The sequence below is a fragment of the Megalobrama amblycephala genome, unplaced genomic scaffold (assembly GCF_018812025.1).
Source record: "Megalobrama amblycephala isolate DHTTF-2021 unplaced genomic scaffold, ASM1881202v1 scaffold306, whole genome shotgun sequence".
Lineage (NCBI taxonomy): Eukaryota > Metazoa > Chordata > Actinopteri > Cypriniformes > Xenocyprididae > Megalobrama > Megalobrama amblycephala.
Genome location: NW_025953342.1, coordinates 70,769 through 142,857, shown reverse-complemented (window position 1 = coordinate 142,857; position 72,089 = coordinate 70,769). Strand labels below are relative to the sequence as shown.

The window sequence follows — 72,089 nt, the reverse complement described above, 5'->3', positions numbered from 1 at the left end:
ATGCTATAAATAAACAAAAATAACATAGTAATTAATGATTAACTGAATGTACAATAAACGACTTTTAGTCATTATCTACAACTTAATGAGCCATATATTATTTTTGTGTAGTAATGTAATTATATTTCTGTGCTATTCTATTAAGTTAACTGAACAATAAGCTAGTAATTATCTTTCATTACTGATGGTTTTGCAGTTATATATTGCTAAAATAGTATAAAGACAATTTGATCCCCAAAATGAAAGGTATATCCACATTAATTACGGCACTTATTGAGTGATATTCAAGTTTGTTGAGCACAATAAGACAATAATTAAGGTCAAACTGCCATTAATACAGTACTAATAAAGGCAACTTGACCCCCTATTCTAAAGTGAAAGCTAAATTCTCATTAATTATGGCACTTATTGAGTGATATTCTCATCAATAAATTTGAATAAGCCAATAATTAAGGCTAAGAGGCCATTACTAAGACAATTACTAAGAAGCAGGCAGGAGCCAATGGCTGGATCCCAAATGGCACCCTAAACCCTCACGGTCATCCTGTAAGTCCACACTTTCATGACGTAATGCCGCTTTGACTGCCGGGTAAAGTCCTCTGCGTAGCTCACGAACTTGCGGGCTCAGCTGAAGTGCACATCAAGGGCGCATAGCAGCCTCAAAGGGGGTGCTCGCAAGCACCCTTCTGAAACCTAAAATGATGAATGGGACACCCTACGGTCTCGTGGACTAAATGGACACGCGCACATGGCAGCCAGTTAAAGTCCACAAGACCGAAAGTGCATAGAAGTGTGCCATTTGTGATTCAGCCAATGAGCGTTGATATCACTGCCGTAAAACGTGTCGTGTTAAGTTTTTTGAGGCGGCAATGGCTGAATCCCAAATGGCACCCTAAAACCCTCACATTCTTCCTCTGAGTCCACACTTTCATGACGTAATGCTGCTTTGACTGCCGGGTAAAGTCCTCTGCGTAGCTCGTGAACTTGCGGGCTCAGCTGAAGTGCGCATAGCGGCCGCAAAGGGGGAGCTTCTGAAACCTAAAATGATGAATGGGACACCCTACAGTCTCATGGACTGAACGGACACGCGCATGTGGCAGCCATTGTAAGTCCACACAACCGAAAGTGCATAGAAGTGTGCTATTTGAGATTCAGACTATTTCTGAATTCATAACAATCGCAGGATTTGTTTACAGTCGCTGTTGAGGTTGGAGATAAAGATCGCCGGATAAATTAATTTGGATCTGTTCCTCGCAGTTGTATGGATTCTAAAGATGTGGATTAAAGTGCATTAAATTGATGTCTTTTGTTAATTTATGTTGCGTTGGTGTATTTTCTAGTCCTGTGTCTGAGAAAACGGCTTTTGTGTCCCATGGCGAACAAATAAATATTACATGATAAATAATGGTTAAGTGATTACAGAAATGTTATTCATTTTAAGGTTTTAAAGTGTAGTTTTGTTTAACATAATTCTTTGAAACGAGTTTGCAGTGAAAGTCACGAACAGAGCAAAATGTTTTTACATTTAATAATGTTTAGTGCTGTCAATATTGTATGTTTCAGTGTATGAAAACGTAAGTAAATATATGTGTTGTAGAACCACACTTTGCATAAAAATACACATTCTCATGAGATCACATTGTAGAATAACTAAACAAACCAATAAATAAGAACCTCTAGAATAAGGGTTCAAATTGTCTTTATTAGTACTGTATTAGTGGCAGTTTAGCCATAATTATAGGCTTATTCTGGTCAATAAACTTTGAATATCACTCAATAAGTGCCATAAGTAATGAGGATTCAACTTTCACTTTAGAATAGGGGGTCAAATTGCCTTCATAAGTACTGTATTAATGGCAGTTTAGCCTTAATTATTGGCTTATTCTGGTCAATAAACTTGAATATCACTCAATAAGTGACATAATTAATGAGGAATTTACTGGCGTTTACTGTACATTCAATTAATCATTAATTCCTAGGTTATTTTTGTTTATTTATAGCATAAATGTGTATCTTTCAAAGGTTTAATAATTTGTAAATAATGGCTAATATGTCCTACTATATGTTAAGTTAATCATTAATTACTATTGTGTCCATGCTTAACTAATGCATAATTGTGAACAATTAAATCATTAATTACTAGTTTATTTATGATTAACTAATGCATAATTCAGGACCCTTAATATGTAAAGTTAATCATTAATGACTAGTGTGTTCATTCTTATCTAATGCTTAATTGTGAACAAGTGTAATGTCTTGTTTTGGTGTTGTTTCTGTCACGGTTGAAGATCCGCAGTCTCTGTCTGTGGTCTGTGTTTATGTTGTGCTGTCACGTTAATTGTTTCATGTGGGCGTCGCCGCTGATTGTTTGATCAGCGGCAGCTGTTTTCAATCCTGGACTGCCTATTTATTGCCTTGTCTTTCGTCTCGTGTTTGTCAGATCGTTGTTGGAGTTCCCTGTTCTGTTCCCCTGTTTTCCTCGTGTGTGCTTCCGTTTGGAGTTGGTTCTTCGTGTATTCGTTCTGGATTATTGTTTCATCGTTGGATTCTTCACTTCTGCTCACACTCCCACGGACTTCACCACGATCATCTCACCACGGCCCACCGAAGTCCCTGTGTCGCCGCTCTCCTGCTGTTTGTGTGTTTGTTCCTGACTTTCTGGCGTGAAGCTCAATAAATGAGATATTTTGACTTGCACTTGCATCTATCCTTATTTCCCGTGACAGTTTCATGTTCACGTTTTATGGTTTATTTTATAGTTATGCTTTGTTTCTTTGCTTTTTTTGTTTTCCTTGTTTTGCCATGTGCTTTTGTGTCATGTGAATTCCCTTGCCCTCATGTGATCATATCATGTGCTTCCCCTGTCTCATGTGTTATGTTGTCATTGGTTGCTCTAGTCATGTGATTTCAGCTCTGTCCTGTCATTGGTTCTTTGTCTTGATTGTTCACAGGTGTTCCTTGTTTGTCATTAGTCTCTTTGTATAAATAGCCCTTATGTTTCATTGTTATTGTTACGAATGGAGACTCAGGCAGATCCAAGTGCAGCATTTATTTACAAGTGAGAGTGGTCGTACAGGCAGGGTCAATCAGGAGCGAACAGGAACAGCAAGGAACAGGCAGAATCGTGGTCAAGGAACAGGCAATGATCAGGACAGGCAGATATCACTCACAGGTCGGTATACAAGCAAGAGGTCGAGGCAGGCGGCAGACAGGGATAAACAGGGTAACAGTCCAAACGGTAACAGGCAGAACAGACAGGGAATAAACGCTCAGAAATGACACACAAGGAAATCAAGACTTCGCGGTGAGGTGGTGTGAGTGAAAGTCCTTTATAGTCCTGATAATGAGCTGCAGCTGGGTGTGGTGATTAGTGTGGAGTGATTGTGAAGTGAGTGCAGGTGATGAGCAATGGAGGATCATGGGAAATGTAGTCCGGGATGTGACAGGAACATGACAGGAACAGATGGTGATCGTGACAGTTATCTTGTCTAGCTTTGTTGCTGATGTAACCCGCTATTGGTGAGTGTGTCTGTTGTCAAGTCAAGCCACGTCTTTGTTTCTGCTCATGTTTTGTAATATTATTAAATCTGCACTTGGGTTCTCACTACGCTCGCCTCAAGTGGACTTTGTTACAAGTTAAATCATTAATTAATGCTTATGCATTATTCTGGACCCTTAAAATAAAGTGTTATGAAGGTTCCCTATTATCGTTTGAAGACTTGGTAATAAAATACAAGCTACCCAGACCCAATTTTTTCAGATTTCTCCAAATCAGGGATTCTGTTCTTAAAAGTACTAATCTTGTCACTAACCCCTCCAAGTCGGTCATTGAGAAGATTCTCCTAAATCCCCCATTGTGTAAGCATATCTCTTGCATTTATAACACCCATTGCTTTATATGATCCTTTGGGGTCATATAATTTTTTTACATTTTTGCGAATACAACACACAAAGCACACACACACCCCCATCTTCGTTAATCTAATTTTGACTGTTAACGTTTTTTTTTTTTTTTTTTTCACTACACCTGCTCAAAAGCATTTTTTTAATTCATGACTAATATTGCATTGCATAATGTGTGCTTATACAAACTGACAACCACAAGTGAATCGCATTGATATATTTAATATGGACTAAAACATTTTGTTTGCAATTTCAAGTAGGCTATATTTACATATGACTAACCTGACAGTTGAGTCGTTTATACAGGTTTTGTAATGAAAACTAGTCTACAATTAAGAAACCCTTAGAAAACAGTAAACATTGAGTTTACATGTGATTGATTTAAAATACTTAATTTATTATTTTAATATCCAAATATGATACTAAATCCAGCAGAAAAAAAGGGTTTCTATTTGTAACATGCTGTCTTTGAATTATAAACAAGACAAACATTCGCTGAATAAAAAGTTAGCCAATACAAACATATTTATAGAAAACTGTTGACAATGAATAGAAAGGACCAATAAGAGCAAAACGAATCAAGTATTCAAGAATATCAAGAAGTTATGGTGCGTTCACACCGGACGCGAATGAAGAGGTACATGTTAAGTCAACGCAAAGACGCGAATTGACATCCTGCGGCGCGATTCGCGCGAATGACGCAGCGCGAATTGAGCGATTCGGGCGTTTGACGCGCTTAACGCGTGATTCGCGCGAATCGCGCGAATCGCGCAAGTTGAAAAATTTGAACTTTGGCGAATTTCCACGCCGCGTTAACCAATCAGGAGCTTGCTCTAGTAGTGACGTGACGTAGCGAGCTGAGACAGAAATTCGAAACAACAATGGAGGACAAAATCATCGTCGCTGTAGATCTTCATACATTTATAGAAACAGAAATAAAAAGGATTGTGTTTGAAAGAAAGTGAGTGAGGAGGTCGGACAATCTGATAAGTTGTAAAAAAAACGGTCTTTACTCAATTTGAGCTATATATACATACATATTAAAAGTACAAGCCAACTAAAGACGACCAATTGAGCTTATTCACTGTAATTTACAATTATTTCCCCACTGACAAGTTGTGTTTATTCAGAGGAAGTGTGCAGAAAGCAGTGGGAGAGTCTGGGACACATAAAGGAGCGGGAGAGCCCCTCTCATGACGCAAATTCGCGGCTGTTGTGAAGGGATTTTCACGCGCGAATGAAGCGAGTAAACTCAAAATGTTCAAGCGTCCAACTACGCGCGAATAGCGCGATTTATTCGCGCAAGTCGCGTCTGGTGTGAACGCAGCATAAGTCATATAACGAGGGGTTGTGTTAACTAAAGCGTAATTTACCGAATCTCAAAAACACGGGTGGATAATTAAAAATGTTTTCTGACAAAAAAATAACACAAGCAAGAACAAATTTTAAACCAAGCACGGCAATTTTCATTTTACAGAATTCAGTCACTGTCGGACAGCGGGAGCGGAATGAGGGATCGAGTCAATGGTCCTAAGCCTCCATTACTAATTCTAAAGTGTAATTTAGTATTAGTAATAAGAGAGATTAAGCGTGTGTAAATTACCTGAGTCTGTTTGTGTGAGGAAAAAGGATTGTCATTTTTTTCCATTTGTTTGTCATATTTATTTACCTCATCAGTGTCATTGTGTTTTTTTGTTGTTTTTTTGCTGTGGTAGGCTACAAGAGTCTTTGAAATAACTAATAATTTGGCAAATTAATTTGTATCTATAATAAGATCAAGATGGCTGGAACCATATATTTCAACGTACATTGTGTAATTCACAAATGATAACACAAATGATAACGAAAAATATCTTTCTCTGTAAAAATCATATTGACCTGTACCTTCAGAAGAGGAGTACATTTAAATGTTCAATATAAAATTTGACACACCATGTTTAAGAAGATTCTTCCCCTCAGTGCTGCTGTTTTTCTCTCCCCTGTCAAATGGGTTGACATGACCTTGACGAAAGCGAGCAAGTCTTTCATTATATTCCATGACACTGGTCACATCTGTAGAAGACAGACACATGATCAATATAATCACACAATACACTTAAAGAGATAGCTCACACAAAAATGAAAACTCTGCCCTCATTTCATGTCACATGTTACTCCCTTTTTAGATTATAAAAAAAAAAACAAAAAAAACATTCGGCTCTTTGGTTAGCACAATACATGTAGGCTTGGGCTAAAGACAGCAAGGATGTGCGCTAAAATCAAGCGAGAAGGTACACTATTTTTTTATTATTTTTTTACTGATATCATGTGTATAAATTACATTTGAATATTCCCAAACACTCTGACAGTGCAATCTCTATATGGGATAGGTGATTGTTGACGTTAGGGATGCGTGATATTGAAGAAAAATTCAATATGCGATAACCTATTAAATAATGCAATATTCTATACAATAATGCTTTAAGTGTGTAAAATATATTTAAATATATTTAAAAAATGAAAATGATCTAACCAATATATGTTTCACATTCTTTCTGGGAAAATAAAGCATCACTATAACTTCTGAAAGTGAACAGCAGTGTTTTAGCATTATATAAAAAGTAATATCACAAATCTGACAATGTCATTTTAACATCAATGTAAAAAACAACAACAAAAACTATTTAAATACCAACAACTCTTTGCTTAACTTGGTAATATATAGTTATATCAACCTGAAAACTTAACAGCAAGAACATCCAGTAAACAAAAACACCTGAAACTAGGGGCGGACGATTAGTTATTTTTGTTATTTTAATTTATCTTTGTTATTAAAAATAAGAACAAAGAGGCAAATTACAAATATTAGTACAAATACAAAAAAACAAAGATACAAACTTAATAGACAGTGCTTTAAGTTTTTCAGGTAGGCCTACATTCGATCTATTTAACAGTAGCATTCATGTAAGAAACAATACAGAAACTGAATAATCAAATGTAAAAATAAAACACTGCATTGTCTTCACGTGATTTAAATATACATTAATTCGTAAGTATTACAAAAGTTTTTCAATTACAAAAGTTATTCAGTCAAGAGCAGTGAGTGATTTTTTTGTTTGACAGACAGCAGCAGGTATACTGTATTACGCTGCTGTCACTTTAAGACCTAATGCACGGATCCTATCGACACACATCCGATTTCTTTCCCATCCATTTACGTTTACACAACCCTCTGGAGTCTGAGGCTGATTTGGGGCCTGGAGAAGTTTTGACATACCCTGACATTTGTGCTTTTTTCAGTTGTTCATAAACATATTAATGGAAAAAGTGTCATTACACTGTATCCAGCACAAACTAGGCTACCATAATATGTGAGGAACATGTATGTACATGTTTGTAGGAATAATGTTTATGCGTGGTTACTGAAAAAACAAAAAAACTTAAGTCACTGAAATAAGGCCAAAAAAATAATATTATATATGTGTTCACAAGACTTCTGTGTATTGGAGGTTGTAGACTAGAGTTTTTGCTTCAAAATGATGTAAAAATTATCCTGCCTACTCGTTCATATAAAACAATATATTGATTTAGTTTTTGTAAGACACTTCAAGAAACACAGTATGTGTGGAGGCGTGAATCATCATGAATATTCTTGTAATTCACACCTGAGAAGACAAAAGAATCGCATAATGAGTTGTAATGACCTGCATAATAATGAGGCCTTTCAGTCAGGTAGGCTGTGAAAAAACCCTCTGTGATCATGTCTCAAGCTCATCATGGTGTATATCAAACATACAGAAAAAAACAGCAATACTGTGAAATATTATTACAATTTAAAATAATGGTATTCTATTATATACTTTAACTCCCTCGGGTCGGCGGTCACGCCGGCGATACCACCTCGGTTTTTTTCTTACCAGTGTGAAAGAGACTCAAAATACTCTGTCAATGTTGCACATACAATTAAGAGTTACACACCATTTTGTGGAATATCTTCTTTTATTTGTGTACACTCAGAGTAAAAACAAAATGTTTTGCTTTTTGCAAAATAAACTAACATGATGCGTGATCTGTCGACTCCCTCTGAACGAACTCCAATCTGATAGTTCTCAGAAAATGAACTGTAACTTAGCGAATACTAATCACAAAAAAATTTGATTTATGTCTAAAGAAACGTTGAAATGTCAGGTTTTAAATCGTGTAAGTCAAATCGAAAACAAAAATTCTGTTTATGTAATCTGTATGAAAATAGAGCCATGTCAGAAGTCCATGATTAAGCTCATTATCCGCTAATGTGGCCACGCCCACGAAGTCAGTGCTATGAGGCGCAAATTCTGAGGCAATACATGTATACATCATCGCAATTGTGTATTCATTGTCTTGAAAAGTGTTTATCTGCATATTATAGCGATCTCTGGAAGCCTGTTAGTTCCTGGAGAGTCACATGGTTGTTCTTCTTTTAGGAGGCATTTGTGGACTAAATGTGCACAGAGCGCCCTCCGGCTGCAAGTATGAATTGAAAACACAGTATCCAACGCTCACAGTGATGACAATAAATATTGAATAAATATTACTCCTCTGTATGGAAAATTAACATAAACATGTGAGAATCCATCAATATTTCTCCAATAGTTCTCCATCACAGAAATACATTATATTTTAAAGTATATAATAGAATACCATTATTTTAAATTGTAATATTTCACAGTATTGCTGTTTTTTCTGCATGTTTGATATACACATGATGAGTTTGAGATATGATCACAGAGGGTTTTTTCACAGCCTACCTGACTGAAAGGCCTCATTAATATGCAGCTCATTAGAAGTCTTTGTGCGATTCTTTTGTCTTCTCAGGTGTAAATCACCCATTATTCATGATGATTCACGCCTCCACGCATACTGTGTTTCTTGACAAAAAATATCTTACAAAAACTAAATCAATATATTGTTATTAATGAACGAGTAGGCAGCGTAATTTTTACATAATTTTGAAGCAAAAACTCTAGTCTACAACCTCCAATACCCAGAAGTCTTGTGAACACAGATTTAATATTTTTTATAAGGCTTTATTTCAGTGACTTAAGTTTACCTCAGACTCCAGAGTGTTAAGACGCAAGTTACGCAACCAACTGTGTTTACGTGAATACTCGCCAAGACAGTCATTTTGACATTACTGTGTGTGTGTGTGTGTATTTGACCGTTCAAGTGCACGAAGCGACGAAGAGAACTGAATTTGGGATTGCACGTTGTCCAAGAGGCACTTCATATGCACTTACAGCCTTGTGCATTTAAAATGGCTGCTGTGTGCATGTGTCCGTTAAGTCCATGAGACCGCAGAGTATCCCATTTGTCGATTTAGGTTTCAGAAGAGTGCTCGCAAGCACCCCCTTTGCGGTCGATACGTGCCCTCGATGCGCACTTTTGCTGCAGCAGACTTCTTCCCGACAGTCAAAGCGGCATTACATCACGAAAGTGCATACTCGTAGGAGGACCGCGAGTGTTTAGGGTGCAATTAGGGACAGGGCCTTTCTGTGTGTCTGCTTCAGATGTGTGTCAGACAAACAGCGCGAGTACAGCAACAAGTTGTTTTCCCCAGCTTATTGCGCTTTATATGTATATACAAAACAGTTGCGAGCGATGACTTTTTTAACCGGGCGGTGCGCAAAGACTATAGAATAACACAAGACGTGTCACTCGTATTGTTTTCAATGGAAAAAAGTGCAATGCTCAATATGGCGGAATAAAGCCAACTGCCTTCTAAATAAGAGCCAATCACCGACTGGTAAAGTCATCGTGTTAAATTGAATTAAAAATCTATTTAAAGAGATCAATTATCAATCAATTTAATACAAAAAAAAATAGATTTAAACCAGATTTTATTAAAATTTCACAGAATTTTCACGAAAAATGAATTGGCAGTGGCATCTGGTAAAACAGATTGAAATAGTTATAAATAAATAAACAATAAATGACTAATAAATGCATAATTACCTAACTGAAATTACATGCTTTAAACAATTTTGTTTTATATTTTTTCTCATATTGTACAATACAAACATAAACTGTCTGAAATATTTTTATAAAATGACCCAAACTGCAAAAATCTATTCCAGTTGATACAAAAATATAGTACTTTATGTATATAAATCATCAATTGAATATAAAAGCACAAAAACTGCCAATCTAGGACATATATCTATCATGGAAAACACTCTGCAGTGGTCGCATCACATGATACTTGGTCGCACCAAATTCGAAATTTTTAAAATCAGTCAAAATTTACAGGCACAGAATTGGCCACCTAAACCAAACAAGCTTGCTTCCCACAAAAGGTCACTATGAAATTTGTAATAAAAGTATATATTTGCAGAAATAGCTCAATATTCATTGTTTTTTTGAGGTCATACCACATGATATCCAAATGTGGGAACTACACACCAGCCGTTGAAAAGGTTATTTTTTTCCAAATTTAAGACAGAGTTACAAACCTGCTCGCTGCTTCCATGGGTCCTTCACAAATTGGTATAGGATGCAACTTCCTGTCTTTGAATGGATTTCAACATGAAAGTCCTAAAGTGGTAGTTTTTTGATGGTCGCACCACATGATATTTCATAAAATGGACATCATCGGACAAAGTTTGTTTGTATATTATGATGGAAATATAAATACGAATGCTTTGCAATTTTGTACAGGATTACAAAACACGTTGGAAATCATGCCTAATAGTGCAGAAAATGAATTTGAATAAATTTAGAGTAATTTCCAAGACATTTCCAAAACAGAAATTATCCCAGACAGTCCCACCACATGATATTTTGACACTTTAAATAACAGAAAATTACAAATAACTAATGTTTTTTGAAAAGTTAAAGTGAGTTCATGCACAGGAGATATACTACATGGTATCTTTTTATGCATTTAAACAAAATTTTAACTGAAAAAAAAAAAATGCAACCGGACAGAAAATTTAGGCGTCACATCATTGACCCTTATATGATTGAGACATGAAACATGTTGCGTTTTCAACGTATTAGATATATGTATTAGAATGCGTGGATATTTTAAAATAAAATATTACTTCATAGTCAAATAGTTTAAATTAATTCATTTTTGGGTGGAGTGTCCATGGACAACAAATGCATGTGATATGCACTTTACAAATGGATCAGATATAAACTTATTACGAATTACAAATGTCTCTAAAACTGAACAGGCCACCACACTACTCTTGCTGTAAACCTATATTACACCAACGTGTATCAATTTGAAGTAGTTTAGGTTAGCAATGCATATCCTATAACATCTGAGCACAGTAGAACCACAGTGGAACACTCTGTAGAACCTGAAACAGCTAAAAATCAACAAATCCATTTTTCCAAATATCCCTAAACTGGTCCAAATAAAAACTAAATTGTATGAATATTATATTGAAAGCAAGTTAATATGCTTCACCTCTTTATGTTTAGCACTCAGAAATTTTTAAAACGATTTATTTAAAATATTAGTAGCTAGTAATAGTATTTAAAATTATTATAAATAGTTATAGTATTTGAATAAGGAAAATATTCACTCCAGTTAACGTTACATGATGACTTTCACGTTACTGATTCAAGTTTTATGCAATTACAGAAAGATGAGCTTTGAATGACAGCTGGCGACATTGTATATTAACTCTAAAACAACAAAATAAATTACATATTTCGACTGAAACTGTAATATCATGCAGTCAATGAATATCACATATCACATGAGCTGCATCATTGGGCTATTTACCAGCAACAACTGAAAACATCACAAAGTGTTCAGCTTGACATCAGTACAAATTTGTCAAATAGATGAAGAATAAATGTTTGTATAATACAGTTTATGGCGAAAGCCGAAAACGAGAAATTTAGCCAACGTGCTAACCGCTTCACATCTAAATAAAATTTGTGATATTGTTTATCTTACGCTTTACGCAGCTTCAGCAGCGCACCTTCATCACCATCTTCATCGCCATCACCATCATCATCGCAAATAACAGGCTAATAAATAATCAATGCCAGCTGTCATTATTTCCTTCCATATATGTTCTCTAGTAGCTGCTGTGTTGTTGTGATGCTTGTTTAACGTGTACGTGATTGTAGCGACCTCTAGGTGATGGGAGAAACGAAGCTTTTCAAAGCTTTGAATTTATTGAACCAATGCTTCGCAAAATAATTCACTGTTTCGAAGCGTTGGTGACGCTCGCTGGTCAAAACAGGCAAAAAACAACAACAACAACAAACAATTTCAGGCCAAACAGGCATGAAAGCTTTTACAAACCCACTGCAAATGTTTTATTGAAAGTATAATCTATCAAATGCAATTAACTAATCATCTAATACCTTTAAATATGAAATGTCTGTATCCATCTCTTATTCAGTCTATGGCCAGAATACATCCCACTCCAATGCAACCTGTTGAGCTTCCTCTCGCACACTTTCAAGAAGTTGCGGTGGATATTATGGGACAGTTTGTAAAAATGGAGGTATGATTGTCATTTCGCCATAAGGTGCTTTTAAAGCAAGGATTAAAAGAGAGGTGAGTAGGAAAACCCCTCTGTTTCTAGTCTGCTGTTTTTCGAATTGTTGAAGCTTTCTGCTGTAATGAGGATGGAGTCAAATGAATGCCTTAAAGTTTTGCACAAAAATAAAGTTTTGCAAAAAAAAGAAAAGAATTGAGCAATAAAAAAAAATGTTTTACAAACAAAAATAAAGAATTGCGAAGGAAAAATAAAGTATTGAGCAGAAAAAAATAAGTTTTGCAAGCAAAAATAATAAATTGCAAAATAAAATAACGTAGTGCAAAAATAAAAATATAATCAATTACAAAAATCAATGACAGCTGTAATCCTATTTTATCTTTGCCACATATTTTTCATGCTCAAACCTACTAAATCATTTGCAACGCTCATTTTATTCTGCGTTTCAGTCAAGCGTGCGCTCACGATACCGGTTTTCGTTTGCGCTGCACTGTTCTGTGCGGTTCTCTTTATGGCACTGGTTTGACGTGGGGGTGGAGTCAAGAAACGGGGGTCACGCACTGTGCAAAGCAACTATTGAAACCTACCAATTCACTGACTTGTCATGTTGCTGAAATAATTCATATCGATAGAATAATTACTTGCATACTGTAACGTTAGTTACCGTTATATTATCATACTAGCTCTTTATTACTTATAGAAATAGTGCAACGTCATATAGTTACATTACATGTATTGCAAAATACGTAATGTTTTGAGGACCAAGATTGTAGTCAAAGTATGGGCAGGCCATAGTGTAAATCATATTGTTGATATTTCGTCTGTGAATGTGCTATAACTGTTTATCCGCCTTACTAGCCTGCGCGTTCACGGCAGGCTCCGTTGTGATGGGGGAGGAGCTGTGGAGGGAGGGCTGTAGCGCAGCATAGAGCAAGGGGGAGTAACCTGTGAGTTGTGCTTGTTCAAATTTTCAGGCTAAGTCAACGTTTTCTAAAAACTCCCTACAGCAGCTTTAATTCACTTACTTAACGAGGGCTAAAAGAGTAGGGCTAAATCTCGTTGAGTATGAATGAGATCCGAGAATAATCCGCCATGTTTACGTCATCATGTGACCTACGACGTCATCACAAGCGCAAAAACTGAAAAGATATGAGTGACAGGTTTATTTAATCTATCTGTAAATATCTTGATATTTGATTAAACTTGCTTATTTTGTGGTCTTGTTGAAGAAACAGCTGCCAGTAATTTTTTAAGTGTAGTACAACTAATATAGGCTATATTTGGGTTAATTTAAAGTTCTTATATTTTTAACTACTAATGTGAGTTTTTTTTTTTTTTTTTTTTTTTACGAAAACCCAAATTCGCGTGAATATGTTGTTAATTTCTTTATTTTATATGCAAAAATGTCCATCCAAGCAAAAGTGGCATAAATCTCATTTGTTTTCCTCTATTTCATCCCTCAGGCTTATATACATTATAAACAAATAACTTTTATGCATTATGATGTATTCAAAATATTTAATCTTGTCATCATGCTTTATGTCTGTGTATATAATCTCAAACTATGATGTATACAAACCCATATTTGTTTGTTTTTGTCATTATTATTGTTCATTGTTAAAGATACAACCATGATATTTTCCCTGATCTTGTAATTGTAGGTCCTGCAATAAAAATAAAGATGAGTGACAGGTGCACAAACACCTCACAGAACCAGTAACTCCACAACCCTACCTACTGTAGTGCAGTTTTCCTCAGTGTTAGCAATGTCTGCACAGAGGAGACGTCGGGCAGCTGCTCGAAGATCTCACCTTTGGAGAAGACTTTATACTCAAAAAAATGTAAGTATAACTACTTAAAATTAAGATTACACCAGAATGAATTGCTTTGTTAGCACACCCCAACACTTACACACAATAGTAATGATAAATGCTGACCAAAACTTAATTATATTACTTTTCATTTTACTTCTTTAGTAAAACAAGCAAAATGTAATGTTTTGTCATATGACATCGCTATGCATGAACACACACTAGACAAATACAGCTGATGTGAATACATCTCAATTTACAGTCAAGCAATGCATTAATGCATGAATTAACAAAATATATAAATTTACTGATAATAATAGCATAATTAATAAAAAAAAGTAAAAGAATTAATAAAAGTAATAATGACAATATATAAATACATATACAAGTCGACAACACACAAAACAAAACTTTATTCAAATTTATTGATCTAACAATCAGGTATTTACAGTCCTGCTGCTATCTGAATTTACAGTCAAGCAATGCATTAATGCATGAATTAATAAAATATATAAATTTACTGATAATAATAGCATATTAATTAAAAAAAAAAGTAAAAGAATTAATAAAAGTAATAATGACAATATATAAATACATATACAAGTCAACCACACACAAAACAAAACTTTATTCAAATTTATTGATCTAACAATCAGGTATTTACAGTCCTGCTTCTATCTCAACACAGCTGTGCCAATTCTGCAGCTTTATTTTGATGAAGCAGCTGATGAACACCTTCATCATCATGTCCCTCACTGCAGCTCTTCTCAATGGGGACATCGTTGATCCAGAGGATGAGGAAGATGATGATGATGGACCCCTGAACCCCTCAACCTTGAAGCAAGAGTGGGAGAAGATGTGCAGGACAATCTGGCTGCTGCTGTGTCTGCTGCAAACATTCATGTGCTCTCCATCAGCATGACTAAATAAACAGATTAAAACATTTTACAATTAATTCATGTCAGCATTCAGTTTCATGCATATTTCGTTTCATATTTTTACAATTACTTGCTAATTTTTGTCAAAGCTTCATTACATTTGTGGTGTGGTGGTCTAAACCACTGAGCTGGTCAGCAGAAGGTTGCTGGTTCGATCTCTGCAGCGTCACCTCCAGTGTGTCCTTGATCAAGTCACTTGGAAGGAGGAGTGATGGAGGGTCTCATCCATGGCTCTACACCATTTCCAGGATCTGCTGTGGCTCTCCGTCCTCAGTGCTCACACCAGTCTGAGGACATTCACATCCTACAATAATGCACGAATATAATACAAAAGCAATCATTTTAACAGCACAGTGCCTTTTGATTTCTGTATTAGAAATAACAAAATGACCTTACTTTATATTTTGTTTCAGGTTTTCCTCTTTTTTTTCCTAACAAATGCCGCCATCACCTTGTCTTGCAGGTCCTGCTCCACCACAAAAGCTCTGCAGCAAACATACAGACATCAAGAGTCAGAAAAGTGCTGTAATAACTCTGTTTAAATTACAATAATTAAAATAAACTAGACTTTAGATTTAAATAGACTTAATTCATTTCTGTAGTATCCTCACTCAAAGCCGTTGATGGCATCATTCCTCTACCGGATAAACACACGTGTGCTCATCTGTCCCCGTCATCTGTCCCAGTAACATCAGACGAGATTCAAGTTCAAGTTTATGTGCTCAAATCTACATTTACATGTTGATGATTTGTTATGTCACTTCTTATCCAACACAAATGTTCCTTCATTTACCAACAGTACTAATGGACAAATAAAATAGATTAAACTTATGTGTAGTTACTGTAGATTTATTTATTTATTTACATTATTTTCATTCATGTAATGTAAGCAGTGTTGACAAAAGTGAATAATAGCACACACATCACTCATAATACATAATCAATCACTCATAAGTCATAATATTTAAAGATGTTCCTGTCAGAGGTTAAATAAACATTTAATAAGCATCTTTAAGATGTATATGGTTTAGAATATGTAAATCCACTTTGGAAAATTAAGTTATGTGTGTTTACTAAAGCTCTCCTATTACATAATAAATCGTGTTTTTACTGCAATATCACAACTATACTGTCTAGCATCTTTACACATTCAGCAGTTTACTCCACAGTAGTTCAAAAAACGCGATTTTAACACAAATAACCATGTTTTTGGTTTTCAATACTCACATTTGACAGGCGCTTTTCTCCTCAGTGTTCGATTATGACGTATCCTCTCCCGTCTTCTTCTTCTTCGTTGTATTTTTACGGCAGTTGGCATCCATAGTGTTGCATTACTGCCATCTGCAGTCTCAGTTTAACTTACTATGTTATTTAAATTCGTCCTTCCAGTCCAGTCCTCCTTAGAAAATTAAATAAATATCTCCATCCTTGGTCATTATTTCCATATGTTACTATATTTTTAACATTATATTCTATTATATCCATTTCCAGTAGTTGACTCTTGAATTCTTGCCTTTCTTGCATATATTTCTTGCATGATATAAGTACGTGCTCAATTGATTCCTCCTCCTGACATTCATCACATAGTCCTGTCGGGTGTTTCCCTATAACATGAAGAGTTTTATTTAGCTTGCAATGTCCAATCCTCAGCCTATTTATTATGACCAGTTCCTTACTTTTATTTCCCTTCTTACTTTCCATACCTACTCTATTTTGTATTATATACAGATGTCTCCCTTTAATTTCTTTATCCCACTGCAGCTGCCATTTTTGCATGATCTTTTTCCATACTAAACTCTTCCCTTCTGATTTTGATAGCTTAATCAGCATGCTCTTTTTTGTTGCTTCTTTTGCCAGTCTGTCTACTTTCTCAATTCCCTGGATGCCCACATGTGCTGGTACCCACATGTATGTAAAGTTTTTTCCCCCGCCTGCTTATTCTTGAGTTAGTAAACAAAATCTCATAAAGTAATTCCTGATGATTTCTAGCCACACCAGACTTTATGCTCATAAGGGCAGATACAGAATCACTACATATTACAATGTTGTCCCATCTAGTTTGTTCGATCCATTCTAATGCTATTAATATAGCATAAAACTCTACAGTGTACACACTTAAATTATCTGATGTTCTTTTGTTTATTCCCACATGATGTCTAGGAATATACACTGCAGATCCCGTTGCCTCTGTTTGTAAATCCTTGGATCCATCTGTAAAAATTTGAATGCTATCTTTGTGCATATTTTCCATATATCTATAATATTCACTGACTATATCTGTAATCCCACTGCTGCCTTTTATTATTAGAAGCTCCATGTCCACCTTTGTTCTTTCCATTGTCCAAATTGGTTCGTTAAACCACACCACAGTACTGGCAAATTCTTTATCATATATATCCATTTCTTTTGCTATTAAATCTCCTGTCCAGCCAAAACTTTCCTTTTTCCTCCTCTCCTTCTCCCAACTATTTTGTAGCACCTTTTTCGTTGGATGATTTTCCCCATGTCCTCTTAAATTAATCCAATAATTGGCTACCAGTTGTTTCCTTCGTAGCCATAGCATTTTATCTGCTTCAACCTGAAGTGCACACACTGGGGAAGTTATAATTGCCCCTAAACATATTCTTAACGCTCTTGCCTGCACAACTTCTAATTCAGCTAACACAGATTTTGCTGCTGACCCGTACACAGTACAACCATAATCTAATTTTGACCTTATTAGTACAATATAAATATGTTTCAGAGCTGAAAAACTTGCCCCCCATTTCAATCCTGCAAGACATCTCATTACATTAAGCACTTTTTTTGCATCTATACACAATGTACCTTATATGCTCCCTCCATGTTAGTTTTGTGTCAAAATATACTCCCAAGAATCTAAAACACTCTACTTTCTCTAAAGTAGTTCCATACATTTTCACATGGCATTCTTTAGTCTTCTTTTTATTTGTAAAGATCATTACTTTTGCTTTTTCCACTGAGAACTTAAATCCCCATTTTATTCCCCACGCCTCAACTTGATTAACTCCCTTTTGTAATTTCTTACTAATAAATTCTTCATTTCTTCCTCTCTTCCATATAGCTCCACCATCTGCAAATAGGGATCTCCCCATATCCATTGGAAGCTCTGAATATATATCATTAATCATGATGGAAAATAAAATTAGGCTAATTACACTTCCTTGTGGTGTCCCGTTTTCTACTTTATATTGATTTGATAATACTTGCCCTATCTTTACCTGTATTATTCTTGCATTTAAAAAATCCATGATCCAATTGAACATTTTCCCTCCAACTCCCATTAAATGCAATTTCATTAAAAGTCCCTCCCTCCACATCATATCGTACGCCTTCTCCACATCAAAAAACACTGCCCCCACTGTCTCTTTGTTTACTTGAGCTTTCCTTATCACATCCTCCAAATTTATTACTGGATCCATTGTATTCCTTCCTTTTCTAAATCCGCTTTGACAACTAACAATTATATTTTTACTCTCCCAAAAAAAAATAAGTCTTTCATTTATCATGCGCTCCATTAATTTACAAATATGTGACGTAAGTGCAATTGGTCTGTAATTTCCCGGCCTACTTGGATCTTTTCCAGGTTTTCTAATTGGTTTTCTAATCTTTCCAACTTTTTGGTAACCTTCCCTCCTCCCACACTCTGTTATAAAACATTAATAGTTTCTCCTGACTTTCTATACTTAAATGTTTTAGCATACTATAACATACTTTGTCTTTTCCTGTCGCAGTTTTCCCTGTCCTATTCAATGCCCTTTGTAGTTCTCCCATGTTAAAAGGGGTATCTTGATCTCCATTTCCATTATTTTTCCTGCATACTGCACCTATATTCTCTTCCTTTGTTCTTTCTCTACCTCTTTTTCCCTCCTCTGACAAATTATTAGAACTATTTATTTTAATAAAAGCTTTTGCCAACATCTCTAACTTTTCTGTATTAGATACTGCAGTTTCATTTCCTTCTATCAAAACTGGATAACTCCATTCCCTTCTATCACCCCCCCATCTTTTTAATCATACCCCATATTTCTTCTATTGGAGTTGTGTTTCCAATTGAATCACAATATGTTCTCCAGAATTTCCTTTTTGCCTGCCTTACTGTCCTCCTAACTTCTGCCTGGGCTTGTTTATACTGAACCATATGTTGAAAATTATGTGTCCTTTTAACTAACTTAAATGCTTTATTCCTATTTTTAATTACTAACTTACATTTATCATCCCACCATGGCATTACTTTCCTTTTATTTTTCCCTTTACTCTTTGGGATAGCCTCTGTTGCTGCTAATATTATACCCTGCTTTATTTTGTAGTCTAATGATTCAACATCCATTTCAAAATTAATTTGACTCATATACCTATTACTTTCCTCCTGAAATTTCCCCCAATCTGCTTTTCCGAGATTCCACTTGTCACTTACATTTTCTACTCTTACTGTTACCTCTATATTTATTCTGCACCACATTGGGTAGTGATCACTGCCAATTGTTCCTTCTCTATACACTGACCAATCACATATTGCTGCAATACTGTTTGATACTAGAGTAAGATCCAATACTGACTCTTTCCCTGTGTTGATATCTATTCTTATATATTCACCATTATTTAGACACACTAAGTTCTTCTCATCTAACATTTCTTCAATTAGTTGACCATTAATGTCAGTTCTATCACTCCCCCACAATGTATTATGCCCATTAAAATCCCCACACCATATCATGTTTCTACAATCTTGTCCCTCTATCTCATCCAGTTTCCTTACCTCTAACCTTTGACATGGATTGTAATAATTTACTATCACCAACTCCTTCTTTCCAGCCCACACTTTTATTACCACATATTCTTATTCATTTCCTACACCTAACACTTGGTATGATACACCCTGTTTTATAAATGTCGCACATCCTCCTCCTCCCCTCTCTCTTCTATCTTGTCGCACTGCCACATAATCATATAACACAAAATCGAATTGAGTTTTTAACTAAGTCTCTTGTACACAAATAACCTCAGGCACTTCTGTCCTACTAGCAACAAATTTCATAAAGTCTTGTCCATTAGCCAACAGACTTCTTGCATTCCATTGCAAAATTAACATTATTAATATTATCACCCAACACATGAATTCTCTTGACTTGCTTGCATCCTCAATTCATCATTTATTTCCTCCCACTTCAGTCCTATCATATCCAAATGATGTTCTGCTGCTTTCACAATCACCTGAATCCTTTCTGTTTTTGATTTTATTTCAAATGTAGCATTTATTACTCCTGCAATGAATGTGACCAGTTTTTTCTTCTCCTCCCATGCATTCTTCTTATCTTGCTGCTCATTTACTTTCCTTTGCTCCATATTCCCTCTTCCCTCCTTACTCGGTTTATCCTTTCCAGCCAATTTAACAGTCTTGGCATACAATACCTTCTCTTTTAACCTTATCTGTTGTACCTTCACTTCTTCACTACCTCACATCCCCAGAAGGCTACACTGTGTTCTCCTCCACAGTTACAACATTTTGGTTTTGTTCCCACTCCACATTTCCCATATTCATGACCCACCCCCCACCCCCCACCCCCCCACCCCCCACACACACACACACACACCTAGCACATCTTTGCTTTCCTTTGCACATTTTGGCTATGTGTCCAAACTCTTGACATTTGTAACATCTCATTGGTTTTGCTACATACTCACTCACATTATATCTTACAAATCCAAAATACACCTGCTTAGGTATCTCTTTCGCTTCAAATTCAATTAGTACAGTTTCTGTTTCCTTTTTTTCTACCCCTCTCGTCATTCTTCTTACACCTTTCACTGTACCATTTTCCATTTTAATGCTTTCCACCAGTTCTTTTATATTCACATGAACGGGAACTCCATAGATCACGCTCTTGCATCCATTGCTTTTCTTCTCCCCAACTCTTACAACCTTAAGAACTTTAATTTTTCCAACAGTTGTTAGTTTTCTCGCCTTCTCCATTTGGTCTTTATTATTACACCCAATTAACAAGTTCCCATCTCCTAGAATTCTAGCATATTTAACTTCTCCAATTTGTCTTTTAATGATTCTTGTTAATTTAATAGGGTCAATTTTCTTTATTCCTCCATCCCCTTCAAATCTAACAACTACATTCATTATACCCTCTTTCAATCTCTTTTCGCTTTCTTCATTTCCTTCATTTTCCGATTCTTCAATGCTGGATGATTCTTTTTTCTTTCTTTTTCGGCCTTTTTCTCTTCTTTCCCTTACCTACCTTTTCCCACTCAATCATCCCCATCTCATCTTCCTCACTGTAAACCATACTACTGCTCTCACTGTCAGTCTCTTTCCCTGCCATTTTCCCTAGGTTTGCAAGGAACTCTGTGAGAGTAACGTTCCGGACCTATACAGGCCGTCAGTCAATAATCCCACCCCAAGTTGCTCGCACCACCCACAATTATTATACTCACAATACCTTAACTTCACAATCCTCAGTCGCTTGTATGTATCCGATTACTCATTAGTCAGTCCTCGTAAAAACTTTCACGTCAGTCGCACGCAGCGGATGTACCTACCAGCCTATCCTCTCCCGTGGCCTCCTGGGATAGAAAAGTATCCAGCGAGGAACACTTCAGAATCTGGGCGGAAGTAGTAGGCCATCCGGGAACTCCTCAACTACTCTTTTATGATTACTGAGGTTTCTGACATACTTATTCGCTCGCCTACTGCTTTTCACCTATTATATAGTAGGTAAGTAGGCGGTTTCGGACGCACTTTAAGTAGGCGCACAGCCGAATCTCGTGAGAATTATTACGTCACCCAGGTAATTTTCGCCTACTCTTTTTGCTTCGGACATACTTATTCGCTCGCTTACTGCTTTTCCCCTACTAAATAGTAGAGAAGATCTCAAGTGCTTTAAAACGTGAGATAGGTGATGTTCGGCAAGCTAAGACTCTAGCGAACGGTATGTTAACGATAATGTGTAAAACAGCTGAACAACAAACTAAAGCATGTAAAGTGAAGCAGTTGAGTGATAAGAGCGTAGAAGGTTTCATTCCTGGATCTAATGGGGCAAAAGGAGTTATCTATAATGTGTCGTATGAAATTTCTGAGGAGGAGCTAAAATCCAGTTTGAAAGGAGGAAAGGTGGTCAATGCTTCCCGGAAGGGAAAGAATCAAAGAGATGAAGGCAGAGAAAGCTCTGCGGTATTATTGACATTCATGGGAAAGGATTTGCCAGAGAAAGTCATGCTAGGATATCTGTGTTTCAGAGTCAGGAAGTATGAAAGACCTCCACTGAGATGTTAGTGTCAGAGGTTTGGGCACATAGCAGCGGTGTGTAGAGGTAAACGAAGATGTGGAAACTGTAGTGAAGATCATGACATTAAAGAGTGTAAAAGTCAGACTAAGTGCTGTAACTGTGGGGGAAATCATATGGCTGCATTCAAAGGGTGTCCCTCTCATGAAAAGGCTATGTTAGTGCAGAAAGTAAGGGATGAAAATAAGATATCGTACGCAGAAGCAGTGAGAAGGATTGAGGGAGTAAGTGGTAGTGGTCAAGTTATGGGACCAGAGAAGCCACAGCAAGCGTTCTCAAAAGTCCCAGATGATTACATAATGATCAAAAAGAAGTCATTTTTGGCTTCTTTTTTTTTCAGGAGCAGTGTGGAGAATTAAAGAGTTGGCAAAGAATAAATCAGATGTGGTAAGAGAAGTGATTGCAGTTGCAGATAAATTTCTTGAGATTAAGGACATTCTCCCAGAGATGTTGTATAAGTTCATGCATGAAGGATTATCAGGGAGTCAGCAGGTTTTTATCAGGGAGGGGAGAGGCAAGGTAGTTGAGGAATATGTGACAACTGAGGATGAGATGGACAGTTAAGTATATATTTATCTGTATATACTTTTACTACATGTTTTAAATTCTGCAATGGAATGCTAGAAGTTTAGTAGCCAATGGGCAAGAATTCAAGAGATTTATTGATGCTTTTAGTGAAAAACCTGATGTGATTTGTGTCCAGGAGTCATGGCTTAAACCTTGTTTAGATCTAGTTATTCCAGGATATGATAGTTTTAGAGTAGATCGAGTAAATAGGGCTGGGGGTGGATGTGTCACCTTTATTAAAAACGGGTTACAATTTAACAGAGTAGAAATCAGCATAGAACTTGAATGTGTGGTTGTTATTGTATGGTCTGAGCAGGGAAGGATTTCAATATCGTTAATTCATAAAATGTCAGGAGTGTATAAATCAAGTAAAGTTCCAGTTTTACAGATTAAGGGACAAGAAGCAGTTATTAGTAAGGATAAAGCAGAGATGTTGGTTAAAATTTTTAAGGAAGTGCATAGTTCTAAGAATTTAAGTTTAGCTAGTAATAAAAAGAGAGAGGAGAAATCGAAGAATGAGAATTTTAAATTGGAGAATAATAAAGATAATACAAATGTAGTGAATGATTTCTTTTCTATGGGAAAACTAAAGCAAGCTATTCTTAAAGGGAAAGATTCAGCAAGATGGGATAGGATATCAGATCCTTCGTAACTTGGATGATCAAGTTTTAGAAGAATTGTTGAGTCTAATAAGTACTATATGGGAGTGTGGCAGATTGCCAAGGGAGTGGAAGCACGCAATTATTATTCCTATAATGAAGCCTGGTAAAAATGCAGGAGATCCTAATTCTTATCGTCCAATTGCTCTTACGTCTGTGCTTTGTAAGACAATGGAACGAATGGTTATTGATAGATTAGTTTACATTTTAGAGAAACAGGAGTTCTTTGCTCCTTATCAAAGTGGATTTAGAATTGGTAGATTTACAATGGATTCTGTTTTATTCTTAGATTTAGAAATTAAAAGAACTATGGCTAATAAAGAAGCAGTTGTGGGTGTTTTTTTAGATATTGAAAAAGCATATGACATGGTATGGAAGGAGGGGCTGGTGATTAAGTTGTTTGATGCAGGGATTAGAGGTAGGATGTTAAATTGGATAAATAATTTTTTGAAGGAGCGCACTATTCAAGTAAAAGTAGATGGATCTCTTTCCAGTGAGGAAAAGGTGGTAAATGGAACTCCCCAGGGTAGTGTAATCAGCCCAGTGTTATTTAATGTGATGATAAATGATATTTTTAGTAAATTGGAAGGGAATTTTGGTCTGTCATTATTTGCTGATGATTTGCTATATTTATAAACAGTTACAGCAGGCAACTAATACAGTAGAGACTTGGGAAGAGGATTGGAGGTTTAAAATTTCAGTTGCAAAATCTAAATATGTAGTATTTGGTTTTAAAAGAGTTAATCCAGAGCAGGGATTAAAGATTTATAACTCACCCATTGAAAGGGTTAAAACATTTAAATTTTTGGGAGTTTGTGTTACGGTACACAGGAGTCAGACACACATGTTAACAGGTAACTGTAGTTTATTGACACCAGTAGAGCGGCAGGCAGTAAACAGGTAAGCAGAGATGCAATAGTAGATGAATGAGTGAATAGAATGGAGATAGTTACTGTCTTTTCCTTTTCAGTTGTGAACACGCTGAAGCTTGGAGATCGCTGGAGATGGGTAGAGCACTCACACACAGGAGACGAGGCACACAGAGGGAAGGAGACACACTGGAGACAGGTAAGTATGGAGCGAGGAGTCCTTGAGGTAAGCATTAACGGGAGTATATGCAAACGAGACCGGACATGGAGTGCTGTGTGTGTGTGCTCTTTATGGTGCTGTTGATGGGTGCAATGATGAGGTGCAGGTGGCGGTGATCAGTACTCTGGGGATGGTGTGCGCTGTGATTGGTGGATGTTGGAACCTGACGTGTCTGTGACAGTACCCCCCCTCCACGGCCCGCTCCTGAGGGCCGAGGACCCCGACGCCGTGGTGGTCGTCCTCTTCCCCGCGGCGCCGGTCTATCAGGGTGACTGTCATGGAAAGTTTGAAGTAAGCTGGGATCAAGGATGTCGTTTCTTGGATCCCAGGAGCGTTCCTCGGGGCCGTATCCTTCCCAATCGACCAAGTACTCCAGCTGACCACCACGACGCCGGGAGTCCAAGATCTCATGGACCTCGTATGCTGCACCGTCTTCCAGGATGAGTGGAAGGGGGGGTTTGGCGGGAGTCACGTCAGGTCCTGTGGAGAGAACAGAATGGTGATAAGGCTTGAGGAGTGAGACGTGGAAAGTTGAGTGAATACGATACCCTTGTAGAAGTTGGAGTTGGTATGTGACCGCGTTGATCTGCTTGACGATGGGAAATGGGCCAATGAACCTGGGACTCAGCTTCTTGCAGGGCAGATGCAGTCTGATGTCCCGTGTCGACAGCCATACCTTCTGTCCGGGCTGGAAGACAGGGGTGTTGAAGCGCCGCAGGTCCGCTGTCATCCTGCGTCTGCGCAGGGCTCGTTGCAGCTGGTGGTGAGCTGAGTCCCAGACCCTCTTGCTCTCTCGGAACCAGTAATCCACTGCTGGAACGTTAGATGGTTCCCCGGTCCAGGGGAACAGTGGGGGTTGGTAGCCGAGTACGCACTGGAATGGAGTGAGTCCTGTAGTCGACTGCCGGAGGGAGTTCTGGGCGTACTCGGCCCAACCCAAAAACTGGTTCCAGGAGTCCTGGTGGTCATGACAGAAGGTACGGAGGAAGCGGCCGATCTCCTGGACCTTCCTTTCCGTCTGCCCGTTCGACTGCGGATGGTACCCCGATGTTAGGCTGACGGCCACACCTAGGAGTGAGTGGAAGGCCTTCCATACCCTAGAGATGAACTGGGGTCCTCTGTCCGATACAATGTCCTCTGGTATTCCGAAATACCTGAACACGTGGTTGAAGAGCATTTCAGCCGTTTCCATGGCAGTGGGTAATCCTCTTAGTGGAATGAGATGACAAGATTTGGAGAAACGATCTATGATGACTAGGATGCAGGTATTTCCATCGGAAGCAGGAAGGTCCGTTATGAAATCCACCCCTAGGTGTGACCATGGTCGGTTGGGAACGGGCAGAGGAAGGAGTTTCCCAGCTGGCAGATGACGAGGACTTTTGGAGATGGCGCACTCCTGACAGCCCTGCACGTACCTTCTGACATTGGCTGCCATCCCTGGCCACCAGAAGCGTTCTTTCAGCAACGAGAGGGTTTCATTGACCCCCAGGTGACCAGTGCCTAGTGACGTGTGAGCTGAGTGGATGGTTGGAGTGCATTGTGTCCAGGTGATGTAGAGCAAGCCAGGTGGACAGCCCGGCGGAGGGTTCGTGGAGGCATTGGAGGAGGGAATGGTCTCTTCTGACCAAGTGATGGGGCTTACGATGAGTGAGCTCAGGATGATTGGCTCAGGTTCTTCCGTTTTCTCTTCAGGAGCATGGAGACGGGAGAGAGCATCTGCTTTTGTATTCTTCGAGCCAGGTCGGTAGGAGATGGTGTAGTTAAACCGGGAGAAGAACATGGCCCAACGAGCTTGTCTTGGATTTAACCTTTTGGCAGAACGGAGATACTCTAGGTTTTTGTGATCTGTCAGAACCAGGAACGCATGTTTGGCTCCCTCCAGCCAATGCCTCCACTCTTCCAGAGCAAGCTTCACAGCGAGGAGTTCCCGGTCACCGATGGCGTAGTTGACTTCCGCCGGGCTGAGCTTGCGGGAGAAGAAGGCGCATGGGTGGAGTCTACTTGGCGTCCCCTGCTGCTGTGACAACACCGCTCCCACTCCGGTGGTAGAGGCGTCCACCTCTACGATAAAGGTCAGCTCTGGATCGGGGTGGACGAGTAAGGGAGCGGTGGCGAAGGCTTCCTTGAGGCGACTGAAGGCGTTGGTGGCTGCTGGATTCCAGGACAGAGACTTGGGCTTATTTCTGAGGAGACTGGTGAGAGGATGGGTGATGGAGCTGTAGTCTTTGATAAACCGGCAATAGAAGTTTGCAAATCCAAGGAAGCGTTGCAATTCTTTAATGGTTGTGGGTTCTGGCCAGTTTGTGATGGATTCCACCTTCCTCTCGTCCATCCGGATGCCACTGTGGTTGATGATGTATCCCAGGAACGACACTGTAGGCTGATGGAAGGAGCACTTTTCCGCTTTGAGGAATAGGTGGAATTGACAAAGGCATGTGAGGACCTCCGCAACGTGTCGGCGATGTTCGGCCTGGCTCCGGGAGTAGATGAGTATGTAGATACTAGGACGAAGCGATGGAGAAACTCCCGGAGCACCTCATGAATGAAATTCTGGAATACGGAGGGGGCGTTGACCAGGCCATACAGCATCACAAGGTATTCATAGTGGCCAGTAGGAGTAATGAAGGCGGTCTTCCACTCGTCCCCCTCACGTTATACGCGCTGCGGAGGTCCAACTTCGTGAACACAGTGGCACCACGGAGATGTTCCAGGGCCGCTGGGACGAGAGGAAGGGGATATCTGAATTTGACAGTGATCTTGTTGAGTGAACGAACAACGTCACCACGTCAGCGGTGGAATCACGTCAGAACCACGTCAGCGGTGGAATCCTCCAGAACCAGCAGATGTAATTCCTCTTGATGTAGAAGACCGACGTGCAACTTGAGGGGTCCTGCCACTGTACAGACGTGCTTACGGCTGAGAGGCTTGCCAGTTATGGAGTTGCTCTGGTAGATCGTCGGAGACGGAGAGGTCTTGAGATGAAGCTGCCGGCAGAGGGCGCCGGAGACGAAGTTGCTGGCTGACCCTGAGTCGAGGAGCGCAACCACTGTAAGGGAGATATCAGCGGCAGTAAGATTGACGACAGTGGTGAGTGGTTTCATTTTCTGAATAGAAGGGATGATGGCACTCACCATGGGTCGAGGAGGTCGTGTTGGGCATGCCGCTATCGCATGCCCGGGAGCACCACAATACAAGCACAGGTTCAGGGTCAGCCGACGATGGCGCTCAGAAGGGGTTAAACGTGAGTTTTCTATATCCATTGGTTCGTTGGCTGGTTCTGGGGAGCTGACGGGTTCGGACCGGCAGAGGAGCATGTTGGGAAGTGACTGGTCCTGGTGCTCTTGGAGGCACGCCTGCATACGAGTGGCGCAGCAAGATGCAGCCGTACCCGAGGTTCCAATCCTTGACGATATGTGGTTATCAGAGCTTGTTCGTTCCATCCGCTAACAGCCGCAAGCGTCCTGAATTGCAAAGCATAATCGTAAATAGACATTGACCCTTGTTTAAGATTGTAGAGTTTCTCACCAGCAGACGAATCTGTAATCGGCTTCCCGAACACATCCCGGAAATGGGAAATAAACGCAGGTTAGGATTGCGTCACTGCACTGTGTTGTGACCAGATGGAATCGGCCCACTTTAATGCTTTGCCACTTAACTGGGAGATGAGGAAGGCTATTTTGGAAGTATTGCTCGGGTACAGGTGCGGCTGCATCTCCAGGACCAGTTCGCACTGCAGCAGGAATCCGCTGCAGTCCTCTGCCAATCCTGAGTAGGGCGCTGGTTTGGCCATGGGACTGGTGTACAACGGCGGTGAAGGAGAGCTGGCGGCGCTGACTGAGGTGCTCGCTTGTGCAGGTGAAGGAGAAGTGGCTGGAGATGGTGACGGTGGATTGGTGGTCAGAGTTCGCCGAAGCGCATCCACCAGGGCTTGCAAGGGGTCAGGCTGGCTCATACTGGGTCTGCGGTATTGGTCCAGTCTTCTGTTACGGTACACAGGAGTCAGACACAGATGTTAACAGGTAACTGTAGTTTATTGACACCAGTAGAGCGGCAGGCAGTAAACAGGTAAGCAGAGATGCAATAGTAGATGAATGGGTGAATAGAATGGAGATAGTTACTGTCCTTTTCCTTTTCAGATGCGAACACGCTGGAGCTTGGAGATCGCTGGAGATGGGTAGAGCACTCACACACAGGAGACGAGGCACACAGAGGGAAGGAGACACAGGTAAGTATGGAGCGAGGAGTCCTTGAGGTAAGCATTAACAGGAGTATATGCAAACGAGACCGGACATGGAGTGCTGTGTGTGTGTGCTCTTTATGGTGCTGTTGATGGGTGCAATGATGAGGTGCAGGTGGCGGTGATCAGTAATCTGGGGATGGCGTGCGCTGTGATTGGTGGATGTTGGAACCTGACGTGTCTGTGACAGTTTGGTTTGAGGAGAGAATGTCTTGGAGGGTTTTCATAGGTCAAATAGTTTTAAGATACATGCATGGTTTATGGGGCTGCAGCACCATCTGTTTGAAAGAAATTGGAGATTATTCAAGCTAAGGCTTTAAGAATTTGTAGTGGTGCTATGAAAACAACACCAATTAATGCACTGTTAGTTGAAATGGGAGAGACTTCATTGAAGTTAAGAAGAATTAAGGTATCTCTGTTCTATAGGTCTAAACTGAGTAGCTTTAAATGCACAAACCCAGCTAGAAAATTGGTTGAAGATCATTGGGAGTTTCAGAGAAGGGATGGAAGGGATAGAAAGGGGAGCATGCTGTACACTGAGAGAAAGCTCAAGAATTGGGTATGAAAGATTTTATAATTGGGCCTGCAGTTAGCTGGTCTCCAGTTCCACCATGGTTACTACCAAAGCCTACAGTTGATTTTTCGTTGCTAGATAAAATGAAGGAAGAAAATGGGGATCCTGTAGCCTTAGTCAATGAACATTTAAAAAGAATCTGGTCAGATTGTGTGCAGATATTCACTGATGGGTCTATGATTCCACTCAACAAAAAAGCAACAAAATTATCCCTCAAGTTCGTTTTAAACTTGAATTACGTTTTACCTAGTTGCACTTTTGTGGGCCCTTGGGTGGGTGGAGGGACAAAGACCTGGGAAATATATGTTATGTTCAGATTCCACTGCTGCACTAATGGCAATAAAGGGTAGGAGGAGTGAAGCCAGATCTGATTTAGTTTTAGAAATTCTTGTTACATTGTATCGGGTGATAAAAATGAGGTACACGGTGGGGTTTATGTGGCTTCCAGCATATAAAGGGGTTCAGGGGAATGAAGAGGCTGATGAGATGGGGAAATTAGCTACACGCAAGAGAGAAGTTGACTTGAATGTAACGTATGGAAGAGTTGAGTGTAAGAGTTTTATACAGCAAAAAATATCACAAATATGGCAGAAAGAATGGGAGGAAGGGAATAAGGGCAGGCATTATATTTCAATTCAGCCTACTTTAATGCACACAACATTCACAAGATTAGAGAGGAGGGATAGTGTGATATTCACAAGATTACGATTGGGTCATTGTGCACTGAATTTTGGGCTGGCAAGGGTTGGCAAGCATCCAGATGGCAGATGTTTGTGTGGAGAGCTGGAGTCTGTGAAACATGTAATTATGGAGTGTGTAATTCACAGTGTTGCAAGAAGCCACATGTTTTCTGAGCTGTTGGAGTCTGGATTCCCATCTATATCTTTGAAACTAATTCTTGAAAATAAGGACTTTGAGACCACAAAGATTGTTTTAAACTTTTTACTTCACACTGGTCTTTATAAGAGGATTTAATAAAATTGAAGTGCATCCGATGACCTGAGGAGGGCAGCAATACGCCTTTGGAGCGTCTAAGCTGCCGCAAATTTCACAAGAAGAAGAAGAAGAAGAAGAAGAGGTTGGTTGTGCTTTCTCTCGCTCTTCAAACAAGCGTAAAGGTAATGAGATTTCTCTAAGTGTAAACAATATTGATTAATTTCTTGAGATAAATTATGTTTAAGTGTAATGTAAGACTGTGATGTCATGATGTGACGTCACAATATTTCAGTTTTGTTTTTTAATGGCAAGGTGGTCAATTTCTTTTCGTTTCTTTAGTTAATTTAGAAATATTTTGGGAACATTCTATGTTTGTTAAAATCAAGTTTTTTTTTTTTAAGGATCAACCGAGGGGCCAGCCGCAGGAAGCGCAATGAGCATAATGTTTGATCAATTTAGCCTTCTTCACAAATCAACACGACTTGCATAAAATAATATTTATGGATGAGAAAAAAACAAAGAAAAAAAAAAACACGTCATGCATTTTACCATACTAATTTAAAAAAAAATTACCCTAGATAAATGTGCGCTATTGATTACAATAAATAAATAAATAAATAAATAATATAAAAAAACAAACAGAATGCGCATTTCATCTCTGGCTTAAGAAGGAAGGCTTCACAAAAATGAACCGAGACTAAGCGAATAGTTGCCTCATTAATGGTAAAAATATCTATAAAATGCTTTAAATTACTACTTTAAAACGAAATAATTCAAATCGAAAACAAACTCTTATTAGCCTATGTAATCCGTAAAGTGGTGAATACATGTTAGAACAACTTTTTTATGATTTCTTCAAAGTATCCGTGGATATGTGGACAAGAAGCAATTGCTTACAGAATTTTTTATATCATTTGTATAAATGTTTACTTTTTGGAATAAAAAGCTATACATAAGAAAGGTAAAAAGCACTTAATTGCTAATTAAACATAATTGAGGATAATTGTAAACAAAAATAGAGAATGAATAGGTATAATAAAGCTCAAATTAGTGTATGGAATGTGCTGGAAACCCTTGCAGCAAACGCAGACGTCACGTATACGTCACGTCCAGGCAGTCGAACTGTAATGTGGCAGACGCAGACGTGACGTTCAGTGAGACGAGTGCATGTTGCAACGAACGCCATAATTGTGCATTTATGGCAAGCCAAAGTACTCACAAACGCCTGGTCGGACGTCTGATTGCACACTGACGCGTCAAAAGCGCGCGTTTTGACAGCAAAACGCGCGTCCTCGACGTGTGATTTGCGTTAAGAACACGCGTTCTTAACGCGCGCTTTGGTATCATGGGAAACGCGCGTCAAGAACGCGCGTTTTTGTGTGCCAAAACGCGCGTTCTCGGCGTGTGATTTGCAATTAAAACGCGCGTTCTGGACGTGCGCTTTGGAGTGACCAAAAACGCGCGCTTTTGACGTGCGTTTATCATAACAAAAATGGGCGTCGAATACGTGCGTTTTGAGTCAGACAAAACGCTCGTTATGAACGTGTGAACAGGTAAACCAAACAGGCAGTGCAAACGTGTGTTTAAAGTGTCCATCAGGCGAAGAGAACGCGCTCTTTCCTTAGAGTTCTCAAAAGTGCATGTCGAAAGCGTGTGCTCACTCTTTAGGGCTTTGAGTCTGTTATGTTTTTGTCCGCTATAGGTTTAGGACAGTATTATCATTAAACTCAATCAAAACAACATGGAATTGTCGAGGATAAATTTGGCAGATGATTATAATGGTTGAGTTATAATCCATAATAATTAATATGAAATATGCATATGAAAACGTAAAACTATTATTTAAAATAGCCGTGGGGGATTACAGTGGATATTCCTTAGATCAAGGCCAAAACTTTGTAAATTTGTAAGGAGCCAATAAAATACTACACCATATGTGTGATCATCTTGGCTATATATTACGGTGGCGTATTGCCTCATACATAATATTTTTTCCCTCAATTATGTCGTTAAGACATCTTTTCTCGTAATAACGAGAATTTATGTTGTTAAGACATCTTTTCTCGTAATAACGAGATGTTATGCCGTTAAAACGACATTTTGTTGGCATATATGACGTGAATGTATAGGCTATACCTTTATCTGATCTATAATAGAGAATTTATCATGCCTTTATCACACTTCCGCACTCGAAAAGCAGAAGCAAATATAGTGTAAAATACCTTTAGATGCCTGTATCGATGGCAATGCCCATAGAGTTATGAACACAATATTATTGTTTTATTGCCGTGTAGCCTATGCAGTTTCTAATAGCCTAATAAAACACAGTTTTATTATTTAGCATTACTTACTTTCTGGAAAATAACTCGCACCTGATTATGCCACATGCACAAAGTCAGAATTAAGTTTTTGAGAGAAAAAAATTATCATTGGTGTTTCAGTCGCATTTTATTATAGGTCTATTCAAAAATAATTTTGCTAAAATACACAGGCCTGCAAAAAAATACAAAAATAATGCTATATTGTCATAGACCTATTTATCAAAATAAAACTGATGAATGAAAGTGGAGACAATACCTCAAAAAAGGTCTTCTGTGAACAAAGAAAAAACAAGATGAAATCTTATAAAAGGAATAAATAGCCTATTTCTAGCTAGGCATACACGAAATATATTAAACCTAAATAATTAACATATTAAGAAAATGAAAGAAAAAAAATGTGACAAGTAGACCATATGATGAGTTTCGATTCATTTTTGAGAAGTTCACGGAAAGGCATTGCTTGTCTTTATTGTTCAAGCAATGTTTTATTGTGTGACTACAAATAATAGTTACAATAATAGTTATACCTACACAGATTCGAATGGTGTTACTCTTATGACCATAAATGTCTGAGTATTTTAAGTTGTTTATGCTTTTATAAGAAAATTCAAGTGAACGCGCCGGCGCCATATCAGTTTTAGCTAGGCTACTATAACTTGACATCGCATGCAGCCTGTTTATTGTCAAAACAAAATACATTCAACCAAATACAGAAAAAGCCACTGCTCATTTTAGTCTGTGTACAATCAGGGCTGAATTTCCCGAAACCTTGTTAACTCTACGTCGTTAACGTTAATACATGTTTCCCGAAACGTTCTTGTATACCTTCTGTAAGTCATACTTTCGTAAGGTTGGTCTGGACCACTCTTAACTATACCTTATCACTGCTGACAGTCTATACGAATATAATTCTGAAGTTGTAATGCACCCAGTGTTCAATTAGGATAATGACAAAGAATAAAATGCAAAGATTCACTTCAAATGTGCTTTAGCTCTGATCCAGAGACAGACGCGCTCAGCTCTTGTCATATATCACAACTATATTTAGTGTTTTCAACCCCACATCAGGTTTATTTAGATTTCAGTCATTTAAATACACATATGAATGAGGCACTAGGCTATATAAAAATACATTTATAGTTTGTTAAATTCAAATTCAATACACCGATGTCTATAGAAGCTGCAATAATAACCCTTTCAATTATATAATTTGACGAAGTGTTTTATTAATATCAGATACACATTGTGTATGAAACATAAGTTTACTCTATTCTTCTCCCAGTTCACCAGCCACATACTTTAATGTATTTCGGGGAAAATTAAGTAAATCCGACAGCTCTGAATTGCGGTGCAAACTCATCGCGCGACAAAAATTCACTTCCACATATTTTACAATCGGAATATATCATAAAATGCTTGGTGTAGTTAACAAGTTTGTGAATATTTTGAATAACAAAGGAAAAACGATATAAACGAGTTACATACATATCTGCCAGCTGCATGACGTGTCTCCAAGGAATTAATACATTCTAAAATTATGTTCTAAATAACTGTCGCCTTAAACTCGCGCTGATAGGGGCCCGGCACCCCCAGAATATAGATAAATTACAAGATAGATTTAGCTTGTAATTTGGATTATTTTTATAAGATCCAATGAGTCCTGATAAATGCATTTTCTACTTCTGAAGTGCTTCTTTTTATAAAGAACACTGATTTCTCACATAACATAGTGAAGCAGCCCCTGTATAGAGTGAATTATCGATTCTCGAGCCATCGATATCAACCAATTCAGCTTCAGTGCCATGGGCAGCACCTGGTAACGTCGCACTTAAGAAGGTATATCTTAAGCAACCTCCTAAGGTATAGTTCGGGGAACATGCCTGAAAAAGGTATACATTCAGTTAAGGTATACTTTAGGGTCTTCGTAGCGCGCTGAGAGACAACGTTATCGGGAAATCCAGCCCAGGGTTGCGTTTCCCAAAAGCATCGTAAGCTTAAGTTGATCGTAGCTCTATTGAAACCAATGGAGCTTGGAGCTACGATCAACTTAGGCTTACGATGCTTTTGGGAAACGCTACCCAGAGCGTTTAAATAATAAATAGGCTATAGGATCCAAATAGTGCATATGGAAACATTTGGATTTATGCCAAATGGGTTTCTATTTCAGTTTAGCTTTAAATTAATTTGTTTTGGGGTTGACGTTTATATATTATATTTGTCATTATTGTTCTGTTTTTCTGAATACCATTAAATTTAAAAGATTTGTAGCGCAAGGGGAACTAAAAAAGCCTACGCAGTGGTGGGATTAAATACCCCTATGCCAACCTGAAGCCGGGCTAGCCGGTAAAAACGAAATTTTTACAAAAAAATATGCTAAACATGTATTTTAGGCTATTTCCACAACAAATCCTTTAAATTGTTCTATACAAAATATAAGTATTAAATAAACATAAATTATATTGGCATTCATTACCTACAAACAATATTTTAAAGCCTAAACTACTAAATTTTGTTATACATTCAAGTTAATTTTACTGCACAGAAATAGAGTTTAAAAAAAAAAATAGTGTTCAAAAGATTACATGTATTAGAAAAAATATTAAAAAGAAAATGTTAGCCACATATTGCCAATCTAGACAAATACATCCCAAAAATAGCCCAAAGTTTGTCGATATTCTTATTGAATATTCATGAATATTTAGAATGATTAGAAATAAATTCAACAGGGATTGACTTGATATAGGCCTCCTATGTATTGTTCATGCATAACATTTATTAAATAGGCCTATATCGGCCTATAGCATATATATATTTTTAAATCCCTCATTTGGGGCTGAGCCCCACTAATATTGAAATTATCAACCCTGTTCCAAACATGTTTTTGCGCATGTGAGTGCTGTTTTGGGACACGAAAGCATTGTTTAACAACATAATAGGCGTAAATATATTTTAATGTCCAAGTGCTAATACACAATTGGATTTGTGCCGAATGAGAGCCCAACAGTGTCAATTTAAATACATTTTTTTTAGGCTTTTAAATAAATATTGTTTGTAATGAATGCCATAATTTGTTTATGATTATTTTATACTTTTTATAACAATTTTCAGTCTTGTTTTGTATTGAATACCATTATGGATTTGTTGTGGAGATAGCCTAAAATACATGTTTAAAGCTTAATGCTTGTATAATGTGTGACATAAAAGACCAAACTCAGTAAACACCATACTAAACCATACTATGTACAGCAAAGCAGATGAGCCCAGAATATGAACGCAGTTCGTTTAATTAGCCTACATTAAGTGTTTTTCTCTTATAGAAAACCGTTATAAAGAAAAAGCTCAAGGTCGCTTAATGTAGCCTACTAAGTGATAGGCTATTAAAAGATCAAATTCTGCACGAATACAGTTTTCTGTGTAGTACCTATGCTTTCTTAGTAGGCTACAACGTTTAATATATAGGCTAGGCCTACACATTTTTCTGGACATCGCTCATTGTTTCTACCTTAATACATTGTTTAAATTAATATGTTAGCTAACTACATATAGCCTATGTAGGCTATATATGTCTGAAATTAGGCCATAACTTGTACAGTCACCTTTGATAACAGATTAGGTACTCCAAATTGTAATGTTAAAGCATTTCCTATAAAGCTGCTTTAAAACTATAGGCCTAAGTATTGTGAAAAGCGCTAAAAAAATAAATGTAAATTGAACCGATATAGGCTATATGAGCTCTATAGATCAGATAAAGGTATAAAGGTATTTTTCGTACACGTCACGTACAAAATATGTGATTTTAACGACATAACATCTCGTTATTACGAGAAAAGATGTCTTAATGACATAATTGAGGGGAAAAAAATATTATTTATGAGGCAATGCGCCACCGTAATATATAGCCAAGATGATCATACATGTCGTTATTGGCTCCTTACAAACTTACAAAGTTTTGGCCTTGATCGAAGGAATATCCACTGTAATCCCCCACGGCTATTTTAAATAATAGTTTTACGTTTTCATATGCATATTTCATATTAATTATTATGGATTATAACTCAACCATTATAATCATCTGCCAAATTTATCCTCGACAATTCCATGTTGTTTTGGTTGAGTTTAATGATAATACTGTCCTAAACCTATAGCGGACAAAAACATAACAGACTCAAAGCCCTAAAGAGTGAGCACACGCTTTCGACATGCACTTTTGAGAACTCTAAGGAAAGAGCGCGTTCTCTTCGCCTGATGGACACTTTAAACATACGTTTGCACTGCCTGTTTTGTTTACCTGTTCACACGTTCATAACGAGCGTTTTGTCTGACTCAAAACGCACGTATTCGACGCCCATTTGTGTTATGATAAACGCACGTCAAAAGCGCGCGTTTTTGGTCACTCCAAAGCGCACGTCAAGAACGCGCGTTTTAATAGCAAATCACACGCCGAGAACGCGCGTTTTGGTACACAAAAACGCGCGTTCTTGACGCGCGTTTCCCATGATACCAAAGCGCGCGTTAAGAACGCGTGTTCTTAACGCAAATCACACGTCGAGGACGCACGTTTTGCTGTCAAAACGCGCGCTTTTGACGCGTCAGTGTGCAATCAGACGTCCGACCAGCCGTTTGTGAGTACTTTGGCTTGCCATATGCATTGGCTCACGCCGTGTGAGGACCGTGTTCTGATACATGTTAGCGAAAAAATAAATAAATAACTTAACTGCTACATGTGAATCACGCGTGAACCTCTGACTCCACACTTCACTGCCACACGTGATTTACGTGACGTCTGAGTGATGTCTACGCCTCGTCTGCGTCTTAAAATGAATGGATTTAATAGCAAAAAATTATAACGTCAGTGAGACGTTCATTGAGACGAGTGCATGTTGCAACGTCATATTTTAGACCTCGTCCGAACGCCATACTAATCCGTTAACATGGGTGTGTAAAAAAATACGCAACGCATACGCACTGCAGACGGATTATGTGTGAAACAGGCGTTAGTCTGGCGCTGTCGTCCTCAGACTGTCATGACGTATGGTTCTGCGGTTCTGCAGTTGGTTATTATTGAAGGGGAGAGACGTGTATCCCAAAAAAATTAATTATGCTCTGTGTATTTCTGCAGGTATGTTCGTTGTTTATTGTGTTATGTGTTGAGAAATGTTTGAAATGTGTTTACTATCGAGTTTATACAAGTTTAATAGATATAATAAAAGAGTGAGGTATATGCAAACTAGATGTCAAATTGAATATTTTTTTCAATTTTATTGTGTAAAATCTGTAACTTTTGACATTTTCCCCCATTTAATTAATTCACTGATGCGAGTAAGCGGTGAGGAAACTATATTTTCCTTTTTTATTTTATTTCCTATGCCATATAATGGTGACATGTATTTTGTGAATTACTTTATTTATTTATTTTATCGTAATTACTTAATTTATTTGATTTATCCTATTTGTCTTATGTTTTGTAACTGTTAATTGAGTAAATTGAGATCTTTAGAAGCACATTTGCTGTTCAAACGAGAGTGCTGCTTTCTCCATGCTGTATGGACCACTGAAGGGGACGTGTATCCCCAAAAAAATTAATTGTGCTCTGTGTATTTCTGCAGACCTGCTTCTTCAGAATAAAACATCCTGAGACCTGCTCCACTCGTACTGTCTTCATTAAGAACAACAAAACACAACCAGAGTAAAACTGCTACACGTGCATTAATTCATGCATGTCAAAAACATAAACAAAACAAACCTAACCCTCATTGTGTTTTAAAAATAATAATGTCTGGTTAAAGTTATGCAGGCTATCAACTGAGAAAGTAATAGGGTTATTATGACAAAATAATCTGAAACTGAATCTTTTGATTATGCAACCACAGATACAAGTTATCAAACGAACTAAAAGAAAATCAAAACGGTTACAAACAAACTCGATGGTTGTTGGCTCATTTCCTAACGACAGACCACCAGTGGCTGTAATCACTACTAAATTATATCTCATGACACAATGTAACCTACAAACTATTGAGCATACATAAACAGTTATTAATAAAAAAGAATCTTGACTTAATTCGACGCAGAAACGCAATCACATTAGCGAAAACAGTTCTGTGATCCAAGGACAATCCACTTAAATTTTCAGTGGCGCTTTAACACAAAACAGTGTCACCGAAAATCTCAGACACCAAATATTTCAGAACAGAGGTAACGAAGCTTCATTTCCACAGGTCACGTGACAGTCTCATTTCAAGCAATGTTTCAGAGCACTAGTGTGTCGAACTACCCATCCCTACTGTAAACTACACAGAAGTTTACTTTTGTCTGTCAGCTCCTAGTTGTGTCCAGTCAAAAATGTCTTATGATGATAAGATGAAGAGTGTGTTTATTGGCCTGCTTGTGAACTCCGAACTTCTGTTTATTTCATTTAGTTAAGACTTCTCGTGCAACATTGATGCACTGTATGCTAATCAGCCTTTTGGTGCTGTTTGTCCCAGGTGTGTGTTTTATTCAGTTTTGTCATGTTCTGTGTTAAAATAATATCAGCTTGAGTGTTATTAGCACATGTGCTGTATGCTTTGCATGTGCTGTCCTGTGTAACTGTGCCATTTTAGGGCTGCTTTCTTCTCTCTCTTTATTTCATTTATACAAAATATGTAAAATGATGGTTAAGTTCATAGTTTCACTGTATTAATGTGAATTGTCTGTATTAGTGTTTTATTTATTTTCTTCATTTTCATATGTGTGTTTTATTTAGAGTTTTGTCCACTGCATGTTCATGATCACTTTGTAAAAATGTGTAATCAGCAGAGTCGCATAGCTCATCCTGCTGTTAAGACTTCTCATGCATCATCAATGCTAATCAGCCTTTTGGTGCTGTTTGTCCCAGTTGTGTCTTGTCCCATGCCCAGTAAAGCAACTTTGAGTTACCATCCACATGATCTCAGCCTGAATTATTCCATACAACACACACACAGTCACATGGGCCTAGGCCTATATACAGGGAGTGCAGAATTATTAGGCAAGTTGATTTTCTGATCATATTTTTTTCCCAAGCACATTTTACCAATTCCAATCCACATCAATCTTAATAACTACTATTAATATTGTTTTTAATCATTTATAAGTGATATATAATTGTTCATGAAGGCTGGAAATGAAAAATGCCTTATATTCAGGTGTGCAGAATTATTAGGCAAGTTTTCTTTTACAGGCAAAATGAGCCAAAAAAGAGATTTAACTCAGACTGAAAAGTCAAAAATTATTAAATACTCATGAGAAGGACGCAATACTAATGCAATACTAGAAATTGCAAAGTTAAAGCATGACCAAGGGACAGCAAAATGCTCATTGGGTCAGCGGGGTCAGACAAAAACAGGTGGAAAAGAAAAGACACATGTTAACTGCAAAATAATTAAGAATTAAGGTGAAGAATTAAGTGTGAAACCATCAGGAACCCTTTAGTCTCCAGCGCCACCATTTTCCAGAGCTGCAACCTACCTGGAGTCTCCAGAAGTGCAAGGTGTCAGGATCTCAGAGACTTAGGTTAGCTAAAGAATCCTAAAAAATGACCTGCACTTGATAAGAATCACAAGCTGAAGTGTTATAAAATACATGAAGACTGGGTTTTAATGGGGCTTATAGACAGACAGCTTGAGAATGACTCCTGATGGACCAGCACCACATCCTCTTGTACCACTGTTTGAAGAATTTATCCAAAATCTGGCAGTAAGGTGTTTGAGTTCACTTTTAGTCCATCTCTTATCCTGAAATGTCTGTCTTGCAGAGATGGACTAAAAATGATCTTCCAAAACTTACTGCCAGATTCTGGAAGATAAATTCTTCAAACAGTGGTACAAGAGGATGTGGTGCTGGTCCTTCAGGAGTCACTCTCAAGCTGTCGGTTTATAAGGCCTATAAAAACCCAGTCTTCATGTATTTTATAACACTTCAGCTTGTGATTCTTATCAAGTGCGGGTCATTTTTTAGGATTCTTTAGCTAACCTAAGTCTCTGAGATCCTGAGACCTTGCACTTCTGGAGACTCCAGGTAGGTTGCAGTTCTGGAAAATGGTGGCGCTGGAGACTAAAGGGTTCCTGATGGTTTCACACATAATTCTTAATTATTTTGCAGTTAACGTGTCTTTTCTTTTCCACCTGTTTTTGTCTGACCCCGCTGACCCAATGAGCATTTTGCTGTCCCTTGGTCATGCTTTAACTTTGCAATTTCTAGTATTGCATTAGTATTGCGTCCTTCTCATGAGTATTTAATAATTTTTGACTTTTCAGTCTGAGTTAAATCTCTTTTTTTGGCTCATTTTGCCTGTAAAAGAAAACTTGCCTAATAATTCTGCACACCTGAATATAAGGCATTTTTCATTTCCAGCCTTCATGAACAATTATATATCACTTATAAATGATTAAAAACAATATTAATAGTAGTTATTAAGATTGATGTGGATTGGAATTGGTAAAATGTGCTTGGGAAAAAAATATGATCAGAAAATCAACTTGCCTAATAATTCTGCACTCCCTGTATATATATATATATATATATATATATATATATATATATTACTATATAAATATATAGCTGTATGCACTATATATTTAATCCTAATGACATTTATTTTCTCCAGCTAAGCAATTTGCTCTCTGCGTTCTCTGGAATCCTCTCAAGCGGAGAACTTCTACATTCCGATTGGTTGCCGGTTACTTTGACGCTCCCGCCGGCGGCGGTCTGAACTCACAGATATAGGCGGCAAGTCTATTTTTGATGGACTCTGCGTCCAAGCTACGCAGCTCAAATACAAAATAAAGTCAAAACAATCACCCTGTGTAGACTGCCACTCATATTTAACATCACTAGGAGGCCAGAAATTGATGACAATCTTTCATCCTCGTCGTCCACAATTAAACTGGACAAAATAGAACAATTTATCCATTTAAAACACGAAAAATCAAGGAAAACAATGTTGGACAGGCAAATCTCGTAGTCTCGCGAATCCAGTCGCTTCGCTTAATGCTCCTGGTGTGAGTTGAGACCGCGTAGAAGACGGAACAAAACCTCGCCGGAGCCGTAATGCGCCGCAGACGTGTGCAGTGTAAATAACAGTGAGTGTCCACTACAGTGGCAAAACTCCGCTCTTCTTCTTCTTTCTTTTATTGGCAACCGCACTTAAAGGATTAGTTCACTTCTGAATGAAAACTTCCTTATTCCTTTACTCACCCCCATGTCACCCAAGATGCTCATGTGTTTCTTTCTTCAGTCGAAAAGAAGTTAAGGTTTCTGAGGAAAACTTTCCAGGATTCTTCTCCATATAGTGGACTTCAGTGGGGTTCACCGGGTGGAAGGTCCAAATTGCAGTTTAAATGCAGCTTCAAAGGGCCTAGAAGAGGAATAAGGGTCTTATCTAGTGAAATGATCTGTCATTTTCTTTAAAAAAAAAAAAAAAGTATATATATTTTTTTTACAACAAATGCTCGTCTTGCATTTTACCATTTCATCATCTACTGCTTGCTTAGCTAATTTATCTGCTTCTTCATTCCCTTTAATTCCGACATGGGCTGGATCAGTACCAAAAATAGGAAAGCCAATATGAATTTGCAAAAACACAGAGATGAGCCAGTAGAGTTTTAGAACAGAGGTTTATGGACAGATGAGACAAAGATTAATCTTTATCAAAGTGTGAAAGCAAAAGTGTGGAGAAAAAAAGAAACTGCAAATGATCCAAGGCTTACAACCTCATCTGGAAAGCATGGCAGAAGTAGTGTCATGTCATGGGCATACATGTCTGCCTCTGGAACAGGCTCCCTCATCTTTATTAATGACTTATTCAGTGATGGCAGCAGAAGAATGAATTCAGAAGTGTACAAAAGAATCTTGCCTACAGTGTTCAAGAAAATGCCTCCAGACTCACTGGGAAGTGCTTCATATGGCAACAGAACAATGACCCAAAACACTAGTACTGCCAACTCAATCAAAGGAGATTATTATTGTAAAGAAATTTTGGGTCTTAGATTGGCCAAGTCTACAGATTTAAATCCTATTGAACAAGCATTTCACCAGCTGAAAAGGAGACTAAAGGCAGAAACTCCACAAAACAAGCAACCATTGAAAATGGCTGCATTAAAGGCCTGGAAAAGCATTTCAAAGTGTGAAACCAAGAGTCTGGTGATGTCTATGGGTCACAGACTCGCTCCTGTGATTGCTTAGGGATTTAAAATTAAATATTTAGCTTAAATTTGTTTTAAGTTAAACTGTCCCAATATTTATGCTCACATTAGGCAGAAGGATGAAACTCTAAAATTGCTGTTCTTCTTAGTTGGTAAAATATTTTGTGTTGAAACAGTCAATAATAAAATGTGACATTCTGCCTCATATTAATCTTTTAATCATATTTATGTCTTGACACCACAGCTAACAGAGCAATTTTGTCTTTACCGTTCCAATACTTATACACTATATTCTGTGTTGCAGATACTGAAACAGTGTTTTAACTATAACTATATATTAACTATTCTGTGTTTTAACAGTGACATCATAAAGTGGATTTCTCTAACTGTGCCAGATAAATGTTAGTTGTTAGTTAAGTTAGGGATCAAACACATTTTGCTTTCAATAAATCACTCAAAGGAATTTTTTTGGAAAATGATTTTTAAAGTAGCACATAAAGGCTTATAAAAGTTATCTGACTGTGTAGACCCTTGGTTTATAAGAAATAGAGCAACAACTGGCTTAACTAAATCTAATTGTAACCTCCCTCCGCCCACATACATACTTGAGCTAATTAAGCACTTTCATTATTGCATTCCATAGCCAATAGAGTCATATGACTCTGATCGGACAGTTTAGTGCTGGAGTCTGCTGAATGAGCTACATACTTTGTAGGTTAATGAAGCTGTCAAGCCAGTTATGAAACACTGAACTGTTATCTTATATTTTCAAAGAAAGTTGTACATGTAAATGCTACAATTTAAAAGTGTCTATCAAGGTATTGATCTATTCATAGCTTTTATTCAAATAAACAAGGTGAATATATCCAAAAACAATATACAAAGAAAAACTTATGCAAAGCTAAACAATACTTAGTCAAAACAAGAACTTACAATTAAGGAAGACTAGGTAAGGAAGATATGTGTGCACGCACACACTCAAATACAACCAAACAAAACTATACTTCAAAATAAGAGGCATAAACACTAAATACAAGTGACATTACACATTACCCATAGAGAAAAACCAAAGAAAATTTTCACAGGAAATGTGAAAATTAATACAGCACATTAAAACTGTACTCTAGTTAGTCTCTGGAAAAGTAAACACACCAAATGCATGTGAGAGTGTAGTGGAAGAGAGATTATTTTATTTTATTGAGATTGTTTCCCTCAAATGTGGAGTTTTTTTTTTTTTTTTTTTTTTTTTTATATAGGCCTATGCGTTAAAAACTGTAAGAAAACAAAGGTCTTCTACATTTCACTCTATACAGTATTAAGGGCTGCACAAGATTTTTCTATACAATGTTTAAACATACCAAACAAATGTGCCAATTTAACATTGCCAAAATATGCTTTCCAGTCCAACCTCTTGAATGGTTGGTCTGACAATAACAGGTGACTGAATTTCTTTTCCTTTTTTTTCTTTCTTTTTTGTTTGTTTGTTTTCTTTCTTTCTTTCTTTCTTTCTTTCTTTCTTTCTTTCTTTCTTTCTTTCTTTCTTTCTTTCTTTCTTTCTTTCTTTCTTTCTTTTACTTTGTTAAAATGTTGTTTTCTCACAGACATCATGAACATCTAGAAAGAAACACATAGTGGGTGCCCTACAATAGGACCATGTTTTACAAGCAAAATAATCCAATTTTATGCATGGTCAATAAAAAGAACACTTGGTGAACAGACTAGGAAAGGATGGAATATTTTTTTTTATAGTACTGTAAGCTGTTTTCAATCTATGATTTCATAAGCCCTGCTTGGATAAATAAGGTCTCCTTTGTTTCTTTTTTAGAACCTTTGTTTCTTTTTTGTTGTGATTTTGGTTCGGGTCTTGATAGGGCAGGGCTTATTTTATTCTGCTTTACAGTTTTGCAATTCCCCAAGTTCCCTTGCATATCTTGCATGTCTCTCAGATATGATATTTTGTGTATAATGAATTTTTTCTTTATCTGTTTTGATATCGTACATTCTAAGTAGTTTGTTGTAACATACTGCAGTAAAGCCAAACTTCTCCAATGAGTTGGGGATGACATTTCTTTATTTCTGTTTATAGACACGACATAAATATGCAGGACAGATAATGATGTGAGACTAAAATTTACTCCTAAATCTGAAATACCTTAAAATTTAATTAAGGCATGAACACAGTTTTGAACACAGATTATACACTGACCAAAAAATGTAGTACAACTTTAATATCAACAGTTTTATAACATTAATCCAATCTAGCTTCTGGTCTTTGAAAATAGTACATACCATGTGCTCACATTTATTTAATAAAAATACTGGTGATTAAAGCAACTTGCTTCTGAACTTTTGTGCATGTCAAGCCAAATTTATTTGTACAGCACATTCACAATACACATTGTTACAAAAAAAATCATGATGATATTGTTAATAATGTCTTAATATCTTCATGCCTTATTGTTGCATTTAGCAGATTAGAGCTGGTTCACAATTTGCTTTACATGAATATACCTTATACATGCAGGTAAAGTTGGTCATACTTGTATATCTAACTTTATATATAGAGATGTGTGATAATATTACTAGCCCACAATAAAATGGCATGTATGTCTGTGCTCACCATTGGTGTTTATTAATTAAAAATGGCCTACGTATGTAAGTCATGAGTTTGATGCCCATACTACCTTGTAAAGGGGCGAACATTAAGTCAGAGAGAAAAGATTTGTGAGAGAAATATTGATTCTCTCTGATTGTTGTTTTAGTACTTTAAGCCACAATTTGTTAATGTTTGTGACAGATAACACGTCCTGATTTAGACTGTTCTGTACAAAGTTTTGGTTTATTAACAGGGTATGTAGTCAAGTTCTCCATATAGTAACAGTACCAGTCTGTCTGTAATCTGACAAAGGTTATGCTGTTTGGCAAAGTTTTTTTTTTTTTTTTAAGTCGCTTTTTTATACATAGTCTTTGTAGTATTTTTTTAAGAGAATATCTTTGGATTCAGTGTGTTACAACAAGAGAACCATGTGTTCTCCATGAGGGACAGAAGATTTAGTGGCTTAATGAAATGGCATGTGGCCCTGATGGCTGCCATCACTCAAATCAGTTCTCTTGCCCACAGCCACATCTCAAACACGTGAACAAGCTTGTGATGAGCTTAAATTACACCAAATAGGAAAAGAGTCAAACAAGTCAATAGAGTATCTAATAGATTAAAAAGTGATAAAATATTGATAAAAGACAAAAAAGGAAGAGCAAATTTAAAAAGCTGCTTGTCAAGCTTTCACCACATAGTTCTGTTCAAAAGAATTACATTAGGACTTGGTTAATATTATTTTTTGAATATTATTTATTAAAAAAAATACATTTTGAATTTGTATGACTATTCTGAAAACAGCAGCACTTGGTTAAATGCTGACTGTAGGATTCATTAAGAAGACAACTGTTGCAACGCCAACTGTTACAAGGATTTCGCATCAAATCAGTGTTCAAATGAAACTGTAATTAGCACTGATTTGCAAACTGTGGTGATGTAATTACTATATGCTATTCATATTTTCTTATTACAACATTATGAACATTATAAACATTTCATAAAACAACTGAAACGTACAGGTTAGGTACACTGTTAGGTTTCTGGGTTTGTTGTTGTTGTTGTTGTTGTTTTTTGAGTTGCCAAATTATAATTTATAAAAACATGAAAAACAAAATCTCCTGAATAATGCATGCACTACTGGACGACCATCAATTTTTTAATTCTCCCAGTGACCCTGCAGATGATAAGCGCTTTGAAGATGAATTTCTAATACTCATCAGGTTGTCTTTAAAAATCTTGATGTCATGCCAATTCCTTAGTTAGTTTGGCCAATATTTAGATTGTGGCATGCACATTGTTCCGATCAAATCATGGAGAGCAAAGATTATGTGTAGTGGAATTATGGTTAAAGGTAGGTGAGTTTATACTATATCCTGCATGCAGTGTATATTTCTCCCAGCAATAAATTGAAGCTGCTTAAGATTAAACTGTCTTTTATGCAAAGCTTTTATTCTTTGACAGAAGCATGGATGCTGTCTTAATACAATTTCACCACTTTTTGATGCATTTATTTAGGTTTAAACTATCCAATTAAGCATTGTTTTAGTAAATCAAAAATAGAGTTGGTCAAATGGTTATTTTATAAAAAATCAAAAAGTTTTGTGTCCCTCAGTATCCAGTCTTCGCTGTAGAGAGGGAGAAAAGAAGGCTGAAAAGTGGAAATGTTAACGTCAGCGCAGGTTATCCTCCACGCGTTTCCCAAGAAACAACAACAAAAAAAAAAAACTCTAGAAAGAATAGGCTATATATCACATTGCAAAGCACCATGAACAAAAAATTATTTCTTTGAGGGTCTTGCGCAGCTCCTGACTGCGATACGCGTAAATGAGAGGATCTATAAGCGAGTTGCATATTATAAGAATCAGAAACAGGTTGAAATGGCTGAAATAACACTTGCAGTAAGGGTTTGTGGGACAAGTGAGGATAAGGATGAGGTGGAGAAAAAACGGCCCCCAGCAGATGATAAAAACACCGAGTAGAATGGTCAGAGTGATGGCTCCCTTCATGCTAGTGGCTTGCCGGCGGCTCTTATGGAGGGCCATGATGCGTCTGGAGTGGACGTGCGCCAGGATGAACATGTGCAGGTACAAAACCGCCGTGAACACCAATGTCACGCCGAAAAACGTGACGAGACAGGCGATGACCGCGTTGTCAGTGTGATAAACGATAAATAAAGAGCTAGAGGTGATGCTGGTGAGCCACACCACCGCGATGATGGTAACGGCGCGTTGCGTGGTCATGATGCTGTGGTACCGGAGTGCGTAAAAGATGGTGATATAGCGGTCCGCGGCAATAGTGCACAGGAACGACAACGAGGACACGACAGAACTGCAGATCATAATGTCGATCACATTATCTAAGTGCTGTAACATCTTTGCAGTGACGAGCAGCAGCCCGTGCTCCGTCAATAACATGAAGAGCGTCTCCACCACATTACTTACGCTCACCAGCATGTCAGACACCGCCAGACAGCATATGAAATAATACATGGGCGAGTGGAGATTCCTGTTCTTGATTATGGCCACCACCACCAAAATGTTTTCCACCAAACTGATCAAGCCGAGCATTAGAAACAATTCCTGAGGGATCATGATTTGGGCGATCCCTGTTGCATTCATGTCACCGGGAGTTGCACTGCTGTTCGAAGTAATGTTATTTTCAGTATTATACATGTAGTCCATGTGTTTCATGCTGAAGTGATGGCGCGACGAGTCGTTTATGCTCCTATAGTGTCCGTCCTCATTCAGCCTTTTTGAGTCTGTTAGATGTTATTTTTCTTCAGCACACCTTTAATAGACAATTCAGTATAAGTCGACCAGTATAAAACAACCAGTTCTAGCAGGTCCAAAATTATATATTTTAAATTTAGAGATTTTAATCGAAACAATACAGCTATAAGAAATGAACAGAAGCAATGTTATATACCTTTCAGTATTACTGCTGCACAGCACAGTCGAAGTCCGCAAACTTGCGCTCTTTACTGGATACCGCCTCAGACTTATACCGACCAAGAGTCATAAAGTTTGTGCTTTACATTTTGTAATCATTTAGATTCTATCACAACTGCGTTTTAGAGATTTTAAAACTAAAAGTAATTAATATTATGTAAGACTTAAAAAGCACGGTGGTCCTCAAGGAAGGCAGCGGTCACAAAAACAAAACAAAACAAACAAATAGGCCTAAACTCATAAAACAGAAGAGCCTTTTATTGATTCCGTCTTCTCTTCGAAATGCAATGATGAAAATGATGACTGTCTCTCCCCCTTTCGTGTCATATAAACCGATCACATGACTCAAACCCACAGATGTAAAAAGCTCATTTTGCTCCAAATTTAGACCTACGCTTTATGAACATCACACATCATGTGGTTGTCCGTCCGTGTGTAGGTTACTGAGAAACTTATTAGATTGATACGTCAATACACAGCTCTCAGTAATTATGAAAATTGACCATACATATGAAAATCCTTTAAAGAATAGTATAATAGAATAATAGAAAATAAATCATAATAGGAAAAAATCATTTATAAAAAAAGTAAAACTTTGATCAAAATTTGGTTTATTCAGTCTGATTGACTGAACAGCGCTGTTATTTATAATGCTGTCATAACATTTCAAGTGATATTCAGCTGATGTGGCCTTAGGCTAGTGCATGAGACCAAATCACGCACTCCCTCTGGTGTTCTATTGGATAAATGAGAACGGCAAGAACCACTGGCATCACTGGCACAAAGCATTGAGTCATTGGGCCTCATTCATGAAACACAAGCAGAACGAATTTTTGTTTAAATCGTTCGTAAAACCGTTCTGACTAAATTTTTCGGATTCATGAAAATGTTCGTATTTTCAAACTGTTAGTTGGTATGAAAGAAATATACAGTGGCTCCTTACGATGTGTAAATGGTGAGTAAAACATTCTAAAGTTCTGTGTTCTTTTAGGCATTCTGGTGCATTTTCCTGTATTAAATGTACCATTATAATATTTCAAGAGATCATTAGGCTTTTTTTTTTTTTTTTTTTTTGTAGTTAAGACCTGAAAACTGTTCAACTTTGAATAAAATGCAACGTTCCTCACTGTCACTTTTTACCCTGCTCTCCAATCACATTGGAGGAGGGGTGGGACAAATACTACACCGACCAACCATCCTACTTGTACAAGTCAATATAGCCCTTTTTACAATGCAGATTGTGTCAAAGCAGCTTTACAGTGATAACTGGCAAATAATTCAGCTCTAGAAGAAAAAGGTGTCTTGTCCAGCTTAAGTAAATTCAGTATTGATTAATTCCTTTGTAAAAATCAATAGTTATTAATATAGTTAATTTATCTATACATCGGCTCCGGAGAAAACAGTGATGTCATCAGCCAGCTCAGTTCAGTTACCATACAATAGTGTCAATGCAGGCAGATCAAAACATTGTTGAATATCAAGTGTCCCCAACTAAGCAGGCCAGAGGCAACAGCAGCAAGGAACCCAAACTCCAACAGGTGACAAAATGGAGAAAAAAACCTTGGGAGAAACCAGGCTTGGTTGGAGGGCCAGTTCTTCTCTGGCCAACATCGAACAATGCATGATTTTTGGTTCAGGCAGCGTTACAGGTCTTAAGTCGGATTGGGATCGCAACAGTCAAAATATTTATTCCAGTTGAAGTACGGATTAGAGGGCCGCATTAGATTTGGGCTCCCTCGGGACCCAACGCAAATCTCCCGGGAGTGGGCGGTTTTACCTTTGCTGCGGGCGGGAGTGGGCGGTCAGAAAACTTTGCGGGAGACCCGCGGGGAACGGTGGGATTTGGCATATAATAGAAATGGAGATCTGAGAAGAAAATGAAGTTGAGAAGAAAATTAAAGTGGCTCCTTACTTGACAAAAGCAAAGCAAGACAAGTCAGACACTTGGAAACAATTCTTAAAATTCGCGCGTTTTATTTTGAGCATTCTCGCATGATCTGTGCACCATCAGAGAGGGCATTCAGTGTGTGTGTGCGACCGCAGTCAGTCAGCAATATACTTCTCCTTCATAGTAATATTGAGTAAGCAATGCAAGACCCAGTGATCATTCGTTTAAGTAGGCTACGTTGTTTTTATTTATTTATTAGTATTATTTATTTTCTTTGCAATAGCCTGTTAAGCAAGGCATTCTATTTATTTTATTTATTTCGTTTTGTATTTAATTTGTTTAAAGTATATCTAGTATGTGTTTATTTAATAAGTTAAAGTTATTCCATATTGTGCTTTGGCTTATTTACTTAAACTGTTTTTTTAAACTGCTTGTTTAGTTAATCGTTCGGTGAGTGTGTATTCAGTAGCCTGCGTTTAAAAACTGAGGTGCCACTAATTGTGGTTTTGTTTTAACGGTTATAAAACGCTAATAAAAAAATACCCAATGTTTTTATCACGTGTGGTGCTTTGGTTTTGCAGCTACTTCATATTATTTAAACGCAATCATGTTTAAAGTCTGTTATTCTGGATGTTAACTTGAACGAATTTAGTCTGAGAGTATTTGTTTAGGCCTATTTTTGACAAGCTCTGAGAGAAAGTCCGCGGGAGCGGGTGGGAGTGGACAAAAACATTTGGGGGCACGGACGGGAGTGGAACACGCGGGTTGCGGGAGCGGATGGTCCTGGTCAGATATTCAGTGGGAGCGGGCGGGTGCGGGTTAAGGAAATCAGTCCCGCGCAGGGCTCTAGTACGGATTCATCACGCCGGTATGGAAAGGTTTGTTGGGGATCTGTGCCACTGGCTGTCGCGTCGATGAGGCCTTCACAGGAGATGGTCTAGTTGACACATCTCTGCTGACACTTCAGGGATGCGTTGTGGTCGTACCTAGGAGCAGGCCTTCCATCTGATCTGGATACGGCCCAGATCCGATTGACTACAGATCTGATTGATAAACAGAGAGACAAATATTAGCGTAGATGCTATTCTTCTTATGATGTAACAAGTACATCAGGTGTTATAGGAAATGTTTCCGGTTCCGGCTGATCTAACAAAGACTAAACAACAACAGAGAAGGTACCAGTAATATTTTGCTGGATTTTACATTTTATAGTAACACGTCACTGCCATATATCCTAAATCATAGCAACCAAAGTGTCTCATCTGGAAAAGCTCTGCACCTCCTAAGCGCTCACAAGCGCCACCAGCTGGCCATTTTCAGCAGGCTAAAAATGCTTTGGTGGACACACTTTAATTGAATATTTATTGTTAGGCATATGGCCTATTAGTCTCTTTTGCATTTATGTAATATAATGGGCCAAACCTGAGGAGGGAGTCCAGAAGATTGCAGTGTTCCTGGACACATAATTTGTGTATGTAACCGAGTGGATAATTAGGATGGTGTATGGGGTGGGGCATATGTTTACTTCGCTCTATAAATGGTGCAAAGTTCAGCAGGTGGCGTGACTTCCTGACGTTTGATTCTTTTCCGTCTCCTTCCGGTGTTGTGACCCTGAAGCGCCATAGCGAGGTATGAGCATGGTATTTTAGGTGCTGTAAGAGTTTTGTATAAGAATGTTTTGTTTCTCATTCTATATGGCCTATTTTATATTGTAGGGAGAACCCCTCCCGATGCAAGACGGTGAGCGCGTGGGTGGTATACGATAGTATGTTGGTGATGCCGTGTTTGCCGTGCTAGCGACGAACTGTATCGTGCAGTGTTTTTAGTCTACTCTATTGCGCCACGTTTCTAGTCCACTGTTGGATTACGGCAGAGGTATGTTTGTACTAGATGTTAGGTTGGTTATAGTCTGTGTGTAATTATGGAGGATTGTGTTTTGAGTGGTCACGACGCTGCAAGATCTGCGCCGTGACAGGTGTTTTATTTGTGTTTTTATATTGTTTATTTGGTTTGTTAAAGATTGATAAAAGTGTTTTTATGTTTTGTTTTTCTGTTTGACAGATCTTCCTTTGTGGATTTCTATGTATATGGACCTTTGATGTCTAGGCCCTGCTGTTTTGCTTATTTTGTTTTTATGTTTATGTTGTTATAAATTCATGTTTGGTTTGAACTGATTTTTGTTTTCTACTACTTTGTTAATTAAGTTTTGACTGTACCAACCGCTAGAGGGTCTATTTGTGTGCATAAAAGGGGAGTTTTTAACCCATTTTTCTATCTTCCAGGAGCCAGCCTGCGGGGGAGTGCAATCTTTGGGGTCACCTGGGTCTTTCCTCCACTGCATGTGGCGTGAGGTTTCCAGCACTGCATGGGTATTGAGAGTGTAAAGTTATTTGTATTGTCCACTACACCCTTTTGTAAATTTGTTGGTTGTGTACATCTGTGCACGTATGGTGTGTGCTCTTGAGGTTGTGGGTCTTTGGCCTAGTGACTTCCCTGTTCTTCCCGCAGGCTTGGTTAACTTTATATATACAAATCAGGGGGGACTGTTTTAATAATTTATTTAAAGTCTAGACATTTTTAAATTGTGATCCTCCCTCTTTTTGGGGTTTAAAGATGCTTTGCTTAAAGATTACAGTACTGCTTGTTAATAAAGATTTTTGTATTTGAAGGTCACGTCTCCGTTCTTCATTTATTAGCGATAGAACTTGTGTTGCTGTTAAGTTATGTCCGTGGGTACCAAGGCCCCGGTGGCGTAGTCGGACCAACTGTGATTCTATACCTGGCTACGGGTTACATGTAGTTGTAATTAATAGGCGGGGATTATGCTAATTGTGAATGAGTTTAACGTACACATGTTTAACTATCAAATCTGATGTTTACGAAGCGTTTGTGAATCTGGAGCAGAGTTTTTGGGAAGGTATGTTTTATGTGCAAATTATTCCGAATTTACTCATATATTTACAAATGTTTCTGAATGAAGCCCATTCTGTGGTTCAGATGCCTTTTGTATTGTAAAGGTTTAAAAAAAAAAAAAAAAAAAAAAATTGGACTTTTTCAGACTAATGTTTTTAAGTGTCAAAAACACTGTGTTCTTGTGTTGTGTTTTGTGTGGGCATAGCATAGCTTTCTTTTGTTTGTTTCTATGTGCCATGTGCTCCACTGTCTATTGTCTTATGCTGCATTCCAGACAACTCAAAATTAGGATTTTTCCCACCTCCTTCTTGAAAATAACATCTGGAACTCCGTTTGAAGTGGGACATCTGACCTGTGAAGTCGAGGCAGATCTATCAACCCCGACCTCAGTAAGACCTCATTTGACGTCACTTCCAACATGGCGGCTTGTTCAGCTTCCAGTGCAGGGGTCTCGAACTCAAATTGGCTGGGGGCCGTTGCTGTGATTAACGTTCAAGCACAAGAAAGTGCAAAATTTCTGAATTTACTTTCCTTTGCAATATTTCTAATTTACTTCAAATTTCATTACTAAAATTTTTTTGCCATACTTAACAAAAAATGTTAACAGCAGTGTCTCTATCATTGTTACATACAGTATTAGTTTTTCACAGTTAATACAAATCCGTTTTTCCAGGTGTGCTTATGCCTCGGCGAGATGAAAACATCTCAACTTTTCAGAATGCCGCAAGCGCACCGCAGGTCATGTGACAAGGACCAACCGATGAGCTTCGGCCTTTCCTTAAAAACATTAAAAGCTCAGCCAAACAGCTGATCATCTCCATAAATATATCTAGTTGTAGAGCTAATGCAAGGACTAGAAATCAATTTTTCTTTTGCTGAAACTTCCTCGTCATCATGGAGAGTGCAGTGCATGGTTGCATAGCAATAACAGATGCCACGGGAGTGAAAGTGAAGGAGAAAGAAGGAGAAAGCGGAGCAAAGAACACTGACAATTTGCTGTCAGACAAGACAGGGCAGGTTACTTTTAATATAAAAAAAGTCTCATTACAAATGAGTTTTATTACAAAGTTTTATTACAAAATTCAAACAATAAATACCGTTTTGGCGCTCTTTAATGTAACATGACAGATCGCTGTATCGCCTCGGATCAAGCGGCACATGAACCGCATGTTGAAAGGACCAGTAGCCTATTTTGATAGCTGAAAGGGTTCCCAGTATAGTTTACATTAGAAAAATTTTTTCCTTGATAAATAGACCCCTTAAAAGTTTGTAAACATTGCAGCGTTTCCTGGTGGGCGAGGCTTAGCTGAATGAATGTCCGAATACCAGCTGCGCTGGGCTGAAGCCAAGGGAATCTTGTACGGTCTCTCATACAGCGAAAAGTAGTAGAGGTAGACTATCAGCCCAGTCTTTCCCTTCTTCTGTGCAGTGAATACGCAACAATGTTTTGAGCATTTGGTGGAAGCATTCTAAAGCACCTTGGGTCTGGGGATGATAAGCGACATCTGATGTGACACCGAAATTCTAGACAGCACCTGTTTAAACAGTTTTGACGTAAAGATAGTTCTGCGGTCTGTTTGGACTACTCGCGGCAGACCAAAAAGAGAGCAGAATTTGATGAGTTCTTTGACAACAGTTTTTGCTTTTAAGTTACGCAGAGGGACAGCCTCAGGAAATCGAGTGGCTGCGCTAGGGCGGGGGCGATATATCGCATGCAATTGTCACGCGCATTTCGTCAGTAAAGCCGGTTCCCTGATTACCGCTAAATCGCCATCACCTGCTTTTAAATGGAGCGGCATTTAATAGACAGAGCCGTAGATCACTGATAAGCTACGCAATATCATTATCGCAGATGAATCGCCTTCGATAATGAACGCGATATTGCGTAGCTTATCAGTGAACTACGGCTCTGTTTATTAAATGCCGCTCCATTTGAAAGCAGGTGATGGCGATTTAGCGGCCAGGTGTAGCATATCAAGATGCTGATTAGACAGCATGATTATTGCACAGGTGTGACTTAGGCTGGACCTCCACATCCAGCATCTTCACCTCCAAGATCATCTGAGACCAGCCACCTGGACAGCTGCTGCAACAATCGGTTTGCATAACCAAAGAATTTCTGCACAAACTGTCAGAAACCGTCTCAGGGAAGCTCATCTGCATGCTCGTCGTCCTCATCGGGGTCTTGACCTGACTGTAGTTCGTCATCTTAATCGACTTGAGTGGGCAAATGCTCACATTCGATGGCATCTGGCACTTTGGAGAGGTGTTCTTTTCACGGATGAATCACGGTTTTCCATCCTGGTGGATGGATTATCTCGGCAAAGGAGAAGTGCTCACTAACACAGATTTAGACAGATTTGTGAACAATATTTGAGAGAAATAGGCCTTTTGTGTACATAGAAAAAGATCTTAGATCTTTGAGTTCAGCTCATGAAAAATGGGGGCAAAAACTAAAGTGTTGTGTTTATAATTTTGTTCAGTGTATACGTATACAGTATTGTACTATTTTATCTTTCAGTGTACCTAGATGGAGAGATGCAACTTTTTTAGATGAGGGAAGATCTCAAGCTTTCACAGCTCCTCTTTATCAAGCAGCATGGGACCCTAATTCATATTTTATTGATGAAGCTCTAACAATCAGGGTGCAACTTTTCCCACAAGGTTTGTTGGAGAATTATGTTGAACATTATTTAGATTTTTAGCTGTTTTGGTCAGCCACCACATTCTATCTCATGACAAATTCTTCATTTAGGCATTGAAGAGAGTAATGAGGAAATGAACAAGGAGAATGTTGGACCAAAGACAGAAAATGTGCAACAACTGAATGATGGTTTCACCAAGGAGAAAACCATGTACTAGATTTAATGAGACAGCATCTTGTGTTAGATTGATCTGGGCCTCCACAAAACCTAGCTGAGCTAATGAATTAGGATCTAATGATCGAATGAATTAGGAGGGGTAGGGCATCAAAGAAGCAGATGTGGGCAGACATGGCCGGAAAGTTATCTGAATAGTTTGGGCAGATTTTTGATCCAGACAGAGACTGCAGAAAGCGGAACACACTTGTAGATGCATACAAAAAGATCAAAGACAATAATAACAAGAGCACAGGAAGAGGTAGTATGCATTTCAAATATCTGAATGAAATGGATGCACTATTAGGTGCAAATCATGATGTGGAGATCCCAGTTGTAGGAACCTCAGAGGGGCTTCACATTTGTAGGCCTAATGTAATTAATGTGGAGGGGACACAATCACCTGCACCTAGTCAGTCCAGCCAATCTCTGCAAGGTGGCACAAGTAGACATAGGGCGAGAAGAACAGATTAAAGTTGTTTAAAGAATTAAAGATTAAAAGATTAAAGAAACAGATTAAAGTTGCTGTTTTAAAGTTCTTGTGTGAGTCCAAAGCCGCAAGTCAAAGGAGACATGAAGAGTTGCTAAATGAGATGAGAGCTTTACAGATGTCCTTTGAAAATATAATAAGGGAATACTTAAATAAGATGAATTAAAATTGACTTGAGTCTGTAGACTAATTTTTAAATTTCTACTGTGGTTTTGCAGTATGTACATCTTTATTTTTTGACATTGCTATTGTTACCCAAGAGGGACTGAATACATTTTTAGTTATATACTGAAAGCATATGCGAAAGACAAAGTGAACTTTTTTGTTATTTACACTGAGACATTTTCTTTGTTTTTTGAAAATAAATGAAAATATGAATGAGCAAATTCAATGTCATGTTAATGCAAAATAATAAAGATCAAATTTGTTATAGTTTATTTATCTCACTACTTTTTGGCTGTTGAAAAATAATTGGCATCATATACAAATTGAAAAAAGGACACAAAATTAATAACATAAATATACAACCACAGTGTTACAGGTGAGGCTCCCTCTCTGCTTCCTCCGGATCATTAGAGGGAGCTCTCACCAGAATACTGACTGTTGCTTTTGGACTCCATTTCCCATAAGCCCTCATACCTGGGACTGATTGTGCACACACCTGCAGCTCATCACACACATGCTATTTAAGCAAGACACACACACCCCACCATTGCGACGTCTTGATTTGCTACGGTGGTCATTTCTGAGCGTTTCTTTGTGGATTGTTATACAGTGTTTGATCTTAGACTGTTTCCCTGTTGCCTTTTTCTCTGCTGCTGAATCAACTCTATTCTAAAACCTTTATATGAAGTATTTTATACAATTTTGTTTTTATGGATATTTTGATATATTTATTCTAAAACATAAAGAGGATTGTAACACAGTTAAGTTCGTAGTGGGGGAAGGAAGAGGACAGGGTCGACGAGCAACTGCTGACTGAGACTTTTATTAACTTTCAACAAAGTTCAACAGAAAGACTGTGCAGCGCACAACAACGAAAATAAACAATCCACAACGGGCTTCACTCCAGGTTCGGTATACACCATCCACAAAGGGCTTCACTCCAGGTTTGGTATACACAATCCACAAGGGCTTCACTCCAAGTAACTCGACACGACTCAGTCAGCAGTTCCCCTCTCTCTCCCACACTCCTGCTTCTCACGGCGTTTTATCCTGTCTCCGCGCCAATCACTGTAATGAGAAACAGGTGTTCGTGATTTGTATTCAACCCACTCACTTACCACGCGTCTCCCGCTATTCTCTCCGGTTGCAGACCTCGCTGAACCACGCCCCCCTTGCCACATACCCCCACCGCCCGACTCAGGCCGGGGAGCCGTCCGGCCTGCAGCCCCCCCCCATTTCTGGAGAGGAAATCGGCCACAGCCATCCGAACACCCGGCCTGTGGACCACCTTGAACTTAAAAGGCTGTAGAGCCAGATACCAACGAGTGATCCGCGCGTTGGCATCCTTCATGCGATGGAGCCACTGCAGGGAAGCGTGGTCCGAACAGAGAGTGAATTCCCGTCCCAGGAGATAATAGCGGAGGGTGAGGACAGCCCACCTGATAGCCAAACACTCTTTTCTACGGTACTGTACTTAGCCTCTCTCTTAGAGAGCTTACGGCTAATGTACAGTACCGGCCGCTCCTCACCCTCTACCTCCTGGGACAGGACAGCACCCAGCCCTCTGTCCGACGCGTCAGTCTGCAACAGAAAAGGGAGAGAAAAGTCAGGAGAGTGAAGCATAGAGCAGCCTTCACCTGGGTAAAGGCCTGCTGGCACAGCTCCGTCCACTGGACCGTATCTGGAGCATCCTTTTTAGTTAGATCAGTCAACGAGCTGGTGAGGGCCGAATAATTAGGTACAAACCTTCTATAATATCCCGCAAGCCCGAGGAACTGTCTAACCTCCTTTTTGGTCTTGGTGCGCGGACAGGTCGCAATCGCTGCTGTCTTGTCAATTTGGGGACGCACCTGCCCATGCCCCAAGTGGAAGCCCAGATACCTTACCTCCACGCGCCCAATTGCACACTTCTTCGGGTTGGCCGTGAGCCCGGCTCCCCTCAGCGATCTCAGGACGGCCCTCACATGCTGCATATGCCGCTCCCAATCATTACTATAGATAATAATATCATCTAGATAGGCAGCGGCATACGCAGCATGGGACCAGAGAATCTTATCCATGAGTCGCTGAAAGGTAGCCGGCGCCCCGAACAGCCCGAACGGAAGCGTAACGAATTGGTGTAATCCAAACGGCGTTGTGAAAGCTGTCTTTTCTTTGGATAAAGGCGACAAGGGGATCTGCCAGTACCCTTTCGTTAAGTCCAGTGTCGAATAAAATCGAGCCGCACCTAGCCGGTCAAGCAATTCGTCCACCCGCGGCATTGGATACGCGTCGAATTTCGACACTGCATTCACCCTGCGATAGTCCACGCAGAAACGGACCGAGCCGTCGGTCTTGGGGACCAAAAACTATCGGGCTCGCCCAGTTACTGCTGGACTCTTCTATTACTCCCATTTTCAGCATTGCTTCTAATTCGTCCTGAACTACCTTTTTTTTGTGTTCAGGTAACCTGTACGGCCGGCTGCGAACAACCACGCCCGGCTCCGTCTCGACGTGGTGCTGAATGAGGTTGGTACGTCCCGGCAGGGGAGAAAACACGTCTGCAAATTCTGTTTGCAATTTCGATAAATCAGTGAGCTGGGAGGGCGAGAGGTGATCTCCTCCCGGGACCAGAGCGAAGGATTGCATTTTTATATTCGCCTCTGGCCCGAGATCATCCTCTCCGCTAATCACCATCGCCAGCATCACTGATTCTGCCTCATTCCATTTTTTCAGGAGGTTGAGGTGATAAATTTGACGTGCCCCCCTCCTGTCGGACCGTACCACCTCATAATCGAGCTCGCCCACTTGCCGTGTGACCTCAAAGGGTCCTTGCCACTTTGCAAATAATTTCGAATTTGAAGTAGGGAGCAATACAAGCACTTTCTCTCCCGGTGCAAATTTGCGTAAATTAGACCGTCTGTTATACAGTTGGCTCTGTCTGTGCTGGGTTTGTAACAAATTCTCCATTGATAGCCGCCCCAAAGTGTGGAGTTTTGTTCTCAAGTCCAGCACATACTGAATTTCGTTCTTGGCCTGAGATGGTCCGTCCTCCCAAGCCTCCCTCAGGACATCCAGCACCCCACGGGGCTGGCGTCCAAAGAGAAGCTCGAAGGGGGAAAACCCCGTGGAGGCTTGCGGGACTTCTCGCACTGCGAATAACAGAGGTTCTAACCACTTATCCCAATTTTTGGCGTCCTCTTGAACGAACTTACGAATCATGGATTTAAGCGTGCGATTAAAACGTTCGACCAGCCCGTCCGTTTGTGGGTGAAAGACGCTGGTACGAACCGATTTAATGCCCAATAATTCGTACAGTTCCCGTAAGGTGCGTGACATAAACGCCGTGCCTTGATCAGTGAGGATTTCTTTTGGAATCCCCACCCGGGAGATTAAACGAAACAGTGCATCCGCAACACTCTTAGCGGAAATGTTGCGGAGAGCCACTGCTTCAGGATATCGCGTTGCATAATCAACAATGACTAATGCAAAGCGATGTCCTCTGGCTGATCGTTCTAATGGCCCGATGAGGTCCATACCAATTCTCTCGAAGGGAACCTCTATTAATGGAAGTGGGCACAATGGCGCTTTTGGGGTGGCCGGTGGGTTTACCAACTGGCACTCACGACAAGACGCGCACCACCTGCGTACATTCTCGTGAATGCCCGGCCAGAAAAACCGGGTCATGAGACAATTTAGTGTCGCCGCCTGTCCCAAATGCCCTGCCATCGGATTAGAATGAGCCGCGTGGAAAAGCATTTCCCTGCGGCTCTTTGGCACTAACAACTGGGTTGTATCTTCTTTTGTTTGAGTGTCTTGGGTCACTCGATACAACCTATCTTTTATGACCGCGAAATATGGATAAACAAGCGGACGTCCAGGCTGGAGAGGCTGACCATCAATTACGCAGACCCTTTCAAATGCATGCTTTAGCGTCTCATCGTGAGACTGCTCCAGGGGGAAATCATCGCGTTCCGGAAGAATTAGTCTTCCGGCTTCACTCAGTTCCCCTGCAGCAGAGCTCTCCGGTCTCTGATCAGTCTCTCCTACCTGCACACGCGCCTGTTTACCCCGCGTTTCTTCCCCCCAAGAGGCATCCGAGCATAAACATCCCAACAATTGTTTGAACGCAGGCCAATCCGTTCCCAAAATTATCGGATGCCGGAGGTGCGGGTTAACTGCCACCTCAACACTATGCTTTTGTCCCCTAAATTTAATGATGACGGGCAAAAGAGGATATCTCACCACATCCCCGTGCACGCACCGAACCCCAACCATGCGGCCTGTATCCAATGCCCCAGATGAAATCAGGCTTTGATGAACAGAGGTTTGGTTACAGCCCGAGTCCACCAAAGCCTGATAGGTACCCCCCTTGATACTCACAGGTATTTGGTACCCGCCAGCTTGACCAGGGGCGGCCTGTGGATCGTCGGGGACCCGGATCATTGTCCCGACCTCCATAACCGGACATTTATCCACAAAATGATCCGGATCCCCACACCTCCAACAGGCCGGCCCAGACCTGCCCGCCGCTCCAGTGGCAGAGAGTGGGCTGAATGGTTGGCGCGGAGAAAGGGGAGAAGCAGGAGTGGGGTCCGTCCCGGCAGCAGAGAATCCCGCCCCCTGGGCGGGGCTCTGGGTCCGTAGGAAGGTGCCTGTCCAGTTCCGCCCTGCCCTCGGGGCGGAACACGAGGTGGGCCGGGCGGACGAGACCTGGGAAGAGGGACAGGTCTAGAGAGAGAGGGGGACAAAAGAGAGGGAGAGAGAGAGGCAGCTGGAAGGGGCTCGCCGACCCCTTGGCACGCCACCATGTGGTCCTCCGCCAATTGGATGGCTGAGTCCAGCGACGTGGGGCGGTGGCACTGGACCCACTCGGCAGTTTTTTTCGGGAGCCGAGTGATGAACTGCTCCAGCACCACGCGATCGATGACCAGGTCCACGTCGCTTCCCTCAGCCAGCAACCATTTGCGGCACGAGTCCCGGAGCTGTTGGGCCATCATAAAGGGCCGGCCGGACTCACCCAGGTCGAGGGAGCGGAAGCGCTGTCGGTGCTGCTCCGGGGTCCGACCGACCCGCTGGATGATGGCCCGCCGTAGGTCGTCATAGACCAGGAGGTTCTGGACTGGGAGCTGCTGTGCCGCCACCTGCGCTTCTCCTGAGAGGAGCGGGACCAGCCTCATAGACCACTGGTCCCGCGGCCATGAACACGCTTCGGCGGATCTTTCGAAGAGCTCAAGAAAAACTTCTGGGTCGTCCAGTGGGCCCATCTTGTTGAGGGGCAGGTGGACAGGCACAGCTGGCTGCTCGATGGGCTGCCGGGGAACCTCCCGGTCAATCCAGCTCCGGAACGCCTCGCGGTCCTCCTGCTGGGTCTGTAAGATGGCTTGAAAACAGCGCTCTTGGTCGCTTCGTAGCTCCAGCAGGGCCTGTTGTTGTTCGCGGTGCAGGACCGCGAGGGACGCGATGATGTCCGCAAATGGGGTGGAGGACGATGCTTGCATGGCGACGTGCTCCCGTCTTCCTTCCCGGGTTTCGGCACCAGTGTAACACAGTTAAGTTCGTAGTGGGGGAAGGAAGAGGACAGGGTCGACGAGCAACTGCTGACTGAGACTTTTATTAACTTTCAACAAAGTTCAACAGAAAGACTGTGCAGCGCACAACAACGAAAATAAACAATCCACAACGGGCTTCACTCCAGGTTCGGTATACACCATCCACAAAGGGCTTCACTCCAGGTTTGGTATACACAATCCACAAGGGCTTCACTCCAGGTAACTCGACACGACTCAGTCAGCAGTTCCCCTCTCTCTCCCACACTCCTGCTTCTCACGTTTTATCCTGTCTCCGCGCCAATCACTGGAATGAGAAACAGGTGTTCGTGATTTGTATTCAACCCACTCACTTACCACGCGTCTCCCGCTATTCTCTCCAGCAACCATTTGCGGCACGAGTCCCGGAGCTGTTGGGCCATCATAAAGGGCCGGCCGGACTCACCCAGGTCGAGGGAGCGGAAGCGCTGATCTTTATCAACACAATGTGTGGCACAAATTGCATTTATAGTCCATATCTAATATTTTCCAGTGTCTTGTACCTTTGACGGTGTTAACCGTGAATGTCACGTGGATGGGAACATGTATGGAAATGATATGCAGATGAGGTTATGCATAGTAAAACTAGGCATCGTAAGCTCCATATATGGTGATTTCGGGGAGGAGACAGGGTGGAGATGCACGTACACACAATCTTCCGCTGACTGGGATTTATAAAGGGATTTGTGCGCAGGTTCTGGCGTACGCATGGTTTTATAAATCTGATTTTTTTTGTGCGTACGCAGAATCTAGCTTTTGCGCATACGTACACTTTTAGTAGGGATCCTATGCACAGTTTTATAAATGAGACCCCTGGTGGCATCCCCAGATGCCACGGATTTCCTCTGGCAGCTGCCAGAATTCGTGACAACTGCCATGATCTCGGTCTGGCCGTTTCTCCTGTTTGCTCGGTAAAAACTACACTTTTCTCAGTGGCGTGCAGTGGTGTTTGAGCGCTACGGTACGGTCCCACATATGGGATTTTTATGTCTGTGCCCCTGAGAGTACGGTCCCACATATGGGATTTAGAATGTTCAGCGACGTCACATAACTGCCAGATTCAAAGTGTGCTTTGGAGCTTTGGTGCTCAGCGCTTGTCATATATCACAGCTATGCAGTGTTTTCAGCCACATGTTTCAGACATTTAAATACACACAGGCCCCAGTAAAACAATACATTTAGAGTTAATAAAATACACACTGATATTAGACATCAGTGGAAGCAGCAATAACAATCCATTCAAATATAATTTGCCGACATTTATTCATATCTGTGGAAAAGGATTATTTAGAACTGTAAGTGCACTAGTCCAGGTGGGTTTGTGTTTGCACTGGTGTGTCGGTAAGGACACCTGAGACAGGATTCAGTTTCAGATTTTAATAAGTGATTAAGAACTGGCAGCAATTGACAGCACAGTCAGACCACAGGGTATTTCTTATTTAGGCACAGGTTGTGGACATTTGTGGTCACCGTGATTTTGCCACATAAGACATGTTCCTGGATCAACATATTTTGTTGATCCTGGAACAACATTCCAGTCTGAAAATTTAGTCTTAACCCTATTCCTACCCCTAAACCTAATCCTACCAATAACTTATTCATGAAAAATGCACAGATCATAGAAAATGCACATCATTATTTAAAGCAGATTCTTACAATTCTTACGAAATTAATCCAAAATCAACATAATATATTGCGTTGTTCACAAGATATTACTCAGGAAATGATTTAACATACTTGGCTAAAAACGTGTCTCATCTTTCCGGGATGCAGTGTGTATCAAATGATGATGACCCATCCATGTTCGTTTTCCAACGTGTAATAACACAAAATAGATATCATCTTAAAGCTTAGAAATTCGGCTTTTTAATGCATCGAACCATTTTGAAAAACTCCTAACGAGTGCTGAGAAGTGCCTTTTAAACCTGAGTTTACCGTCTGTGGGCGCCATCTAGCTGCAAAAAGATGAATAACACTTTTTATTTAACTATATGCCACAAAATTTGAACCAGATGCTCACATGTGGGAGAGCATCACCCAAAAATATTTTTTCTCTGATCTTATTGCTTTCCTGAGTTATTCCATTTTAAAAAAATTAAAATTATAAAAATATATGGATTTTTTTTTGTCTTTTATCAGCAGTTTTTCAGCATGAAAATAATATAATAAGATAACCTTGTTTAAAATGGGTTTGGCTAAAATAAAATTTTTGTTTCGTCTATACTACTACATGTAGGTACTTATACTATATTGACTGGGTTAAATAGAATTGCATTGCTAAAAATAGACTAAAATACAATTTTCATTGACTAAAATTAGACTAAATGTCATCAGTTTTCCTCGACTAAAACTAGACTAAAATGCCATCAGTTTTCATCGACTAAAACTAGATGAAAATAGTCATGGGTAATTCTGACTAAAATAAGACTAAAATGCTCAGACTTTTACTCGACTGAAACTTGACTAGACTAAAATGAGTATGAACATGACTAAAACTAATAAAAACTAAAATGACCACTTGACAGAAAGACTAGACTAAAAATAAAATTAAAACAGGCCACCAAAAACAACACTACTTATTGGCTGTGACTCCTTATTTGCTCCTTGGTAGGCTTAATCAGTTTGTGGGGGCTGAGTCTTTAACAGTTACATCCTCCTCTGAGAACGCAGGAAGTGATATCAAACAAGCAACTGGCCGGGTGTAGAGCTTATTGTTGATTTGGATCTCAGCAATTCTGATCTGGCCATCTGAACCAGGAAAGGTTTTCATTGTCTTGCCCACTAGCCACAAGGCACAAGGAACCTGTGGGTCTATAAGCATTACTAAATCTCCAGTGGAAATATTACTCACATCTAAATGCCACTTGGAACGAGACTGTAGTGTAGGTAAATAGTTGCGGATGAAGCTTGACCAAAACTGATCAGCCAGTACCTGACTTTGCCTCCACCGCCGCTGCCCCATGAGCTCAGTGACTGGATAGACTACTATCTACTGGCTGGATAGACCTGGCAAGGAACTATCTGGCCACCCCATGAGCAAGTAGTTAGGCGTAACAGGATCAAAGTCAGCTATGTTACCTGAGGTGTATCTGAGTGGTTTGCTGTTGAGTATGCCTTCCACTTCAATGAGAACTGTCAGAAGCACCTCTTCATTCACTACTTGTGAGCCAATGGTGGTGCGCAAGGCATTCTTCACTGACCGAATCTCTCTTTCCCACTGATTTAGTGCTGAAATGATGAGGATGTAGAACTATGGGGTGGATTGCTGATGACTCCAGTCCTTCCACCCGACGCAGACGCCCACCAACTCTGATGAGGTCACAGGACTCATCAAATTCTGGTGCAAGGGTGAGTAGCCAACTGGTTGACTGTACAGGCTTCCCAGCTTTGAGTAATCTGTATTCTTCAGGGAAACTGTCACTCTGGGATTTCTGGAGAATCAGCGATTCTGCAGCTGATGGCTGTTCTGTCCCTTTAAGGTTCTGGACTGTTGCCTCTACTAGCTCCTTCCAGGAGCTGTAGGTATCAGGATGAGGAATGCTTGGGACAGTAACTTCTGTTGAAATGCCACAAAAAAACAAAAAAAAACCTTGCGTTGTTCTGCTCTGTCTTCAGGGGGTTGTATAGTAGGACTTATCGGCCATGATGACTCGGGTTCAAGGAGGACTGATGGTCCTTGGCTCCATCTGTTGGTCACTGACAGGTCTTTGAAGGTTTTACCTCGGGTAAGGTCATCCGCTGGATTCCTATCAGAGTCCACATACTGCCAGATACACCTTGCAGTTAGGTCATGGAACTCCGCTGTCTATGTTCCGACGAATACTTTGAATCTGTATGATTCAGATGTTATCCAAGAGAGTACTGTTGTGGAATCTGTCCATAGGACCACTCTGCTGATTGCCACAGTAAGCTCAGTCTCAAGGAGTTTTGCTAGCTGAGCACCATTCAGGGCTGCACATAACTCCAATCAAGGGATGGTATGTCGCCACTTAGGAGCAACTCTGGCCATGATAAAGGCAAGCTGGACTTGACCTCTGACAATTTCTGTGCGCAGATATGAGACAGACCCATAAGCCTGCTCAGATGCATCGCAGAAGATGTGTATCTGTCTGGTGACCTGGGACTGGTCAGTGTCTAAAGAGACGAAACAACGCGGCAGGGTGATGCTGGCCAAAGCAGGGAGTTCTTCTTTCCAGTCGATCCAGGATTTCAAGAGGTCATCCGGTAGGTTGGGATCATCCCATTCCCTCTGCTTATCCCACAACCTTTGTACTAATACTTTAGCACATGTGGTAAATGGGAGAATGAAACCAAGGGGGTCATACTGAGTTGCGAGAACCTTAGATGTGACGAAGGGTACGTGGTCCAGGTGTCACTTGGCAGGTCTTATATCCAAGGGTGTCTAATTGGCAGTACCATCTTAAACCCCGGGTGGATTCCTGTATATCAGTCCGGTCTTGTGACAGCCACAGCTCTGTGCTGTTGGATCGTGCATCTGCTGACAGGTGTTCAACCACACTGGGAACATTACTTGTCCACTGATGAAGATCGAAACCACCACCAAAGCTAAATCCTCTGACTGTCCTGTAAGGCCTAGTCGTTGAACTGCAGATAAATGATGTTTTATTAAACAAGGTTCGGGAGGAACAGGTGCAGATAATTAACCTAACTAGCTCAGGTGGAGAGCATTCAGTTAATCAATGCAATCAGGACAAGAGGTATAAATACAGCAGACTTACCTCTGTTCGTCTGACAGTTCATCAGCATCCCTCCTCCACCCCTTCTCCTCACTTCAGTTCTATCTACTTCTATCTCAACGAAGGGGGGGGAGTACTCTGGGTTCGGGCCAAAATTTCCGAGCTCGGAGCCCTCCCCCCGGACAGCACGCCAAATATGCATAACCCTTACTGTACTTAATTATATGTAAATGTGAACTCGTGAACAGTAGGATTGTGCACTCGGAACCGTCGTCGAGCACGGCATACGTGTCTAAGCTCTTACACTTGTGTTGCAGGATCACTCTAAAGACCTTGAGAAGCACTCGACTGGACCCTTCAGGCCGGTCCATATACAGGGGACTGTTGGTAGAGCTGACAAGGCAGGTGCCTTCCTTCGCTGACTTATCATTCACATCATGGAGGATTTGCAAGTGCTTTCCGTTGCACAAACAACATGGCTTCTTCACAGTGCACTGTGCAGCTCGATGGAAGCATCTACACTTCCAACATCTATTATTCGTCTTTATCCACTCAGTCACTTGGTCTTTGGAAAGTGCTTGGAAGGATGTACACTGGCTCAGGTAGTGGTCTTTGCAGTCACAGTAAGGGCAGAAGGCATTGCTTCTAGTTATGCACTTAGCTGGCTATGGCAGCTCTGTTGATGATGGTTGATCTGCACCATGGACGATGCTGATTGGTTGAGATTTCACCTTGGGATCTCTGCGGAAGTCTGTTCTGTCTGGCTCTGTCTCTACGAACTCTGTCTCCACCAGTGCTTTCAGGGTCTTGACACCATGATTCAAACTTGAGCCACTTAGCAAATTCAAGGAGTGTGTAAACAATACCTGGCTTGTAACTCATGTGTCTTCTGAAAGATGACCACAGCTCTGGGGGGAGTTTGGTGAGAAGTCGAGCCACGTGAGATCCACACCGTAATTCAACCTCTCCTTCTGTGCCCAGTGTCTTAAGGAGACCTACAAGTGCCTGGATTATATACTATCACACAGTCACTTTGCAAACATAAATAAAGAGTCTCCAATTAAAGTATAACAAAACACACTTACATTGTTTCAGTGACTCACAAAATAAATGTCCACTTTATGGAAATTTATGGTAAATGTTCAGGCTCAGAACATTTGATGCTCCCCTCTCTTCAGCGAGCAATCACTGACTAACGTCACACAATAACAAGCGTGCTTATTGGCTGTGACTCCATATCAATATCAGACACACATAATGGGCCTAAGTAACTATAAAGTTTACTCTATTATTCTTCCAGTTCACCAGCCACTTACTTGCATATATTTCGGGAGAAACTGATGAATTCACCTGCTGTAAATCCGACTGATGGGGCAAACTAAGATGGTGGCGCTCATGTTATAGATCAAGATAAAGATCATTTATAAAGGTTTTAAACGACAAAACACACTTAATTACACCTATTTGAGAATCTGAATATCAGATAGTTAATGACATGGTAAGCAAGTTTGTGAATATTTTAAATAAAAAAGGAAAAACAAAATAATAGCAATCCATCTGTCATACAGTGTTATTGTGGCTGCGGTGTGTTACGTGATACGCATGACGCGTTGCCATGGAAACATTAAGGGCAAACGTTCTAAAATAACGGTCGCCCTTAAAAAAAGTCACTCTGGGGTCAGTTAGAATATTTTAAACTCACGCTTGAAAGGGTTAAAATAAGGAGGCAAAGTTCCCACAGGTGTATTATTATTATTATTATTATACATTTTTTATGTATCAGCTGCCAGAGTTCGTGCCAGGAGTCACAGGCAGCTGCCACGATCGTTTGTCGCCGTTTCTGCTGTAAACTACACATACTGTTTTTTTTGTTTTTTTTTTGTTTTGTTTTTTAATAAAAGATTTGATGATGCATATTATATACCAGCAAGCAGATTCGACTAGAATGTGAACTCAATATTGTAGCGAAAATTAACTCAAAGGGGAAATATTAATAATTATTCATAACTCATTATGATTATTAATTATGATTAATTATGAATATGCAAATCCGTTAATCAGATTAACTGGACGTAGCTACATTAAAATTAACATTACAATCAGTTAACCTGTTCGTCCAGTGAACGCTCAGTGTTGATTGTTTATTAATTCTAAGAAATGTCAATTTCCAAGTTATGGAAAAATAATATTTCTTATTGTACTGTACTACTCAGAGCACGTAGTCCGGATCTATCACTTAAGAGGCAATTCATTAGCAGACGGAGTCAGAACCAAACGTGTATTGTGCACAATCTTTATTAACTAACTCACAAACACATAACTAAACTAACAAACACAAAACATAACATACATAAAGGGTCACACACACACACACGCACACGCAAGTCCGAATGAGTAATGATAGAGTTGAACCGGAAGAGATGCTGTTACTAGAGCTACATGAAATGTCAAAGGCAATCTGGAAAGGACTCATCAGTTTCTTTTAGCAATAGCAAAGGTAAGTCTTTACAAATCAATACTAAATCTCTGTTTAGCATTAAAATGTACGATACTTGCAAGATGCCTTTAGGCTGAGGAGCGTCGGATCTGCAGGTTGAGGATAACTCTTGACGTTATCGTCTGAAGTTGTTGCCAGTCTGTTGGGTGATGAGCACATGGCTGGGTGTTGTAGGCCAGGGGCCTACCAGCCTTGCGGCCGAGCCTAGAGAGGCCGGCCACAAGGAGATTTGTTCGGTCCAGAAGCAAGGAAGAAGAGAGAGGAGTGTCACTGTTCACTGGGTTTTAACCTCTGGTCAAAGTCACACCTCTCAGTTGTTGACCAGACCAATGAAGATGTTGTAATTCCGGGTGGCAACACCCCTCCTGTCAGGGCTTTTACAACCCAGAAAGATTAACAAGCTGAGTTCTTGAATCAGATCTATTAAAGATTCTTGTAATACTGATGTGTTGCACAGGTATGGACATACCGCATACACAAGCATTTAAATCTTCCCGCTACGAACGTATAGACACTAAACATGGCATGATTGAAGTTACCGTGCAGGTCATAACATTTAACAATCATCAAACATGTAAATACAATGAGTACAATACAACATCAGTAATAATGGATACCATTTCCTGAGAAGGATTCATTTATAGCACAGTCTGTCTATACATTAATGCCATAGAGTCTGTGTTCTGTGTGGAAAATGCAGGGAAGATGCAGATTTTCTGTGTCTCTACTCTGTTCTCCATGCAGCAACCACATTCCTCAGCGCAATAAACTTGTAACTGAAAAATTCCCGGGGGATGGGGACAGACTCCAGAGTGAGCTTAAAACTATTGGTTAACTAACCAATAATTGTGTCTGATTTGCCTCAGTCATTACATAATCCCCCCCCTTTCGCTCGTTGTTGTCTCTCTTATGACAACAGTGAGCTACGTTGAAGGTGCAGGAAGATCAGACACATCACTGGCACACAAGGCTGGAAGGCTGTGATGGGCCCTGGTTGTGTGTGTCTCCTGGAGTGGTGGTCGTTTCATGGCGGTTGATGCAGACAGTCTGCAAACTCAGGTCTCTGAGCTGGTGCTGCAGGAATCAAAGCATCCAGTGCCTTGACAGTGTGTCACCTGTCAGTTAGTGTTGGTACCGTTAATGCGGGCAAGATGTTTGATGGTGGCAAGGTTCAGGTCTCTGAGCTTGCTCAGCAGGTGTTGAAGTAGCAGGGGCCTTGACAGTGTCACCTGTCGTCTGGACGCCTGTGAAGCAGGTGGTTGTAGGAGGAGGTTACAGGAGTTGTAGTGTGAAGAGGGTTTCAGACTCACCTAGGTCTGATGGCAGAGGAGCAACCGGTGATTGTAGCCTCTGCTCTCAGTCAGAAGCAGCCTGAAGTTTGCAGTGTCACTCTGCTCTTGTGGCATGGCTGGCTTGAGCAAGTCTGAGTGGTCTTGTGTGAGTGGTCAGAAGCTTGTGCTTCTGAGTACTTCTCAAGTAAGTACTGTTCAAGGGGCTCCTTACTAGCGTTAGAAGCTCCTGCAGGTTCGATGCAGGCATGTTCAGTCGCCCTTGTGCTACCTGATGTTGGAGATCATGCGGTGTCTGCAGGAAGAGGATGTTTCCATCCATGGCTTCTCCCTGTAGTAGGTCTGGTGCCTGGGTCTGTCTGAATTAATCCTTCTCCTTCTGTAGCTTTAGAGGATTTCAGGCAATTAGCTGATAAGGTGTCAAGCAGAAGGCTTTGGCTCCCCCCTCTGTACCTCTGTGCTTGGCTGGGGGAGGTTCTTCTGCTGCAGGCAAGAGAGTCTTAGTTCTCTTTGGGCCATGTCAAGTTCATCTTTGGTGTTGTCCAGCTGCTGGGTCAGAGCTTCAGTCCCAGATCTGGACACATCCAGAGGACGTTCACAGGTCCTGATTGTGTCATCTTTGACCTAGAGTTCAGAATTTGCTATTTTTAACAGTGACTATTTGTGAAAGAGTTCTTTTACCACGTCTTCTCTGGCTGCCTTTTCCAGCTGCTCTCGTTGCGGAGCAGCCGTCAGAGCCGTTTGCAGTTTGTGGCTTTTCTTCTGTGTCTCTATTCTGTCAGGGTCCTTGTGTCTGTCCCGAGCCTCCATCTCTAGCTGGTCTATGTGGCTTTTAGCATGCATCAGCTCCTTGTGAGTCTCTGTGATCTGGAGTTTGAGGTTGTTCACCTCCTGTTTCAAAACAGTGAGGATGTGGGCCAGGAAGAAGTTGACTTCAGTCAGATCATTGTGACCATACCTCTGGTTTGATTCATCTGCCTTTACTTCTCTTCCATCTTTGTCCAGTTGCTTTTGGCTCTGCGGTTAGTTAGGCTGAGCATCTGCAACATTTAGGCACGCTTGTGGTGAGAGTAAGGGCAAGAGACTACTGCAAGATCAAACAGAATTTAGGGCTAAAGGCACAGTGAGCACCCAGGTGTATAAAATACAGCTAGGTTTAACAAATGACTTAAGATGGTTCTTGTGGTCAA

At 39.9% G+C, this 72,089-nt stretch overlaps 2 protein-coding genes and 2 long non-coding RNA genes across 7 annotated transcripts in view; 1 reads left to right on the top strand and 3 right to left on the bottom strand.

The window, feature by feature from the left end:
- Nucleotides 1-12,017, bottom strand: part of LOC125261106 (differentially expressed in FDCP 8-like) — a 25,424-nt gene extending 13,407 nt beyond the window's left edge. Inside the window, exons 1-3 of one of the 4 annotated variants that reach the window (XR_007183216.1) lie at nucleotides 11,834-12,017; nucleotides 10,371-10,425; nucleotides 5,836-5,955 (exon numbers count right to left, since the gene is read on the bottom strand). Coding sequence is in view for 1 of the 4 variants with exons in the window: in XM_048179676.1 (XP_048035633.1) it covers nucleotides 5,836-5,955; nucleotides 10,371-10,425; nucleotides 11,859-11,894 (211 nt within the window). In the remaining 3 variants the exon portion in view is untranslated. The remainder of the gene's footprint in view (nucleotides 1-5,835; nucleotides 5,956-10,370; nucleotides 10,426-11,833) is intronic. The other 3 variants (XM_048179676.1, XR_007183217.1, XR_007183215.1) reach the window with 3 other exon arrangements.
- A 2,316-nt stretch (nucleotides 12,018-14,333) lies between these two features.
- Nucleotides 14,334-16,445, bottom strand: LOC125261107. Its single transcript, XR_007183218.1, has 4 exons — nucleotides 16,363-16,445; nucleotides 15,532-15,812; nucleotides 15,234-15,439; nucleotides 14,334-15,119 (listed from the first exon to the last, which is right to left on the bottom strand). It is a non-coding gene; the product is annotated as an uncharacterized LOC125261107 (long non-coding RNA).
- Nucleotides 16,446-29,852: 13,407 nt separating this feature from the next.
- Nucleotides 29,853-39,748, top strand: LOC125261103. Its single transcript, XR_007183210.1, has 2 exons — nucleotides 29,853-30,689; nucleotides 30,909-39,748. It is a non-coding gene; the product is annotated as an uncharacterized LOC125261103 (long non-coding RNA).
- A 7,320-nt stretch (nucleotides 39,749-47,068) lies between these two features.
- Nucleotides 47,069-48,987, bottom strand: mc1r (melanocortin 1 receptor). The gene is made up of 2 exons (XM_048179678.1): nucleotides 48,513-48,987; nucleotides 47,069-48,374 (listed from the first exon to the last, which is right to left on the bottom strand). The coding sequence occupies exon 2, from the start codon at nucleotides 48,275-48,277 to the stop codon at nucleotides 47,336-47,338; it is 942 nt and encodes a 313-aa protein (XP_048035635.1). The 5' UTR covers nucleotides 48,278-48,374; nucleotides 48,513-48,987; the 3' UTR covers nucleotides 47,069-47,335.
- Between the last annotated feature and the right edge of the window lie 23,102 nt (nucleotides 48,988-72,089).

Excerpts from the sequence above, each read along its gene's own strand:
- mc1r (XM_048179678.1), bottom strand. The coding sequence starts at position 48,277 with ATGAAACACATGGACTACATGTATAATACTGAAAATAACATTACTTCG.